Source organism: Elaeis guineensis, chromosome 2, assembly GCF_000442705.2.
Source record: "Elaeis guineensis isolate ETL-2024a chromosome 2, EG11, whole genome shotgun sequence".
NCBI lineage: Eukaryota > Viridiplantae > Streptophyta > Magnoliopsida > Arecales > Arecaceae > Elaeis > Elaeis guineensis.
In genome coordinates, this window is record NC_025994.2 from 96,327,331 (window position 1) to 96,398,733 (window position 71,403).

General features: G+C 37.4%; 5 protein-coding genes and 1 long non-coding RNA gene across 7 annotated transcripts in view; 3 read left to right on the plus strand and 3 right to left on the minus strand.

The window, feature by feature from the left end:
• Window positions 1-632, plus strand: part of LOC114914560 (uncharacterized) — a 3,316-nt gene extending 2,684 nt beyond the window's left edge. For both annotated transcript variants that reach the window (XR_012138807.1, XR_012138806.1), the window contains exon 3: window positions 393-632. This is a non-coding gene — a long non-coding RNA (uncharacterized lncRNA). The remainder of the gene's footprint in view (window positions 1-392) is intronic.
• Window positions 633-8,333: 7,701 nt separating this feature from the next.
• Window positions 8,334-13,476, plus strand: LOC105051745 (tryptophan synthase beta chain 1). Its single transcript, XM_010932339.3, has 5 exons — window positions 8,334-8,786; window positions 10,013-10,369; window positions 11,086-11,528; window positions 11,647-11,741; window positions 13,067-13,476. Exons 1-5 carry the CDS (start codon window positions 8,460-8,462, stop codon window positions 13,240-13,242), a joined length of 1,398 nt encoding a protein of 465 aa, XP_010930641.1. The 5' UTR covers window positions 8,334-8,459; the 3' UTR covers window positions 13,243-13,476.
• Window positions 13,477-19,153: 5,677 nt separating this feature from the next.
• Window positions 19,154-23,074, plus strand: LOC105051754 (large ribosomal subunit protein eL42). Its single transcript, XM_010932349.4, has 4 exons — window positions 19,154-19,300; window positions 22,139-22,318; window positions 22,597-22,671; window positions 22,770-23,074. Exons 1-4 carry the CDS (start codon window positions 19,298-19,300, stop codon window positions 22,827-22,829), a joined length of 318 nt encoding a protein of 105 aa, XP_010930651.1. The 5' UTR covers window positions 19,154-19,297; the 3' UTR covers window positions 22,830-23,074.
• A 1,889-nt stretch (window positions 23,075-24,963) lies between these two features.
• Window positions 24,964-29,054, minus strand: LOC105051762 (glucose-6-phosphate/phosphate translocator 2, chloroplastic). Its single transcript, XM_010932362.4, has 5 exons — window positions 28,297-29,054; window positions 27,980-28,205; window positions 26,926-27,148; window positions 25,915-26,128; window positions 24,964-25,293 (listed from the first exon to the last, which is right to left on the minus strand). The coding sequence occupies exons 1-5, from the start codon at window positions 28,813-28,815 to the stop codon at window positions 25,282-25,284; spliced, it is 1,194 nt and encodes a 397-aa protein (XP_010930664.1). The 5' UTR covers window positions 28,816-29,054; the 3' UTR covers window positions 24,964-25,281.
• Window positions 29,055-44,842: 15,788 nt separating this feature from the next.
• LOC105052671 (homeobox-leucine zipper protein ROC2-like) lies at window positions 44,843-50,305 on the minus strand. The gene is made up of 11 exons (XM_029267404.2): window positions 50,073-50,305; window positions 49,767-49,884; window positions 49,309-49,497; window positions 48,753-49,214; window positions 48,553-48,648; window positions 48,171-48,368; window positions 47,886-48,060; window positions 47,516-47,796; window positions 46,037-46,132; window positions 45,525-45,904; window positions 44,843-45,089 (listed from the first exon to the last, which is right to left on the minus strand). The coding sequence occupies exons 1-10, from the start codon at window positions 50,303-50,305 to the stop codon at window positions 45,536-45,538; spliced, it is 2,217 nt and encodes a 738-aa protein (XP_029123237.2). The 3' UTR covers window positions 44,843-45,089; window positions 45,525-45,535.
• An 8,318-nt stretch (window positions 50,306-58,623) lies between these two features.
• On the minus strand, window positions 58,624-65,115 carry LOC105051772 (homeobox-leucine zipper protein ROC2). Its single transcript, XM_010932372.2, has 11 exons — window positions 65,020-65,115; window positions 63,292-63,527; window positions 63,000-63,117; window positions 62,596-62,784; window positions 62,047-62,508; window positions 61,845-61,940; window positions 61,460-61,657; window positions 61,180-61,354; window positions 60,806-61,086; window positions 59,328-59,423; window positions 58,624-59,156 (listed from the first exon to the last, which is right to left on the minus strand). The coding sequence occupies exons 1-11, from the start codon at window positions 65,038-65,040 to the stop codon at window positions 58,788-58,790; spliced, it is 2,241 nt and encodes a 746-aa protein (XP_010930674.1). The 5' UTR covers window positions 65,041-65,115; the 3' UTR covers window positions 58,624-58,787.
• Between the last annotated feature and the right edge of the window lie 6,288 nt (window positions 65,116-71,403).

The following is a 71,403-nucleotide window of genomic DNA, read 5'->3' on the forward strand; positions in this document are numbered from 1 at the left end:
TATTCCCTTTTTTTTCCTTCAAAATCTTGCATTTCATTTTTTAAATATTACCTTTAATTTATTTACTCTGCTTTTTTAAATGCTAAAACATGAAAAATCCAGCCATGAATATGAAAGTTGCACCATTAGCAACTGCAACTGCAAAACAAACTGTAAAAGTCAGAAAAGAAGGGGGTAATTTACTCAACCTAGAAGTTTTAGTGGCATTCTGGTTTTATAAGTGTATAAAACTAATGGTAATTCAGTCTAGTGCAGCTTAAAACTCCTGCTAGTAGTCAAAATCAGACATCTGAAACACAAATAATATTTGTTGTGGTATCTACATGCCTTTTGTGTGTATGAGCACAGCTTTTAATGTTCTTCTTTCCCTTGCATGGCTGAATCTTTTAAAGGGGAAGGGGAGATTGTTGAAGTCCAGGTGGCTGTTGCTGATGATGGATGCTTTAAGGGATTTTTGTCATGTGGAATCTGCCACTGAAGAAGCAGCTTGGAATTTTTTTTTTTTTTTTTTTGGCCTTTTGTAGTGGTGATTCAATCTAGAAATTGCATAGATCTCCTGGATTATCTTCTTTGATCTGTAACATGCAAAACTTTCACCTTTTCTCTACAATGATTGCTTTTAGAAAATTCCATTACTTCTCTTTCCTCCCTTCATTTTGAAAACATTCAGCATTCATCTGAATTCTGAAAAACTTGTGATGCTATGATGTTATGCATATTTTCTCATTGAACAAGGGCCATCCTAGGTAAATGAAGTTTGTCCATTTTCACATTTAACCGTATTTGTCTCCTATCCTTTCCTCGGCACTTATAATGAATGCTCAGGAACTGTTGGAATCTAAAATGAGGCTATTTTGGCCCATGAAAGTGGTGCATGGACCTCTTGCTGCAGTTATTGGTCTTTCCTTTTCCTTTTTCTTTGAAAAAAAAAATTTGTTTGTGTTTTGTCGGTATCATGTGGCTTAAGAAAAGGAAAAACCAATTTATTGATAAATATTTTATAACCTTGTAAGCAAGCAGGGAAAGTTATCTTTAACTGCTTCATGTTTTGGATCAGACATGCAGATTGCTGGCCATGCGTACTCTAAGTAGCCTATGCTAACATGTTTTTGGTATGTCCTCCATTGCTTGCTAGATGAATGGACAATAAGTAAATCATATACACATGTGCATTTATGTATGTACATATGATAGATGCTATTGCTTCATTATGACCTTGGTGTCATAGGTTTGAAGCATGGAAGTAGCTTCTTCATGCACAGGTGTAAAGTTGTGTACATCTGAACGTCCTCATATCCTGTAGTGGTAGAATCCTCATGCACTAAGACAGCCATGCGGCAGACAGTATTCTGTTGCTCTTTGACCCTCCAATAACTAATTGGTATGCCAATTTTTGCAAAGCATGGTATTGAAGCATGACATCCTTTCTTTCTGTTTCTGCTAATATCTTGAGACTAACATGCTAGATGATGATGAATGTGTTTCAAAATGGGTATACATCTATTAAGATGATTCATATCTTTTAGTCTAATAAAATGTGAATTGTACATGCACGTATTTATGTATATACAATTTCATGTTTTTTTTTTTTTTTTTCTGCTTTCTGCTTGTAGCTCGAAGCCTGGAACAAGGGGACTGCAAAGAAAAGAATTTTGCAGTGGTAGCCCCTATTTTATATCGTTGTTCTAGATGTCAGCTTCTTTCATTTTTATTTATATTGTAGGAATGAAAGTAGTTCTTACCAGAAGGGTGGTAGAGGTGTGGTGATACTCTACATGTAGAAGATTCTAATGAGCCCCTGATATAATATTTTTTATTATCAGTTTATTTTTTTCTTTTTTGGTTTTGTCATTTTGGAATCTTTTATTTTTTTTTAATATTTTGATTGAAGCTTAGGTCAGTGTCTGAGATCTTCTTTTTTGAGTTTGATGTAGTGTTTTATTTCTTGCTTCTTTATTTTATTTTATTTTTGGTCTAGACCTGAATTTATCAATTTATTTCTAGTCGTACTTCTCCTGGGGGATTTTTAGCATAACAATTTTGTTGTATAGCCATCTGTTGCCCCTCCACCCCCTTGATTAGTAATGTGATGAGGAACAGCGGCTGTGATTAAGTTTTCCCATCTTGCAAAATTGAAGACCCATGTTGCAAAATTGGAGACCCTTACTATTATGATGAAACACCCATAATAGACACTCTTCGCACGTCAGTTGCAGAATTGTTGCAATGAAATATGGTACACAACTTGAACACCTGGTAGCAGAAAGAAATGAGAAGACAGTATAAGCAATGATGATCCCCTTGAAAGAGGAAAACTGAAAATAGCGTACAGAATATGCAAAGTGAAGTAAGAAGCATAGAAGGAAGTTGATAGGCACACATAATCCGATGAAGAACAGCAGCTCTGATTAAGTAAAATAGGCTTTCCCTGATTAAGCAAAGCAAAGTAAGTTGATGAGGCATAACATCTGTGATTAATTTGTCTCTATTGAAGTGTAGATCGCAATTGTAGGAATGAAGGAAGCATAATAATCAGTCAGCGCATAAAAACCCAATGAAAAGGTTATAAAGGTTTCTTTTTAGAGTAAATCATATGGGAGCAGCTGTACACTAAAATTCTATTAGTAGAGAAAAGAGATTCAGAGAACCGTGATACCATACTCCTTTACCAAAAAAAGACCGTGATACCATGCTCGTAGAAACCAAGTAGATATTGAAAGCATGAGAATAGAGCAATTGGCACATTTGAACTTGTGAAGTTATCCAAAGCAGCAATGATAATGTAAGTTGTAGATGATCCAGCCACTACCCAACCTGCAAAAATGAAGACCCATCTTGCAACCTTGAAGACCCATACAATTATAATAATTATAATGAAACATCCCTAATTATTGCTTGGATAAGGTCCAATGGAAATCCCACGGTGGATAACACGCCACATTACCCCTTGTATTTCACCAATTCCCGATTGTATGTTATGTGCTCCGAGAATTGCCCTGGTCGACTGGGACCTCGTCCATGCAATAATTTCTCCTCGAACTGGGGGCCCAGTTAAGTATAACTTATTTTGTCATTGTTTGGGTATTACTTTTTAGCATAAACCTTCTAAAAATCATCTATTGCTATTGAATTTCATATTAGCAAAGTATTCTGCATGTTCAGCACGATGATGGTGCGCGCATTTCAAACTTCACCTGTGCTACATGCTCTCACAGCAATTTTTCGGGTCATTGCTATAAAAAATTTAATTGTTGGACTACATCAAGATTTTAAATTGAAAGAACATAAAACTAACCTTCAGGAAAAAAAAAAAATATATATATATATATATATATATATATATATATATATATATATATATATATATATATATATATATATAGAAAGAACATAAAACTGCTATATAATAAGGGTATAGGTTGTATCTTTTGCACGAAAGGGTGATTGATCTGCTTTTCCCATATCAACTGTTGAATGGCACGATAACCATTTTGAGAGCTGTGCACTCAAATGAAGGAGAAGATGTTGGAGTGCTTTGAGAGCATTGTGTCTACTTTGAGAGTAGTTCAAGGTGTAATCCAATGGTTGATACCATAAAAAAGATCAATCGAAAGATACAATTGAAACCCTTGTAATAATGAGGCTCATGGCAAAAGGGACCATCAATAAGCTGCACTCTTGAATTCTTGTAAAGCTTAGAACAAAAGAAGAATGTCTTTTTAGAAGGCCTAATCCCATATTTTTTTTGTACCGAGAAACACCATAGGCTCAGTATCTTAGATGAAATATCATGAAAGGGTTCCATTCTCCCCTCATAGGAATGGTTATGCATTAAATCCTTACGTTGTCTAGCTAATACTTATTAGGATTTGACGTCTTGAGATTCGATCTACATTGAGTCCACAGCGAGGTTCGCGGCAAAAAATGGAGTCCAACGATATCAAGATTATCCCAAATGAAGCTCGGACGAAAAAGATACGTGATTTTAAAGTCGGCACGCAATCCGAAGCAACGGAGGATCGTCGGTGGCCGGCGGTGGGTCGGCAGAGCGGCGGCAGTGTGGCCGCAGGAGGCGGGATGCCGCCCAGTGTGCGGGCCAGGCATGCGGGCGCATGGCTCGGCCCAGGCACGTGGCGTGCGGCCCGACCCAGGCACGTGCGTGGGGCACGACCCGAGCCCAGGCGCCCGATGCGGGCGCGGCCCAAGCCCGCGCGCATGGGCCGGCCCAGGCCCAGGCACCGCTGGGGCCTGTACCTCGATCCACCATGGACCGGACGGTCCACGATCGGGTCTATGAACCACGTGGGTGTTTCCCACACGTTTTGCACGATCCACAATACTATTCCATGGACCGGCATGCGATCGGAGGATATGGGTGGCTTACGATCTTGATCCAACAGCTTGGGAGGTATTTGGATTGGTTTAGGACTCCTAATCGTAATCTAATTGGATTTTTAGCCTACAAATAGACCTGATGCTCAACAGAGAAAGTACTGTGGTGGTTTTGGCTTCTCGACAGAAAACCCGCGGCGGCTTGATTTTTCTCACGAAAACCCGTGAGGCCTGTGGTCATGCGAAAACTGAAGATCAGAACCCAAAGAAGAGAGAGAGCTATCGTACACCGTAGAGAGAAGGAGCAGAACTTCTAGACAGCGGACAGCGGTCACTTCAGGGATTCAAAGAGGTCTTCCAAGAGAGAGAGCTTTTGTGAGGGAGAACTTCTTGTGAAGGAAAAATTGGGTGTACGAAGGTTGAGGGTGAAATCTCCTCTTGTAAAAAATTTTTTCATAGTGAAGTTTGCATGTCTCGTGGAGGCAAGCCCTTTTATGGCTGATCCACATATTTTGATTGTTTTTGTTTTGTTTCTTCTTTCTTCCTGCTACATCATGTAGTACCGAAAAGGTCTTGGAAGATGGTGTCCTGGTCAAACATCCATCCAACAAGTGGTATCAGAGCGAGACGGTACAAGAACGTAGATTGCAGCGATGGTGAGCAAGACTGAAGATGGAGAAGACATAATCAATCAAGATGGAGATCAACAAATTTGATGATAAGAGCAATTTCTCCTTGTGGCAGGCAAGGGTGAAGGACGTGCTCATCCAACAGAGATTGATCGATGCTCTCTTGTGCGAGGAGAAGCCAACCACCATGGAGGTGCAAGATTGGAGACGGCTACAGATACAGACAGTGAGTACCATCTGCATATACCTAGCAGATGAGATGGTGATCCATGTGCTGAGCGAGACTTCTCCGACGGTGCTATGGTCGAAGCTCGAGGAGCTATACATGACAAAATCTTTCACCAACACTCTTTTCCTCTCGAGGCAGTTTTACCAGCTGTGGATGGCTGAGGGACAGAGCGTGCAGGAGCATTTAAACTACTTTCAGAAGATCCTCATCGACCTCCACAGCGTTGGTGAGAATGTTGAGGAGAAGATCAGGATGCTAGTTTTGCTAGCGTCACTTCCACCTTCATACGAGTTTTTGGTGACTACTCTTCTAGTGGGGAAGAACGCTATCAAGATGGACGAGGTCACCACGGCGATACTCCAGAATGAGGTTCTCAAGAGGGAGAACCCAGCTTCGAGCTCAGATGGCGGTAGCTCAGCTTTGGTAGCTTCTGGAGGAACAGAAGGCGGTAGACGGAGCGACAAAAGATCGCGATGAGAACGGTCCAAATCTAGGAGAGACTTGAGCAAAGCCAGATGTTATCGGTGTGAGGAGTTGGGGTATCTAGCCAGAGATTGTCCTCAACTTAAAAATCGGACGGTGGCTGCTGTAGCGACGACCGGCAGCAATTCAGATGGAGATGTCTTGAAGAAATCTGACGAGGTATCTACTTCTTTCCAATAGTGGATATTAGATTCTGCATGCACCCATCATGTATGTTGCAGAGAGGAGCAGTTTGACTGTTTAGAGAACAGTGAGGGCACTGTATATCTACCGGATGGATCGAGCTATGCGATTAGAGGTATCGGAACGGTCAGCTGGAGGACACATGATAGTGCAGTGAGGAGATTGGGGGAGGTTCGATACATATCCAATTTCAGACGGAGTCTTATCTCACTTAGCAGATTGGATTCGAGAGGCTACAGGATGGTAGCTGGTGGAGAAATTCTGAGGGTGCTACGCGGCGATAGGATTGTGCTGGAGGAGAAGAAGGGGAGTAGAGGACATTATTACCTGGTAGGGAGTCCAGTGCGAGGTGGAGCTTCGAGAGCCAAGTGGAGCACAGAGCGAGGTAGAGCTCCAGGTGGAGGTGGATCGGGCACGAGACAGGAGACTCAAGAGGAACACAGCATACGACGAAGATGAGATCGAGCGGTCTGACTTGACTCCTATGTTTGCCTTTCCATGATCAGCAGACGATTGCTCCAGGGTATGGAGACGAAGAGATCCAGAAGCTCTCGAAGTTAGGAGGAGGCTGAATAACAAGTCGAAGTGGAGATTGATAGGATTTGATACCTCGAGATTCTATCTACATTGAGCTCACAGTGAGGTTTGCGGTGAAAAATGGAGTCCAACAAGATCAAGATCACCATAAATGGAGCTCGAACGGAGAAGATACGTGCTTTTGAAGTCGGCACGTAATTCGAGGTAACGGAGGACTGCCGACGGCGGGCCGGCGGAGCGGCGGCGGTGTGGTTGCAAGAGAAGGGACGCCGCCCAGCGCACGGCAGAGCATGGGCCAGGCATGCAGGCGCACGGCCCGACCCAGGCGCGTGGCGTGCGACCCAGGTGCGAGCGCGCGGCCCAGCCTAGGTGCACGCTCGGGGCGCGGCCCGGGCCCAGGCGCCCGACGCAGGTGTGGCTCAGGTCCAGGCGCTGCTGGGGCCTATACCCAGGTCCACCGTGGACCGAGCAGTCTACGGTCGGGTCTGTAGACCGCATGGGCATTTTTCATGCGTTTCACATGGTCCACGGTACTATTCTATAGACCGTCGCACGATCGGTGGGCATGGGTGGCTTGTGGTCTTGATCCAACGGCTTGGGAGTTATTTGGATTGGTTTAGGACTCCTAATCGTAATCTAATTGGGTTTTTAGCCTATAAATAGGCTTGATGTTCAACAGAGAAGGTATTGCGGTGGTTTTGGCTTCTCAACAGAAGACCCGTGATGGCTTGGTTTTTCTCATAGAAACCCATGAGGGCTACGGTCTCGTGAAAACTGAAGATCAGGAACCCGAAGAAGAGAGAGAGCCACCGTACACTGTAGATAGAAGGAGCAGGACTTCTGAATAGCGGACAGCGGTCGTTTCAGGAGTTCGGGGGGTCTTCCAAGAGAGAGAGCTTTTGTGAGGGAGAACTTTCTATGAGGGAGAAATTTGGTGTACGAGGATTGAGGGTGAGATCTCCTCTTGTAAATTTTTTTTTCGTAGTGAAGTTTGTATGCCCCGTGAAGACGAGTCCTTTTGTGGCTGATCTACGTATTTTGATTGTTTTTGTTTTGTTTCTTCTTTTTTCTTGCTGCATCGTGCAATACCGAAAAGAACTTGGAAGGTGGTATCCTGGCCACATATCTATCCAACAATACTATTTATGAGTTGGTTGATGAATATGAATCAAATAAGATAGGAATCCAAATCACTCGTGGACGGTGTTTCCTCGTGAATACTCTTTCTTGAATGACACTTTCCTAAAATCTCATATCCAACATATAGGATTTGGCATTCATCCAGATGGATGGAGGGGCAAGAGTGTTTCAAAATTTTATCCCAAAACTTGGATATCTGTCTTCAAAAATAGATTTTTTCATCACTAAATTGAATAGTAATTGAAAAAATAGGGTGATCTGAAATCTTATTTCCTGCCATACAAGAAAGTTGGATTTAACTAAATATGGTAATTTCATCATTTGTACATCTGGATGTATCAGCCCGCGCCAAATATCCTCTTTAGGTTTGAAAGATAAACATGAGACAAATGCTGCGGTGATTTAAAATTAGGGAAGCCTTGATTGTTACGTAGTCCTAACGAATTGTGCCCCGCGCTTCGACATGGTGGCGTGGGAAAAATTATGCTTTCCAAACGTGCCACGTCGTAATCCTCCGGCGTGCACCCACAAATGCCCATCTCACCTACCTCGGAGAAATTATTGGCTGGGCGTGGTCCAGGCAGACCAGTCAAATCCTAACACGCCACATTAACCCTTGTGCGTTATCCACCGTGCACGTGCTCCGCGATGTGCGCTGGTTTAGGCAATAATTTTTCCTCCCCCCGCGTTGGGAACGAGTGCGAAGATTAGTGCAAGTAGTTAGGTTCGTGTATCCTCAAAAGGTTTAGACGACTGCCACGTCATCATGGCCTTTATTGGTCGCGACATCAACGGGATTTTCGCCGCTCTGCCATGTCCACATTTTAACACTCACCGCCTACAGGACCCATCCCTCCACGTTAAAGGGTCCCCCCGTCATCGAGGGAGGCACCGAAGCAGCCAAACCCGAACTCCGTCGCCGCGCGATGGCCACTGCCGCGAATTCCGTCCGCGGAAATCCTACCGTGCCCCGCTCGTCCTTCCATGGAGTCCGGATGCCGCTGAGATTGGAGAAATCCCGGCTGAGCCCCTCCGTGATGCGGTCACCACCCTGCCGTGCCGTCTCTTGTACGCTCACCCGCGAGCCGGCCGCCGTCAAGACAGAGGAGAGCCGGGCCGGCGCGGCCCCGCGGCCGGATACGTTCGGCAGATTCGGGAGGTTCGGGGGGAAGTACGTGCCGGAAACCCTAATGCACGCCCTCGCCGAGCTCGAGGCCGCCTTCCGGTCTCTCTCCCAGGATGGGGATTTCCAGGTTCGATTCCTTTCCCCTTGGTTTTTGTCACTTTAAATTGATAATGATGGATTTGAAGTTTTTTAATCTCTTTAATTATCCTTGTCAGCTAGTATGTATTATTGTTTTTTCAATTTCTGCTAAGATCCATTTTGTTCCCTTTGTCCTGAGCAAATTTTAAGTTTTCTTTTCTTTTTTTTATTTGGACTTGAATTTATGTGTCTTTTATCAGAATTATATTTATGAATATAAGCTAAAAGAAACATGGATCGGATATATCTACTATTTTTCATAGAAAAGTTATCTCCCTTTTAGTTGGCCAGACTTTTTTGGTGATTTTTGTGAAGACGTCGATCTACTCGATCAGTTGATATATTCTCTTGCGAGTAAGGTCTAATTAAAATATATGCATTGTTGGTTATGTGAACATCTATATATTATGCGTATACATTATGCGTGCAAGTATGCTTGGATCGATTGATATGTTTGTACTTTTGCATGTTTCGGGAAAGGAAAACCCTAATCCAAGCCTTTTCTAAATAGAAGGGCACAGATCATGTATAATTTGAATAAATTATAAAAAATGACTATTGTTGTTTACATTTTGCGAAATACATTAGAAAAACTTTTTGTTCAAAAGAATTCGGTCAGGATGAGCATAATAGCAGTATGATTTGTAAATTAACTTTGAGGTTTTCTATGGAGAATATCACATAAAAGTGTACTCTTTCTGCAGCAAGTTCACTCTGCATGCTCCCTTACCCATCAACTGGTGTAAGTTAGGAATGCTGGGAGCAGTTGGTGGGAGTGGTTTTAATTTGATAAATTGTTAAGGTTATTGGGTCCATATTCTGAGTTTTTCTAACTTTTAATTGTGGTCCAAACCTATTTTTGGGTAGTGACTTGGCAAGCTCCTATGCTAAATGGATGAACGATTGATTTCAACGAATATGTCTAGGTTCCTAATTCTAGTATTTAACATCAGAGTAACCTTATGTATAACATAAAATTTACCAGAAATAATAATTCTGGCCTATGAGATGCGATTGTTGCATCCGAAAGAAGAAATTTAGCCCATGTTGATCAGCTTGTTCATTTTTCAAAAATTTGTGTGATGACATTCAAATATGTTTTGATTACTTGTCTGTTTTGTATTTCTACAACTTAAAGCAACTATCTGATATACTACAATTTCTAGTCTTTTCATCAGCTTGTTAAGTCTTTGCATCTATTTTCTTCTATTGCAGAAAGAATTGGACGGGATCCTTAAAGACTATGTTGGTCGGGAGAACCCACTTTACTTTGCAGAACGACTAACAGAACGTTATAAACGGTCAAATGGTGAGGGTCCGCAGATATATCTAAAAAGGGAAGATCTCAACCACACCGGGGCCCACAAAATAAACAATGCTATTGCACAAGCTTTACTTGCAAAGCGTTTAGGAAAGGAGCGCATTATAGCTGAAACAGGAGCTGGGCAGCATGGAGTTGCAACTGCTACAGTATGTGCGAGATTTGGATTGCAGTGTATTATTTACATGGGTGCTCAGGATATGGAGAGGCAGGCCCTAAATGTTTTCAGAATGAGGCTTCTTGGAGCAGAGGTTTGTAATTAATATTAACTATGTTAGCATGTCTGATATTGCAGGTGTTAATTAAAATTCATTTGATACAGAACAAACCTGGTTGAGGTTTTATGTTGTCTTGTATATTTCAATAATTCTTAAGGAATCTCATCTTCTTGCGTTGTAGACGTGCTAGAAAATCAGTAGATTTGATGCTTCCTTGTAGAAGCAGCGTGATTGTTCTTCCTGGTAGAAGTAGCGTGATTGTATTCATATGCTCGACCTTTTTTAGTAAGATCATCATTTCTCTGCAAACCATTCATTTTATTATTCTGTTGTTCTAATATTGGTTCATTTGTTAATGGAGTATAATGAAAAAAGTGGTTGTATTTTGGATTTCTTAAATAGCTAGATCAAGTTAATGCATTCTCTTTTTAATGAATTTTTTTTAGATTTCTGAGATATGATGACAAATTGAAAAAAGCATTGACGATTTTTTCATAGTATGTTTTAGAATCTGATTCATTAGCTAGTGAAAAACATTGATCTCTATTTTGCTGATCTTCAGTTGATAGAGTTTTAATATTGTTTCATTTTCTACACATCTTGTTGATAATGTGGTAATGTGCTAGGTCTGGAGGTCTTGCATGACTCTTTATGAAGCTGTCACTTTGGTGCACTTTTTTTTTCTTATAACTAATGTAAATAGTATCATTGATCGATTTTTGAACTGTTGTAGTGGTGACTTTCCATAGGTCAGAGGAGTTCATTCTGGGACTGCAACGCTGAAGGATGCTACTTCTGAGGCTATACGGGATTGGGTGACGAATGTTGAGTCAACCCATTATATTTTGGGGTCTGTTGCTGGTCCACATCCATATCCAATGATGGTGAGGGATTTCCATGCAGTGATTGGTAAGGAGACAAGAAGACAGGCAATGGAAAAATGGGGTGGAAAGCCAGATGTTCTAGTTGCTTGTGTTGGTGGGGGTTCAAATGCAATGGGACTCTTCCATGAGTTTGTTGATGACTCAGATGTAAGATTGATTGGTGTGGAGGCTGCAGGACATGGCTTGGACAGTGGTAAGCATGCTGCAACCTTAACAAAAGGAGAAGTTGGCGTATTGCATGGAGCAATGAGCTATTTATTGCAAGATGATGATGGACAAATAATTGAGCCACATTCTATTAGTGCTGGGTAGTATGCTAGTAACATATTCCTGAAACTTTTTATCCACATTATGATGTTTCAATTTATTTTGTTCTGATCCATACTTACAAGGTCAATTCTGATAGTTCTCTGTTAAATTTGTTAGCTTGGACTACCCTGGTGTTGGACCAGAGCACAGCTTTCTGAAAGATATAGGACGTGCTGAATACTATAGTGTCACTGATCAAGAGGCCTTGGAAGGTATAGAAGCAATAGTTCTCATAGTTGATATGATTGTTGATACTAATTTTGTTTATGCAAAACCATATGCAGTTTTTATAAGAAGTGAAGTAACTTTTGGGCCCCTTGGTTTATTAATCTCTATCTGTATCTTTAGTATAATGCTGTAAAATGCATATAGAAAAGTCATTTGTCTCTTGAAGTATGAAATGCCTTTTCGATTGTGAACTGTTTCATCAAATATGTTGTAGAATACTGCAAAAGACATGGTGCAAGGGGAATATTTCTTAGTGTAGGTGTGAACTAAGGAGATCATATATGGTAGTTTGTGAATCTAAATGTTTGAGTTTGCACCAACAGAAAAAAAGTGAAGAGAAGAAAAAGAAACTTCAGATCTGAAACACAATGCAGTTCTGCAGAAATTCCTTCTATATAGATCTACTTCATGATCTGTTTGGAGCAATGTTCATTTAGATTGGCTGTAATGCCATAAAAATTGAGCAAAAAGGAAGTATAAGTTATATATGTTCTTTTTAAAGGTGGAAACAACATCAGCAGATAAATTTTTTAATTCTTAATTTTCACTTATATATTAGTTTTCTGAGATTGTTCAAGATAATAAAGTCCATAATAATGGTGGCTGAATCCTATAAGATATGCCCACTTTTCCTAGAGGAGGAAGCAGGAAGAGACCACATCACTTTATCTCCCCTTTATCTATATGCTCCCTCTTTAATATTTACGTAAAGATGGATAACAATGTTGAAGTCAATCAAGATGAGTTTAGGACGAGAATTCAGCTAATCATGGCCTCTATATATAGGGATATGTTCATCCAAGAGATTTTCAGGGGAAAAAAGATGAAATTTCAGTTACTTTTTTCTACCCTGCTTCTTGGTGAATTTTCTGTTTGGGCTGTATCCCCAGGATTGAGGTTTCGCTTGTTCATTAGTTGTGCACTTAATTGAACTGTCTCTTTCTTGCAAGCAATATGCTTCCAGCTGCAACCTTAACATGCTTGATTTATTTGACCAAAAGATAATGCTTGGTCAAAATGATGGAATTTTTAAAGCATTTAGACCCTGTTCTACCTAATGGAACTTTAGTAATTCTTTTTGTCCTTAACCAGTCAGCTCAAGGTTGAAGTCTATTATTATTTATTAGTCATTCTAGGTTCCTTTATACCTGCATTCTGTTGTATCTAGGTTGTCAGCTATATGTTTGTTATCTTGCTACCATGTTGTGCTTGCAACTTTATTGTTGTTCACATGCATGGGATATTTTATACTTGATTTCAGTTATCAACATTCTCAGGATTCTATTAAATGAGGTTTATATGTACTCAGCTTTCAAGCGTTTGTCACAATTGGAGGGTATCATTCCAGCCCTAGAGACTTCGCATGCTTTGGCGTACCTGGAAACGCTCTGCCCGACCCTTCCTGATGGAGCTAAGGTGGTTGTCAATTGCAGCGGAAGAGGGGACAAGGATGTCCAGACAGCTGCAAAATACCTTCAACTCTAATCATTCAATCTCAGAGCTTGCATTGAACAGGAAAATAAGAGAGGAAAAAACATGTTTGAAGATTGTTCAGGTCTACCATATGCCTTGTTGTTCACCAAAAATTTTATGAGATTCTCACTTTATTTGAGTAGTTGTCAATGATCAAATAAGGTATGGCCCAAAGAAAAAGTGCATCTAAGCATGTCATATTATTATTTAGCGGTACCTAAGTATATTCAAGTTATATTGTTATCATTATGCTTTTTCGGACTATGGAGTAAGGACAGGTTCAATTAGCTATCATTGGTATGGTATCAGCCTGATCCATCCCTGGATGAAAGAATTTAGTTGCCGGCTATGAGGGGCCAGGATTGAAGAAATGAAAAGGTTTTCATGAAACGGATAATGTATCAAATTGTGTTGTTGTCGTTTTATTATTATTTCTCTTGAGTAAGGACAGGTTCAATTAGTGAGCATTGGTGTATAGGAATATGATCCATTTGGAGATAAAATTTGTTTCTTGCTAACCTTCAGGAAGTAGGAAATACAGAGGTTCACTAAATTTTATTTTCTAGATTCTGCGGAGCCAAGTTGCTCCGAACTAAGTTGGGGAGGAGGTTCTAGGTGGACATGGAACTTCCCTCGAGTCAGTTGCAAGGGTTCGTAAAACTTTAAGTTCAAATCCATATTTTTCCCCTGTGCTTTTGAAATTGACTGGATTCAATTTGGTCAATATTCCACTTTGGACCACAAAATAAAATGTTAAAGGACTATGCTTCACACTAGTCTGAGTTTACATGAGATATCACATGAGACGAATGCACTACTCTAGGGCCTACTTTTAGTGAGATTCTTTACAAGTTAGTGAGATATTGCATTGGTACTGATATTGATTTCCGGAAACTTTCTGCCATCAGTTGCTTTTAGTGTCATTCTTTCTAGAAACCACAAAAAAAAAAAAAAAAAAAAAAAAAAGCAGAGGAGATGCTTGGTAAGGGGAGAACGAAGGTTTGAAATGAGAATCGGAATGAATGATTCTCATTTCAATCATTTGGTTGAGAAGAGTTTTATTCTAATTTTGAAGTGGAATAAAAATAGTTTAATTTATCTAAAACTCAATCTCCACTCTTTTTTATAGATTCAAATTTTCATTTCGATTTCGGTCGTAGATCAAATACTTCAGAAAATTTGATCATTTCAATTTTTATTTTAATTCATTCTGATTTTGATTTTGATTCTAGTTACGAACCAAACATCCTTTTAAACTAGGGCAATACATAATGGCCTTTTTGTTTTTTAATTTTTGATAATTTAGCACATACGCTTATTGAACTGTATGAAGAGGGATGGCGTCACCGCGTATCGTTCCCAACCAAGCTGACCAAGCGACCACTATTGGGGCCTTCAATACCGAAATCAACTAGAGCTGTGAATAGAGGGGGGCCCATCTGGCTTGAAGAGCGAACCCAGGATCATGTCTCAGGACGGGCATGGGCACAGCATTGATTGCAAATTGAACAGATCCTTCACAATGGAAAAAAAAAATCCGAACTCGAGAGATCTTTGTTTCTCATCCTGAGATAATCAGATCTTGCGACCCTCACATGGTCTCCCTCTTGACAATTAGGAGGTATTTGGTAGAGGGGAGTGAGGGTCTGGAATCGAAATTGGTGACTCCCATTCCAACCGTTTAGTTGAAAAGAGTCTCATTCTGATTCTGATTTCGGGATGGAATGGGAATGTGTCAATCTATATAGAACTCAATCCCTATTCTCCTCTATGAATTCAATTTTTCATTCCAATTCTGATTTTGATTTCGATTTCGGTCACGAACCAAATGCTTCAGGGGATTTGACCATTCTGATTCTAAGCCATTCCGATTTCCATTTCCATTCTGATTTTGGTTACGAACCAAATGCCCCCTTAGAGTCAATGCACTGGATACCCATCCTAATCCAGTCCGAATAGGACAGGTTTTAACCAATCCAAGTAAAACACGAGGCGGGAATGGATTCTACGGAAAATACCTAAAATAGATTTGGATCGAATGTTGGATAATGACATGTCCACTCTGGATCTGATCTAATGTAATCTTAAACTAAATCCCTTCTTACAAAGTTGTAATTATTTAAAATGTTTGAATGGTGAATTCCTTGTCCAACTAGATCCAACCTGTCTTATTTGCTTGACCTAACTTGACCCACACCATCTACTTTATTTGAATCGGTCCGACACGAGGTAGATACTAGATGGATATGGATATAGAGTTTATAATAGTTGGATGGATATTGATATTGGCTAATCCAATCCATATCCAATCTATTGCCATCTTTACACCTTCTTCCTTTCATACTTCTCTATTTCTTCCTTCTCTCATATTGGATGCCACTATGCCCAGGATGTTCCCAAGTTGGTCCTAGATAGGTTCCTTGGCGTTAATGAACTGTCATTGAAGGCTTTAATGTTGGTAATGGCATGCACAGCCCTTGGTTGTTGACACTCCTTTTTCTCAATTTCTTTGTTATTTTGATGTCACTATTGATGATACTTCTGTCGTTCATGACCTTATGATCAATAGTAAGTGAGACGTTAACAAAATTGTACAGTTTTATGGTTCTGACGTGGTCATAGAAATTTTGAGACCCTGTTTCCAGAACCAATGCTTCTGATCGGTGGGTATGGGCAGGTCATGGAGATGTAACAAGTCGCTAAATCTATTTATCCTCGCATTATTATCATGGTTTGTGCAGCCTTAATAGCAGGATAGATGGAAAGGTTGGTTGAAAAGTTAAGATGAACACCAAACATTAGAAAATTCAATCCAAGACCTTTTATGTTTTTGCTGACACTTGTTTCCCGATAATAGTCATCATATATTTTTTGGGTGTATGTGGGCTGTCTAAGCTCGGAATAGGTTGTGGATCAAATTAGGCTAGGAGAGAGAGCGAAGGATTGGAGCATTGGCCGAAAATTACTTGATGATTAGTGCCCGCTGTCCTAATAACCTGATACCACCCAAAAATAGGTTCATTACTATCCACATACCTATCCCTATATCAAAATAAATACTAATTATTCTTTTTTTTTCTTTTGATCGGAGGCCTGGTATCAAGAAACCAAATTAGTGGGCTATTAGTTAGTGATCAAGGCCCGGATCATCTCTGCTCCCTTATCTTTATGAGAAAGTCTTTGTGCACCGCGTGTGGTGCAATAAAAATAACGTAGAGTTTACCACCCAATCACATTAGAGTATATAGTCATTACTTTTCAATGCGCATTTAATAGCATATTTAATGCTTGAAATTCTATTTTCTCATTTAAAATTTTGAATGATAAAATTGTCCCTCCTATTCTGAAAAAATTATGATATTCTGTGGTAATATTATGACATCCTGTATTCAAATTATGACTTTCTCCATATAAGAAGTCATAACTTTTTTTAAAAAGTCATAAAGAAAGAAGTCATTTTTGTCATTAAAAATTTATGAAATATTTAAATGATGAAAATGTTCTTCTCTTCTTTATGATACCCTGTGATCAATTTATGAACAGAAAGTCAGAATTTAACTGCAGGATGTCATAATATAGTCACAGAATATTATAATTTTTTTCAAAAAAAGAAGAGTATTTTCATCATTCAAAATTTTAAATGAAAAAAATAGAACTACAGACATTAAATGCGTGTTGAAAAGCGGTGGCTACATGGTCCAATCAGATGGAGCGATGTATTTTTTCTACACTACATGCAGTATACCAAGAATTACGCTATCTTTATATGTGAAGGCATGGGTGACCAGAGAGGCAACATGCATAGCTAAGGTGCATACATGGATGTTCAAAATCATTGAAAATTTTTTGGCTTTGGTTTGCCTCTTTAACCAAAAATCCAAGGGACCATAATGTGTATCATCTTTGCTAAAAGATTGTTTCCTTTTGTTGGGGCACTTTCCAAATCGTAAGATAGTTCATACACTCAGAGAAGTAAATATGGTAGCTGATTGAGTAGCAACCATTGGAACAACTTAGGGTTAGGCTGTATGTTGTCCTGTTGGTGCAAAAATCTGCTTGCGCCGGAGAAGCTGGAGTCGGGGAAGCCGCGGTCGCCGTCGGGACCTGCAAGGAAAGTTTAAACCGGAGGTGGGGTTGCTCCGGCAAGACCCTCCGACACTCAAGTCAGTTCTCTGCCTCAACAAGAATGGAGTGCTCGAACGGAGAATTTAGCAGAGTTTTAAGATAAGAAAATGAGCTTAAAGAATAACGTATCTGAGTCCCCCCCTTTTATAGGCGGGGGGGGCAACGGATTGATGGCGACACCTGTAACCGTCTGGTCATGGGCCGCCCGTGGTCAGAAAAATTTATTGCGAAGGGTAGTGGGGTAGACTCGTGGCTATTGTCATAGCCTGCCACGTAGGGCCTGTTGTAGGTAGTGGAGCGGCGTCCGTTACCGCTAGTTGTCAGCGAGTAGTGGAATCGTGCAGCACCTGCCGCAGGGAGTGGAGCAGAATCGTGGCCGTTGACACAGCCTGTCAGAGAGTAATGGATCCGCCGTAGGGGGTAATGGAGCCGCGCGGAATCCGCTACAGGAGGTGGAACAGAATCATGGTTGTTATTCTGATCTGCCAGGGGGCACGGATCCGTTGGTCGAGGCTCGGCAGCGGTCGGAGTCCGGCCTCTGTAGAAGTCCGGGAGGGGTCCTCCTTTCGGTTGGGATCGTGGGTGGAGTCCGGCTCCCGCAGGAGTCCGGATGGAGCTTACCTGCGGTGGATACTGAAAGCGAAAACCGGCTCCCGTAGGAGTCCGGGCGGAGCCCTCTGCTCGAAGTCGAAGGCGGAGCCCGGCTCCCGTAGGAGTCCGGACGGAGCCGAGCTGCTGTTGATGTCGAAGGCAGAGCCCGGCTCCCGTAGGAGTCCGGGCGGAGCCGAGCTGCTGTTGATGTCGCGTCCGGTTTCCGTAGGAGTCCGGTCGGAGCCGTGCCGCTCGAAGTCGAAGGCGGAGCCCGGCTCCCGTAGGAGTCCGGGCGGAATTCTCTGCAATCAAAGTTAGAGATGAAGTCCGGCTCTCGTAGGAGTCCGGACGGAGCTTACCAGCAGTCAAAGTTAGAGGTGAAGTTCCCGTAGGAGACCGGACGGAGCTTACCAGCAGTCAAAGTTAGAGGTGAAGTTCCCGTAGGAGACCGGACGGAGCTTACCAGTAGTTGATACTGAGAGCGGAGCCTGGCTCCCGTAGGAGTCCGGGTGGGGCTGTGCTGCAGTCGATGTCGGAGGTGGAGCCCGGCTCCCGTAGGAGTCCGGGCGGGGCTGTGCTGCAGTCGATGTCGGAGGTGGAGCCCGGCTCCCGTAGGAGTCCGGGCGGAGCTGCTCTGTAGTCGCGGCGGAGCCCGGCTCCCGTAGGAGTCCGGGCGGAGCTGTTCTGTAGTCGCGGCGGAGCCCGGCTCCCGTAGGAGTCCGGGCGGAGCTGCTCTGTAGTCGCGGCGGAGCCCGGCTCCCGTAGGAGTCCGGGCGGAGCTGTTCTGATTCCGTCGAAGGTTTCGGCTGTGGGTATTTTATACCCAACATGTCCTAATTATCAACAACTAAAAATGTGCAGTCTAGATAAAACTACTTAAGCTAGCATTGAATGGGACCATGCTCAAGTCCATTAGGTCAACCTAGCTCAGTGCGCAACCCTGGCCACAATAACACCATCCATGAACTACCGTTTTTTCAAAGATTGAAATGGTGTCAACCTTGATCGTTGCTCTTGGAAGCCCGTGAAAAATCCAAAATCAATCATCATTAGCATAATTTTTTTAAATGTATAGTTACAAATATCAAAACAAATTACATGTTTATCGGAACAGTTGTTTAGGTCCAGTTTCGTTCAACAAAAGAGCTGGCCCATTTGTTACGGCCTACCATGCCACAAGGGCAAAAGTGGAATTTAAATTTATACATTTCTAAACCCTAACCCTAGCGTTCCATCCCCAAAACAAAACATAAAAGGCTCGAACACTTCGTAGATCGGCTTCTTCGTCCCGCCGGCCTGCACAGTGGGAGGATTCTTTGGAGCAGTCGGAACCCTAACCGTAGCTGTAACCATGGTAAAATCATCAATTTTCCACTTCTAATATATTCTTTCTATATCGGATTGAGAAAATTCCAAGCCGGATCTCCTTGTCCTTCTATTTCCAGCATGCTTTCATCCATTGATCTAAGTGGAAATCGATTTATATAGTTTCGGAAAATTTATGTGGAAGTATGGATTTAGAAAGAGATAGATACTTTGCATTTTTTGCGATTCGAGAGGGAGAAAGTTTTTTTTTTTTTTTTTTAATTTGGTAATGGCGGAGTCGTTGTTTAAGTTTCTTGGGCATTTTATCGTTCGAGTGTTCTTCTATGGTTTCAAATTTGACATTGCCCCGGTTAGAAGACAATGGATGTTTGACTGTTACAAGATTTCAGGCTTAGAGGCCTGGAAAATGTCGATCTTTACGGGTTGAGTGCCTTGGGTTTTAGATTTGAGAAACCAATGGTTGATCTTGATGGTGAGGCGGGTTCTGATGATTCATGCGAATTTCGGAGAAAATCTTGTGGAAGCTGCTTACCCAATGATTGCTTTTATGATTTAGGTTAGGACTTGCTATGTTTTAATGTTGGTTTTTTTTTTTCCTCTTCTTTTACTTTGGTCATAAAACAAAAGTTTGAGTATATTGCCTGACGGTGAGGCGTCCGTTTGACCCATGAAGATAGAACCTTAGGTTATTTTTTATGAACTAAGAGTAGCTCGGCGATGTCTGTGTCAAATTATTGAGATATCATTTTGAGGGGAGTCATAGTGTTTCCTATGATTTTTAAGTTGCCATCATTTTATGATTACATTCTATACATTGGATGTGCTAGGTAGTAGAGCTTAATGTGTAATTGAATTTGACATGTTATGATGATGCTCGAGGCAACCAGTTTGATGGAAATTGCTTGGACGTTCTGACATTTACAGGACATGTTTTTATTAAACGAACTTAGAGCTTAATGTTAGGCTTAATCTATGTCAAAACACTTGAAATTGTAAGGATAGACTGATAAGTTGAAATTTCCTGTTTCAGTGTAGCACTATGCTTGTCTTGGTGTACGAGTGCTAGAGCGTTCTAGTGGTTTTGGAGTTTCAAACCCTGGATTAGCTATAACCTAATAAGCTGGAAGGTAATTTGATAGTTATTATAAGGTTGTCGTTTAAAATGATTGAAATTATAGTGGCATATGGTTTTGTTGGATGCACTTCTTGATGGAACAGAGATTGGTACTATGCAGAATGAAATCATAAATGGCATTTCATTCAAGTTTCAAGCTTTGCCTCTTAAAATATATATTTTTTGTTAGAATAGGCCAGAATATTTGAAACCACTAGGATTTCTTCATGTAATATTTTTGTTATCATATTCCAGCACGCACATCTATATTCATATGAATCATCATATTCTAGTAAATTGATCCTGTCTATGTTTATTGTAAATAGTTTTCTCCATTTATAGCTTGTAATTTTGAGCTTCAGGTAATCAAATCATTACCCATAAGAGAATTTGACTCCACAAATACTGCTGGTTATCCTAGATATCATAGATTAGCTCCTTTAGTATGTTCTTGTCAGAAAGATTGCCATAAATATCTTCTGAGGTGGAAACCTGCTACAAGTATAATTTTAGAAGGTGCACTATTGTCCTAAGTAGTTCATGAGGTTAAAACATTATCTGAGATCAGTACTTAATCGCTTTTTTGTTGTCCATTTCAATTATTCATACAATTTCAAAGTCTAGCTTAAAGATGGTGATGTGACCCTACATACATAAATGGGACAAGGGTTGTTTAGGTTTATTTTGATTATTCAATTGCTGTCCTTTTTTTTTTTCAATTTTGTCATTAATTGTGACCAGCTTTATTAGGACTGCTCATTCAGTTTTAACCGATCTGACCCGACCCGATCTGAAAGCCAAATAACAGAAAAATGAAAACCAAAAACCGACCTGAATAAGAGAGGAATCGAACCGAGAATTTTGGTTCGGTTCGGTTCGGTTATTCAGTTTTTTTTTCTATTTTTTTATTTTTAATTATTTATTTTTGATACAACATATTCAAATAATTATTGCCGATTCATTGTTAGTTTGTTACATTACATTTAATTAAATTCAGGATCTGTTGAATCTATTAATTGGTAATTTCTTGCATTAAAAATCAACAATTAATAAATAATGGTACGTTGGTAATTGATAAATGATAAATCGATAATAAGCAAAATGTAACATATCAAAAATCACATCATCTACAATACAAACAAGCAATCAAGCATTATAGCAAATTATAACAATAGGTCAAATCTAAATATCCAATCATCCATCCATGTAACCAACAAGTTCTTAACATAGTAAACAACATAAATTTAAATAAGAGTTAGTAATCATTTCATAAAGTTGACCAAGGTTGATTTTGGTTTTTGGTTTGGTTTTCGGGTTTCTCAGTTTTTAATCGAACCAAACCGAAAACTGAAATTCTTGAAAATGAAAATCGAAAACCGAACCGAACTATATTTGGTTCGGTTTCGATTCGGTTTTTCGGTTTGATTCGGACCGGTTTTCTGTCTGAAACCGAATTATGAACAGCCCTAAGCTTTATTAGGAGGTCTTGGGTAACTGCTTGTCTTGCTTTAACTGAGAAAGTGGTATGAAAGAGCTTCCTAAAACAATTTAGGGTGGATGATTTTTTAGACATCCTTCCGTTATCAACATGGCGATGCATTGTATATTATTAGGGGTGACGTTGCCAGCTAGCTAGTAGTACTTTGCTCTTCAAGATGCCGCCAACCATGTAGCTTCGAGCTGCTTTTTGGAATTTCTCTCTTTTTACCTTATTTGAAGGGGCAGGCCCTTATCAAAAACTTTGTCTTGCAGGTGAATGTTCCAAAAACAAAGAAGACTTACTGCAAGAGCAAAGAATGCAGGAAGCACACCCTTCACAAAGTAACACAGTATAAGAAGGGTAAAGATAGTCTTTCTGCTCAAGGGAAGCGTCGTTATGACAGAAAGCAGTCAGGTTATGGTGGACAGACAAAGCCTGTATTCCACAAGAAGGTACTTCTCCCTGATCTTAAGAGCTTAAAATTTTGCCTAGAATATGTTGACTTGTAGGATATTAACCATGGCATTTAGTGCACCCGCCAGTTTTCTTTGCATCTTGTTATCCTATATAGTGAATGACTCTCATCTTCTGGTATCCCAGCTACAGCAGTGAGTAGTGATTCTTAACATTACGGAAGCATTTTGATTTCCATGGATGGATCATAGTTGGAATGAATGTAGCCGACATGATAGCTTCTTGACCATTTATTATTATTCATGTTTCATGCCAGGCAAAAACAACGAAGAAAATTGTGCTGAAGCTGCAGTGTCAGAGTTGCAAGCACTATTCCCAGCACCCAATAAAGGTTCTTAATATGATGTTATTTGGCCTTGCAATATGTGTTTTTTCCTTTTGTTAAAATGTTTTTTCCTTTTCTTAATATGTTTCTCCCCTTTTTGCCAGAGATGTAAGCATTTTGAGATAGGCGGAGACAAGAAGGGGAAGGGGACATCACTCTTCTGATTTGCTTTATATGCCATTTGAATGCCTTATCATTTTTTTGGTTTTGTTGAAGATGAACTGGAGCAACCTTTGTATTGCAGGCAATTTTGATTTTGACATGAAAATCATATCAATGTTGGATTGTTCATTGTCAAGAATCAGATGTGGATTCTCTTTTGCTGCAATTTGTAGCTAGAATTTTTTTAAAATTTATCGTCTCATGTTAGATACTACTTATGAGTGATATTGTGTTTTAGATGAGTTCATTTTGTGTATCCATTGATGGTTAATTATTTTTTTGCTTAATTATCAGAACAAGCATGCTGAGCGACTGCAATTGTTGTATCTCTGTAGTTGTTTTATTAGAATTCTTTTCGTAGTTGACAGCGAAGGTACTGGTACTGAGTGATGCCTAAGAGTTTGGTAATTGACCGATCGTGGGATTTTTATTCTGACTTGCTAATTCGTTTTAAAGTTGATTGTTGGATTCATCATGAATTTAGGCTTGGCTGGCCATTCTGGTCACTGGGCATCTATTCTACCATGGAAGTTTTTCGTGGAAATTATTATGTGAAGCGATGAAATAATTTATGGAAGTGATTCAGAGGATGGACGAAATGGAATATGTATTTGCCTTGTAGATTTGTCTCATGATGACCGGTTGGTTAACAGATTTATAATTTTGATGCGGTTGTTGCTAACAGGAATACCCGTGGGCTCCAAATTTGCATAGTTTTCGTCACCTTTCAATAAGATAATGATTCATGCTAGAACCGTGTTAAAGACAGCCTTAGCAAAAGGAAAAAAAGGAAAACGAAAAAAAAGGGAAGAGAGAGATGATTCTCAGCCTCCGTACCAAATGCTCAATCTAGTCTAGCTGTGAGAAGCATTCCAATCCTCTCTTAAATTGCACATAAAATTTCTACCAACAAAAAAATGTACATAAAATGGGCATCACACCATTTTTAGGGTAACATTTGTTATGAGTAACAGATTACGTTTAGCGAAAAATGTTTGAGCACACCGCTATGGTTCTTTTGGTGTTCAGAAATTCTTTATGCATTCTGGATGGTGTAGAATGCATGCATGATGATTGGCTCACGTTCAAAAAATTTATGGATGATGTAGAATGCATGCATCATCTGTGATGATTAGCTTACGTTCGAGATTGAAATAATCTTCATGAGTGATTCCTTTTTGGTGTTTGTTTGTTTGGATCATGAGAGGTCTGAGCTAAGAACTGAGATCAAGACCCCTAGGGTTGGACTCTGGACGGCAAGGAGCTCTTCTAGACTCATGGTCTCAGTTTATATCGGGCGATCCAGTGACCAAGAGCCTGTTTGAATAACCCCATAAATTATCACTGGAAGGACATCTCCTATTTGAAACATGCACATAAACTACCACCAAACTTTAATACGGAAGATACATCCTCTTGCCTTTCTAACTTAGTTTGAGCTGATTTTGTACAAAATCCCGATCTTGACCTGACAATTTTGGTTGATTAGCGACGTATCAAACAGGTCGATCCGTCCTTTACCGGAAAAAAAAAAGAGGTCGATCCGTCCGTCCGAATCCAAATTAACTTCGAGACTAGCTTTTTGCAACGGATGACAAGATGCCAACAATAATTCCTTTGAAAGAAAATTCTGGTATAATAGTTCGCACAACCGTTACTCGTAAAATGGGTTCAAATCCTTTTTTGTTTTTTTTCCCTCCAGTAGAACCATGGGCATCCATTGCCCTGACAAGAAACTAGACCCGTTCTTCGAAAGCACGGACACGTAGGCAACCGCAAAAAAAAATTGACCATCATCATGCTGCCACCTGGAAACCAGTAATCTGCCAGCTGAAAACCAGTAAGCCATGTACGATATGTACATGAAACCATCAAACAGTGGGACATAAGCAGCTCCAGACGCAACAACAGCAACAAGAATCCAAATTGAGATCTAGTACCTGTCACACGCCTCACGTCATATACTCTTAAATATATACGGCTCAACCCTTCGAGAAATAAAGAGTCATCTTCCAGCTTTTGTCCCAATCCAAGGACAATATACGGCATGGCAATCAGGCATGCACATTTGACGGCCAACATTCCAACTTTCCCTCTCATTACAGCAGGCGACAAAAGGACATCATACACAGTGAATTGGAAAAAGACGGAACAAAGAGAACCGTCCATTATTTTTGCCTCAGAACAGTACCAATATATCTCAAACATTATCTAGTACTATGCTACTTAAAACTCCTAATGCGAACATCTTTAGATGATAATCAGCTACTCCCGTGGTACCCGAACATCAAACTTAGTCTACCGACTATAAGTTTTCTCCATAAACCATGTATCTACAATGAGCTGCTGCTGCCTGTTCAAAATTGATCCCCCCCTATTGCACCACGCAAGGTACTCGCGAACAATAAACGGAAAACCAATCTAGTTACAGGATCCTCTAAACAGTAGAAGCTTTCACTGCTTAGCCTGCATAACCATTTAAGAAAAATTAGTGAGCTATCAAAGTTCTACAGCACACATCTAAGTTAATCTAAGATGCTTGTGAATAAAATCATAGGCTACATAACCAAAATTACTGGTTGGTGACAAATTTCCAATTCAATCTGCCTTTGATTGTTGCTACTGTTCATATCAAGTAGTCATTTTCTTGTGATCTTCTTGCTACTCGATAAAGTTTGTGTAGCACAATGCTCGAAAAAAAAAATGAAGGTTTGTGTGGCATATTCGGATTAGAATTGAGTGTATAACAAAATATTTGGAGTTATCACCTCCTAGAGGACATTAAGCAACTTTTGCATATGTATTTGGCTGACTTATACTCACTGAAACCCCGTATCTCAATCATACTAAAAGGGCAGCCAGGTCTGTAATTTCAGTTGGCAACAAGTGTGATATTCATACTGTCAAGGTACCTCAATAAAAAACGATAGGATCCTACCTTTTCTTTGCTATGCTACATTGTACATGCGGACATCTCAAAGTCTTTAGAAAATATGAAGAAATGAAAGCACAAGCTCTATTGCCATCCAATCACAGCCTTATGTTCTGCGCAATACAATACAACCATACATTTCAAAAAGAAATTACCTGAGAATAAAGGAAAGTTCCAAGGATGGCGATGGCAGCTCCAAGGGCATTGATGGGTTGGATAGGAGTATGGAAAATTATGATGGAAGAGACAATCACGGATATCCGCTTCATTGTGTTACCAATGCTAAATGTCAAGGGAGAAATTTCATCTAGCGACATGTAGGAGACCTGGTTATACAGGTGGTAGAAGATGCTCTGAGCTGCTACCCACCTATACAAATATGATACAACAGCCAAATAGACAAACTCGATCAGGTAAAACAATAGTCAGAAAAAACATGCAATAAGCATATCACTTGTAGAATTCTGAAGTCAAGTGTAGAAATAGTATATTCCAACCTACACATAATCAGCGAACAAAAACAATATCAAATGTTTACAATTTTAAGATAAGAAATAACAAAGGTTTGACTGATAAGAAATCAGAATTCAGAGTAACTTGCAAATTTGACTTGCCATATGATGCCCTTATACAACCCTGTTTTACTAAAAATTATGATGCCTTTTCCCAAGTCCATATACCAACAAGAAAAAAAAAATACAGAAGATCCCGAAATCACCAGTACCTTTGCTCCCTTGGTGTGTGCGCGCGCGTGCGCGTGTAAAGAGTAACAGATCATCCAAGAAAAGATAGAAGCACTGATTGGAATCTTCCAATTTCCTGAATGAACTATAAGTCCTATAAAAAGGATTCATAAAACTATCTAAAAAAAATCATCTTTTCTGTTTCAGACAACCAAAGTCCATGCATCTTAAAAGTCTGTAATGAAGTGGCTAGGTAAATGGATTCTGCGTCTATAAAACAAGTAATTAGTCTTTCTTTTTTCAGAAAAGCAAAAATATTTTGAGAACATGGGGTTAATTAGTCCCAAGCATCTTAAAAGTCCATGGCGAAGTGGCTTCATAAAGGGAGACTACATCTAGATGATAACTGTGGGTGCTTAAATTACTAACATAACAGCAATAGAACATATCTACATAGAAGGGATCTAAAGGCACTGTTTCTACCAGACGAACTGGGGACCAATCTGAGAGCAAGCTTCCTGCCAACCAGCAGCCCACATCTGCGGGCCCTCCACAGCAATTGCAAATGGCGTGAGTATCAACAGAGACAGAATTGACAGACAGGCATAATAGTTCATCCCACTAACTGACTTCCCCTTCATCCCTCTTTTTGAGAATATATTCCGGAAAACAAAAGCAAGGTTTGATATCATTGCACCCATAAAACCTGCAATGAAAACAAACATCTCAACCATCAAATTCAAGGTAAACTATACTGAAAGGTATATAAGCAATTGGAAAATGCTCATAGTAGTGATCTAAGATTTTGAGATGCTTAGGATGTTATTGAGCTGACACTATTTAGCACAACGAAGTAAACTATTAGAAAGGCAAGATAATAAAAAGGACTCTAAAAATGGCAGGCATGAAAGAATAGGCGAAAATTTCAATATTCCATATGCAAAGGCGACGCACCAAATCATGATTATTCTCGCAATCCCAAGTTTCAAATCTGATTCAATTTCAGTTCAAACAGAGGTTTCGAAAATATTACCAGTAATTCTCAATATTTTGATATATGAGATATCCAATATTACCAAAAAGGCAAAAGTAACTTCCAAAATGACCAAGAACAACAAAACGAGTCATAATTTACTCAAAAAAAAAAAAAAAACAGAACAAGTCATAATTTCTGAAACAACAATTCCACAAAACCCATCTTGGGCACCTTGACATTAATCTGATAATTTTTTCTATTAAATTCTTGAAACAGCACTTCATTTGGAGGTACTTCAAAAAGTAAACAGCAGTAATAAGGCACAAGCGAACCATAATGACAGAGAGCACCAACTTCAGCAAAATGTTACTTTAAATTTTATGTTTATCTAAAAAGAAAAAAAACACGAAGATGATATCAGAAGACCATTATCAACAATTAATTAGCAACAAAGCTCATACGAACTCTGACATTACAACAGAGCAACTCCAAGATCCACAAAACCAATTTTGACACTTAAACTTCATATCAGACAAGAACATCTCTTAAAGCACTTCTTACCAGTCATGTTAAAATTGAGCTCCGTCACCGCCGCCAGAGCACAACCGCCGATGATCGGTACCAACGACAAATACACGGGCACGGGGAACGTCTCCCCTAACAAAAACCTCGACACCAAAACACTGAATGCTGGCTCTCCGCTCTTGATTATGTGAGTGAACGACACCGCCACCTTCGACATGCTCACTGTCGCCGCCACATGTCCAATCGTATGCGCCACCGCCACCTAATCGAGCCAAAAAGAGAACTTTAATCACAGAGCCAAACAAAACTGTCCCAAAACCCTGGAAGCGTAACAAAGATGCTAATTTTCTCACCGGCGCGAGGGCTTTCAAGAAATCGAGATCGATCTTGGGGGCTTCGGCGACTCGCGAGGCCCAGGAGATGAGCATCATGAGCGAGCCGGCGGCGAGGGAGAGGGTGGAGGTAAGCCAGGGGTAGGGGAAGGCGTTGAGGACCTTCTTGTTGTAGATGTTGAACACAACGTTGAGAGCCCACCAGGTGGCGAAGTAGATCCCAATCTTGAGCTTCTGGGCCGCCGCCGAGCGCGCCTCCTCGCTCGGGAGAGCAATGCCCTCCGCACTGTTGGCCTCGTAGGCCGTGCGTTTGAAGGAGAGGCCGCGAGGCTCGGCGGCAGGGACGGATCCATCGCGGGATCCGAAGCCAAAGCTAGGGGTGAGGTAAAGAGGTTTAATGGAAGAACGGGCGGAATTGAGGTTCTCGGAGGTGGAAGAGGAGATTGGAGGAAGAACAGAGGAAGGTCGCGGCCGGAGAGATGGGGATTTGGAGAGCATGAGGGCGAAGACCGCCGGTGAATACCTCGTTGAGCAAATCATTTTGCCGATCGAGATGGAGGCCAGAAGTGATCAAGAAGCAGGACTTTGGGATTGGAGTGGCCGAAGGGCTTAGAAAAGACCCTCGGCGAGGTTGGAACCGGGTGGGAAATAGAAACAGGGGAGATTACAAGAATTTCCTCCGAGCCGGACGAAGTTTTGAGGAGAGCACTAATTTTTGTGAGTTCTTCGAGCTGAGGAAAAGGAATGGGTATATATAGAATTCTTAGTATGAATCGCCGATCTCTGCGTTCGGAGGAGGAAAAATCTACGCTGAATTGATCTTCGAACTATAAAAGCAAGGGGTATTTATAAGCGGAAAGGGAGGGTTAGTGTACACAGAATCTTAGCAATGGACTTCCTATGCTTGGGGAATATTCTTTGGAAGTTTGGTGAGGAAAAAACAGCAATATGATACAATTTTTGTATTAAAAATAATGTTTTATTTTTTAATATATTAAACCTGTTCTCAAGAATGCTTAGCTAATAATAAGCAAAGGTTGCTTTAATTAGTATATAATTGATGATATGTTAAAAGTGTGGCATATGTTTTATCAAAAAGATGTGACATATAAAATATTTATACATGGATCTCTACGTAGCTGCCTAAACATAATTTATCTATTCATGTATGGCATCACTCTATCAAATATTAAATTTCTTAGATACATCGCTATGTGCAAGTAGCAAATGGTGATAAATGATGGATGAAATCCATGACAAGAATTTAAATAAGCATGACAGTTATGAATACATTTGTTGGACAAAGCAATACCTTAAGAACACCAAAAAGAAATGTTAGCATGTTTACACAAGAGGCTACGTATGATATCATTTCTATATTTTTGATACAATAGATATAAAATACTAACTCTTCTCCATAGTGACTATTGCAAGTGAATATTTAATTATATGACCATATGTTTTGAACATGCTATCCTACACTATTGTTACTCAAGTTTATATTTTTAGATATGTATGATCTAAGAACCAAATGCAAAACATTTGAATGCTATGTAGATGGATGTTACCATCGCATCAAGCTAAATTCGCAACTTCGCATATCTTTGAAATACTTATTTTACTTCTACCAGCCTCACATTTCGATATATGGGATGAGATTTAGCCAATATAATAGCTTTAAGAATCTAATAATCAATCTCAATTGCGACATGCTCAAGTTATGTATTCTTCACTAGGGCTTTGTGCTAGCATATGTAATGGAAGCGGGCTTTCTTATTGACTAGGCTGTATAAAAACACTGGTATATCTTATGCAAATCTATATTCTATAAACATTAAGATCCATTTATTATATTTGGTTACTAATTCGACAGCCACCTTATGTTATAAACATATTATTTTCAATGTTTAGGATTTTCCTTCTCCCCCGTCTAGTCTGTGCTCTCTGCACTTCAAGTATATGACACGTTAGCTTGGACTATGGTTGAACTCATCTTCCCCCTCTTCATAATTAAAAAGCAACACATTATACCAACATAATTCGTTTTTGATGATAATTCTACCAACATAATTCATAACTTTCAATTTTGAAGTCCCAATATGTTAGCCTTATATCTAACAATTAGTTAATTCATCACCTTCTCTTTCTAATTACAGAAGTGTAATCAAATATGGAAGAAATCTTTTGATGCAAGGCTTGCACCAGACTTTGCATGCACAATCCTCATCTTCCTGTTCTTTTATTCACTCATGGAGATCTCTTCATGTGAAATTGGAGACATAGATGGCCCTGCACATTAATTTGTCCTATTAGCCCAAGTGACTTTGTCTAGGAGGGAACCACAAACAACCAAATAACAGCTAACAATGGTGAAAGAATCAAAACAGGAGAGGCCTTCTTCCAAGGCTGAATGATTGAGAAAAAAAATTAAGGAGATTCCGAGAAACAGTCCTAGAAATGGCCAACAGCAACATCAACGGTAGCCCGGAAGCCAAGTTTGGAGGCATGCAGTCTCCAACGTTGAAGGCGAGGTCGGGAGACGACGAGCAGAGCACGTGACGACCTGTCACCGCCGGGGTAGGTGACGAGATCCCACCGATCTCTCGTTTTGTTTGTATCCTACTCGGGTCGGTTCACCACCAAACACGTTGGGCCTCGCGGGAAGGAGGAACGGCTCTGCTTTCTCCGGAGACGTGAGGAACAAACGTCACGTGCTGTCACGGGACCGCCGCATGGTCCACGAGATTCGGACGTTCTCAATTATTCACGGGTTTCTTATGATGGGTTTACTTGATATGTGGCGAGAGACAGCAAACAGCTTATTCTAGTGCTTTACACCTCACATTTTACCTGTGTGCAACGATTCTGCGCGTGGAAATGGCTGTCTGCTGCGTTATCGTGATATGTTTCCTTGTGACCTCTGATCAAGGACCGGCTTCCAATAGGGTGGCCTCGCCACTTTGGACGTATTCCCTGGTGGCAATATGGGGCACTGAATGCGGCCATCACTTTTTGACAGTTGGGTCCAGCTTGGGTGCTGAAGCCCAATCGGAATCAAGCTGGAACCAGTGCATTGGAATGGTCAAACCCAACCGGGGAATCTACAACACACAATATTTGGCCTCAAATATCTAATCGAACCAACGGCATATTTGGTTCGAGGGTGAGTTGGACTCTGAAATGGGCATAGTTGAGAGAAATTTCATTCCTATTTGGACTTTAAAAGAAGAATAGGAATGTCCCAATTCTTCAAAATCCAATCCATATTCAAATTCTATTTTGATTTCGATCGCAAACAAAATATATTGAGGAATATGACCATCTTGACTTCTATTTAAATTCATTCTAATTTCAATTTTGATTACAATTTTGATCACAAATCAAATGCACTTCAAGAGTCAAAGAAGTTATATGGAAAGCTTAAGCATAGAAAACCCTAGCTACGAAGAGTTCATGGGAAGTTAGGTAGTGTTCACTTATTTTCTTCAAGGACTTCCTCCAAGGATGTTAATTAATATGATTATGAATATTTTCATTAAAAAAAATGATTATGAATATATAGCGTGTGCAAGTGAATTTAAATACTAGTTGAAATTTACTCATTTACATGTACGCATGAGAACTATGAACTTTGTGTGATTATTTTGCTTGGTATTTATCATATATGACCAAATTGATAGAAAGAAATTAGTAAAGTTAATTACTAAAATTCAGTCATTAAAATGAATAAGAAGAGGTATGGAGATTAACCTCACATCAAAAATGAAAGTGATCAAGCAAACCTTAAAGCAATATGCTCCAAGTTATACATTGTCCTTGCTCTAGTAGAAACAGCCTATGAAATGGCAGGAAAGTCATAACTCATGAAAGATTATATAAATGGTGAAGATAGCATGTAATAAGTAAACTATTTATTGCATACATTGTAATATCAAAACCACCTTATTTTGACAATAATGAATAACATCATCTAACTTTTTTTCTTACCATGGATAATTATAAGAAACTAACTTTTTTCTACTTATTATTGAACAAAAATGAAAAATGGCCAACAATTTTGTAGAATCATATTTCGGAAATCTTGTTCTCTTTTTTTACATCCGAAAGAGACTATGCTGAATATATGAATTAATCCAGTGGACTAATTAATCCATGTCATTAAAAGAATAAAAAAACAAGTTGATAATCCTCAACATCCAACAAAATAGCTATGAGAAATAAAAAATTCAATCAACACTATCTGCGAGTAGTTGAACGCATGTTTCCTCTGGAAGCCCAAATCGACAGAGCCCATGTTCCATGAGTTCAAGCACGGACCTGAAGAAACCCAGCCCAAGTCCTAACGTAGCTATCGTAAGGACCAAAGCATGTCTGGCTCGGGTTCATATCATACCTCTACTCGAGAAATTCTTTGTGTACCACGGACAGTACAGAAAGTGCACAGCATTTACGGTAATTAGCTCACGTGCAAAGTTGGGGCATGGTGTATGAATTTTTTTTTTTTTTTTTTTTGATCCCACACACGAGCCAATCACCACAAATAGTGCACGTAATTCTATACCATCCGTGGTGTACGAAGAATTTCTCACATCTACTGTTGTGTTGCGCAAAGAGTCAATGGTTCAATCGTTTTGGCTTCCTGGGGGTTATCCATTAGTCGGATAGGAATAGGTCCGCTCAGGACGCTAGCTAACGGTTCAAGCCCTGGTCGGACCAGACCCATCTGAACCAAACGTCACACACACAGCCATATCATGGGCTAAATGGCACATGCCATGGTTATGTTGGTCTTCTGGAGTAGTTTTCCCGTTTAGAATTCTGAGGACGGATGGATTCCTGTCAAGACATTTTTGAGCAAGTTTCCATTATAGCTTAACGATTAACAAATGATACAGAAAATAATATGAAAAAATATAGAAAAAAAAAAATTTAGATCGAAAGAACATGCTGGAAACTGGAGGTAAAAAATACCAATGCAGACGCGACGCGACCGCAAGCTGAGGAGGAAGTGAAGCACAAGAACAAGAGGGATAAAGGTGGAAGAAACTACTGCATGAAGATTTTATTAATCAAATTCAAGTTTGCCCATACAAAACCCTAGTCTGTGTTATATAGATGAGACTTACACAGCTGACTAGGAATAGAAATTCTGACCTAAAAATAGAAGAAAATATGTTAAAATAACTGGAGATCTGGCAAGATAGATGTCCAAAGGAGGCACCTTTGCCTAACTTAGGCCCCCAACGAGGGATATGGGCTAAGAAAAATCTAAAAGCATGTCGGGTCACGGCAACCCTTAGCAGGGGGAGGATCATAGGTTAGTGATGATGAGTTGAGGGGGAGGAGGAGAAGAAAAGAAGAGAGAAGAAGATAGAAGGGGCAACAACAATGGAGATACATACAACACCGTCTTAGAGATAGATCTTCTCACTAGTGGCGACAGAGGAGATCCAGGCTATCACAGCAAAGCAGGGTTTTTTCTTGGGGCCGGCGAGATTGGCCAGGTAAAAGACGACAAGAATGGAGGCTGCAATGGTAGCGGCCACCGAAATGAAGTAGAGTTTGAGAAGAAGTAGAGTTTGAGAAGCTCCCTCATGCACGAAAGAAGGCGCTGAAAGGAGACCACAAGAATGATACTTAGCTTTAATTTGGCCTTCATCTATATGTCAAGCAGTAGATGAAGTGATTTTGGAGAAAACATTAACAACAAGATCAGTTAAGGAAGCTCGGGATCTTTTGGAGGAAATATATGATGATGCCAAAGAAGGACCAAAAGAAACCAAATCAAGTCATGGTCATAGTTGCAACCAAAGGACCATAGAAAGTGATGATAAAAGCACATGACGATGAAAAATATCTATTATTTCTTCTATCTTTATTGATTTTAATGGTGAATTTGATTCCATATGTGATGCATATATATATTGAGGATGTTGTTTCCGTGGAAAAAGCTAACAACGAGGTTAGAATAGAAAATTTTATTCATGCAGATCATTCAGAATTTATAATATTGAAGATCAAAGTGCCTCCATTAATAGCCTACGCAAGGAAAAGGTATGAAGATTTAATTGAAAGAAACTGTGTGACAGTCAGTAATTTGGAGGTTGCATTACTAGTACCCGAAGATTTAGAGAAAGTTATCGAATTATATGATATTGGTGCATGGACATCAAATAGTAAGGAAATACAAACTCATAATTTTTTTTTAATTTTAGTATTATTGACACACAACGAGATTTTATTTGTGATCAGCCAATTGATAAGAAATGTACGTAGAAGAACAGGTTCATGTGCAAGATATAGATGCATGGTTTAGCTTCACAGGTAAATCACGATAAAGATAAATGGTATGTACGTACTGCATCAAAGGTTTGTTGATGATCAAGAAGATTCACTATTTTGGGAGTATGTATGGTCCAGATTAACTGCATTGATTGATGGCTTCACTAACCAAGACAGAGAAAGATATGAACCTTTCGATCATGGTTGGATGGTGAAAAATATAGATGACTGTCTTACATTATTTGATTTTCATGATTTCTATTGTACTAGTTGTTCACAGGTTAGCAAGAAGAATATAAAGCTTTTGATTTTCAAATGGTTGGGATTGATTATGTACAGGATATGATTATTGTTTGAAATATCAAATGGCTCGTATGCCATAATAGAGATAGTGGCAACTGATCCAGTGTACACTATAATAAAATAAAATATTAACGATAAAAAAAATTCATCGCTAATAATCGATTTTCATCGCTAATAGTTATTAGCGATGAAAATTTTGTCACTAACATTTAGTCACAAATAATACCATCGTTGATAATTTTTTACGATGAAAATTTTTTTTATCACAAATAATAAATATTATTGATGAAAAATTTTTATCGTCAAAAAATTTATTTTTTTGAAAATTATTTACGAGAAAAAATTTTAATCGTAAAAAAAGATAATTTGTGACAAAATTAATTATTTGCAATGAATTTTATTCGTCTCTATTAATTTTATTAAAAATTTTTATAAAAATAAATTTAAAAAAATATTAGCGACATAAATTTTTCGTTGCCAATATAGTAATTTTCGACAAAAAATTTTGTTGCTAATAAATATTAAATTAATACCGAGGAAACTATTTTCGTCGCTATTAATTTAAATAAAAATTTTTATGAAAATTAAATTTAAAAAAAATTAGAAACATAAATTTTTCATCATAAATATGGTTATTTACGATGAAAATATTTTTTTCACTATTAATTTAATTAAAAATTTTTATAAAAATTAAATTTAAAAAAATATTAGTGACGTAAATTTTTTATCACAAATATAGTTATTTACGATGAAACTATTTTCGTTGCTATTAATTTAATTAAAATTTTTTATAAAAATCAAATTTAAAAAATATTAGCGATGTAAATTTTACATCTCAAATATTTCAAATTCTGGTATATATTTTTGTCGCTATTAATTTAATATAAAATTTTATTATTTTTAAATTTATTAAAAAATTAATTTATGATCAATTTTTCATCGCTAATATATTTTTTCGCTATCAATATTTCATCGAAAATAATTCTATCGCTAATAATTTATAATTTTTTTAAAAATAATTTATGAATATATATATATTTAATTTATATTTATAATATTTTTTATAAATTAAAAAATAAAAATAAAAATAAAAAAATTACATAATAAATTCATAAATAAATTTTATCATTTTATTATATTAAATTAAAATTACAAGAGGACTAAAATAAAAATAAAAAGCTGCACAAATATGCCGTCAAGTGTCAGCATCAACAGAAGGAGAACTGGCTGAAAAAGAGGAGCGCTCAGATGAGCTCGGACCGGCCTGCTGCTGCCTCATCAGCTGCATCATTTGCTCCATCTGCACCATCTGCTCCATCATCTGGATCTGGAGTCACTGGTACTCGTCGACGCGTGCAGTCAACTCATCAGCTCGCTACTTAACCTGCCTCTGCACCTCCGCCAGTCGAGCATCGTAGGCAATATGGATGTCGGTCCTGGACTAGCATGAGGATGAGAAAGTAGTAATCCCATGCCCTAGACTCCTAACATAACAGGGTCATGTACCAAGCATCTGATCATAGATCTCATTATCTGTTGGTGCGGTCGAGCCCTCAGAGGTAGGCTGGGATCTGATGTCTATCATATGGTCCTGAAAATTAAAGTTATAACTATTTTAATTTTGTATTGAAAATCAAATTGTGAATGAAAAAATAATTAAAAAAATTTACAAAGAGCTCCTGGCTCCCCGTCGTCCACTCTCCTGACCGTCACTAGTGGGTCCGCTGGTGGATATCGATCCTATCAGAAAGCTCGCCACTCTCAGCATCTCTCTGCAATTTGAGAACAATTAATTAAAATTTTTTTAAATAGCTAGAGAATTATATACTAATTAGAAATTACTTACCATCTACTCTATGTAACGAGCGAACGACTTCGAACCCTCATAATGCAGTACGGTCTGTCTAGTCCGATTCGCGACGTTCTGGACACATCTTCTCTATATAGTTAGCAGTCAAATTAGTAGGTAACAAACTGAATTTAAGAATAAATGATTCAATCATTAAACTTTAAAAAAAAGTTTGAATGTGTAACCTGATATGTCGGATCCTCGTAATGCCAGTATATGATAGTCCAATCATCCATAGTGATGCTGTTATAAGGCCGCTGTCACTGCCTCCACCCCATGATCCTGCATCACATGATACCAATGCTGATGGATGTTGTGGTGATAGTCTTTGAAATGCAAAGATAAATCAGTGTCTACAGCTCACCGCACATGATTTTCCTCAAAATCAATAATATCAAAAACATCCTGTCAATAATAGATATTAGAAGAATACCATGCTAATTAAATATTCATGATATAATTTATTTTATCTGTAACTGGATGTAGAAAATTTTTCTTTGAGCCGGTACAACATGACACCAATTGAAAAGCATCACAGGGGCATAGCAACGACATATGATGTCCAGCTCGGCCTGCCACGGTTCGCACCATCCTCTAATGGGTCTGGTGTAGCCGAATGGTATCTCGATATAGAGACGCTTTCCTGGGTGCTCGCGTCTCCAACGCTTTAGAGCAAAGTTCTTCGATGGACCTTACCCTCACCTCACCACTGGTGGAGATTGACTTGAAATAACAATAAATAAATCATTAGTATGATAGCATCCAAATAAAAAAAATTAAATTTTATTATATAAAAAGTATAATAATATCACTCGGACTCGTCTCACTCGAACCCGTCTCATTGGGACTTGCCAATGCAGAAATCTCTAGCAACGGAGCTGGTGTGGTAGTAGAAATTGGTGAAGGCACCTCAGTCTCTGGGGGAGATAGCGAACGCGAACATCGTCATCTGTCTCCTGATGCCATACCTACAATTTTTGACGTATAAATGAATATAATATTGAATAATAATAATAATAAATAAATTATATTTTAATGAATAGAATTATATCGTATACCATTATTGCAAGAGAAGATTGAGCAAAGAATATAGATCTACTCAACAATATTCATATCTACTCGATGTGTAGATCCTCTTCTGAATCATAATAATCGACATATGCGTCGTCTTCTATCTCATCATCATTTATGAACTGATCGTCGCTCTCTGACTCATCAAGATTAAATACAAAATCAGCTTCAACTTTGTAGGATGGTAGATCAGTCCTATTCAAAAGAGCCATTACAAGTTCTTCATCAATAAGAAGCTCCGCTAATGTTTATTCTTTTTGCTGAAAAGCTTCCTTTTCATGTAAATCCGAATTTTTATCTATCTCTAATCGGGTTGGTATGTTATATACGTCTCTAGGTATTATTTTTTGTACGATATACCAATTATCTCGATACTTTAGATCTTTCAAATATATTACTTGTTTCGCTTGAGTTGCTAATATATACGGCTCATTTTGGTACCATGTTCTTGCAAAATTTATACTGATAAAGTATGGATCGACATGAATACCGATCTTTTTATTGCTAATATCCATTTCAAATCATTACTAACAGGTGTGGTCCTATCTCTTTCAGAAAAATAATAATCTTATTATTATTATTAGTCAATATTTTATTTTATTATTGTAAAAATTTCGACAGTATCTCCCCATAATTTTCAAGTATACAATATGAATATGGTACCTATACACCCTATCTATCATATACTCGGAGAACAGTGGACAGATAACTATTGAGTACCATATAATGAAATAAAATATCAATTATTAACAATAATAAGATTATTATTTTTTTAAAAAATTTGAATATGAAATATTCAAGAGTCGATCTCGATCAAGATCGTCTCTTGAACGAAAATCTACGGTCCAATGCAATTTAACTACCATCTCTGAATATATATTCAAAGATGGATTTCTAATTTGTCAAAAAAAAATAACTCTGTATTGAAATTTTTTCATCAAAAATTTCAGTAGAGTTTTTTCTAAAATAAAAATATTTTTTATATTTAATTATAATAAGTAAAAGCATACAAAATAGCACATAAAATAATTAAATTGTAATAAACAACAGCAATGTGCATTGTGCCAATAGAACAAAAAAAATTTATAAATTTCAGTAGTAACACTAAAAAATTTATGCAACAAATATAAAATAAACTATAAGCAGTTGAGCATGCAAAATAATATTAATACAAAATAATAACATGAAACCTAATCCCGAAGATCCGATGATTTTTATTTTTTTAAAATATTTTTTACTTAAAAATAATAAATTATTTTTTATTTTTTTAAAATATTTTTTATCTAAAAATATATTTTTTAAAATATTTTTTCTTCTAAACAAGCTCTGGACTCGGCCTCCCATGGCCTCTGCTCCCACGGCACCAACATCGTCACACACCCCACGTCGTCCGAACTCGATCCCTGCGGACCCTGCTCTCGCGGCGTCGCTGCCGTCACCCACCCCTCGTGAGCCCCCCAATAGCACCGCCACCCTCTCCAACCCCTCATGACTCGAATCTCAATTTGGATTCTGACAGATTCCGATCTGGATCCCAATCTGAATCGGGATCTCGACTCGGATCCCGACATCGATCCAATTCAGATCATGATCCAAATTTTATTTTTATTAATCAAATAATAAAATATTTGATTAATAGGTTTTTTTTATTTTTTTATATATTTTTTTTATTTTTTCTTTCATTTTTTTTTCTTTTTTTTTTCTCCCCCTCGTTTCTCTCTTCCCTTCCTCCCTCCCCACCGTCACCCACCCCTCCTCGCCATCATCTCCCCAGCCGGCCCGCTCCTCGACCGACCCCTTTCCCACAGTCACCACCTCGGCCGACCCACTCCACAGCTCCATGGCACCATTGTGTCGCGGCTGACCCCCTCCCCTCCCCGTTTCTCCCCCGACCACCGATCGCCCCTCTCCGGCCCTATCTCCACCGACCGACCCCCTCCTCAACCTCGTGGCATCGCCGGCCGCCCACAGCCCCCTCCCCACCCCTGTCTCGTCTCCGACCGCCCCCCCGATCCTATCCTGCCCCCATTTCGCCCCCGACCACTGACCGCCCCCTCCCCGACCTTGTCTCCGCCGACCGACCCCCTCTCCGGCCCCATGGCGCCATCGGCTGCCTCTGGCCCCCTCCCTGTCCCCGTCTCGCCTCCGGCCGCCCTCCGACCCTATCCCGCTCCCGTTTCACCCCCGATCGTCGGCCGCCCCCTCCCCGACCCCGTCTCCACTGGCCGACCCCCTCTGTGGCCCCGTGGCGCAGCCGACCGCCCACGGCCCCCTCCCCACCCCCGTCTCACCCTTGATCGCCCCCCGACCCCATCCCGACCCCTTTTCAACCCGGATCGCCCCCTGACCCCCTCCCCGCCGGCTGACCCGCTCACCGGCCCCGTGGTGCCGCCGGCCGCCCACGACCTCCCCCCCGCAACCCATTCCGCCCCCCAGTGGCCCCATCAACACAAAAAAAAAGGATTGGAACCTTACCTTTGGCGGACGGCGGTGCGAACGATGGATGGTGGTGGCGATGATGGAGAGGGGCTCGCCGATGGAAAGAGAGGGGGGAGAGCACGGAGAGGGAGAGAGGAGATAGGGGAGGTGGGAGAGCTCAGAGAGAGCATGGAGAGGAAGAGGGGAGAGGGAAAGAGGAGAGGAGAGAGAGGAGAGGGGAGGGGGGAAGAGTTTCACGTGAAGGAACATCAAGTTGACGTACATTCAATGTAGAATTATTAGCAACAAAAATTTTTATCGCTAATACAATTATTAGCGATGAAAAATTATTTTTATCATCAATAATTTCTATCAAAAAAAAATTTTTCACTAAAAAAATTTTTTTCTTTAAAAAAAATTATTTACGATGAAAAAAATTCATCATTAATAACATTATTAGCAATAAAAATTTTATTTTTATTGTCAATAATTTTCACAAAAATATAAAAAAAATTACTAAAAAAAATTTTTGCTAAAAAAATTTTGCTCAAAAAAATTATTAGCAATGAAAAAAAATTTCATGGTTAGTAAATTTATTAGCAACAAAAATTTGATTTTTATTGTCAATAATTCTCATCAAAAAAAAATTTCTACTAAAAAAATAAAATAAATTTATTTGCAACGAAAGAGACATATTTCGTCATTAATAATATTATTAGTAATGAAAATTTAATTTTTATCGTCAATAATTCCTACCAAAAAAATTTTTTCCACTAAAATTTTTTTTTCTAAAAAAATTTCATCCAAAAAAATTAATTTTCTTTAATCTAAAAAATTTTTAGTTTAAAAAAAAATTCAAAATAATTTCATCAAAAAATTTAATTTTTTATTAATAAAAAATATATATAAATAGCTAATTTATAATTTTTTCTTCAAAAAAAATTACATACATAAAAAAGCAGCTTGGTTATCCTTTTTAATGCATGCTTTTGTGGATTTAAAACATGTTAAAGAGCCTAGTTGATCTTCATATGGTTTTGTTAGGGTTGATCAATTAAATGTCTTGAAAATTCAATGATATTTTTCATATGATTAGGAACTGGGATCGACACAATGATTTGTCATCTGATAGAATTTGATTTCTATCTTTACAGCCATGCTGGTATAAAGATAATATTTTTTTATATTTTTTTTCTCATTATTTTATTTTTCTAGGTTAGGAGGGATCTAATCTCTATCTTTTCTATCCTCTAATGATGAGTGGCAATTGATGAACTGGTTTTTACATGTAATCTTCTTAGTTTTAAGTATTTGCATAATCTAGTTTTATCTAGTTTTTAAAATATTTTTTTATCAATTTATCTATATTTTGTTTTCATTCAGGGGACCAGCAAACCAATACATTATCATGTACTATTGGATGATAATCATTTTTCTGCTGATACATTGCAGATATTAATTAATAATTTTTATTACATATGAGTTAAATTTTGATCGTGTTCTTATATTTTCACAGATACCTTGTTTGGATCAATTTTTAGGTGATCTGCTGGCCTTAGTTTTTATATAAAATTTGATCTTTCTAATGGAGGATCGATATCAATTGATGGTTCCAGAGATCGGGCTAATGTAGTGCATTATCTGCCATAGATTAAGGACAGCATTTAAGAAGTTATGTTTTTCTATTGAAGATGTTATAAGATTTTGTTGTCACAAGAGATTATTGGCTAAATTTTTTTGAGATGGTTTAGAAGTAAATGATACAATTTAGTCCATCGAACAGTTGATAAAGTTTTATTCTTTATACAGTTGGAAGTCGATATTTTTTCTGAATTAAATTCCTTGCATTTAATTTTCTGAGGTGGTTTGCTCCTAAATCCTATAGACGGTTGATTTAGTTGTAGGTGCAAAATTTTGTTGTATCATCCAACAAAATCTGGATACTGGGAGAATGATTTCTTTTCAATATCGAAAGTTATTTTTTTAAATTTTTGATTTTTTAATTATTTTTATAATTTTTATAATTTTTTATATTTTTTATTTTTTTCAAAATACTTACGATGAAAATATTTTTATCCTAAATAATTGAGTATTTATGATAAAAAATAATTTTTCATCATAAATAGTCAATTATTTATGATGTAATATTTTTATCAAAAATAATCAATAATTTTTATATTTTTTAAATTTTAAAATATTAGCTATAAAATTTTTTTATCGCAAATAATAGACTATTTATGATGAAAAAATATTTTTCATCACAAACACTAAATTATTAATGATGAAATATTTTCATCGTAAATAATCCATAGTTTTTTATATTTTTTAAATTTCTAATTTTTTTCAAAATATTGACGATAAAAATATTTTCATCATAAGTAATCAATTATTTTTTATCATAAATAATCAATTATTTATGATGTAATATTTTTATTATAAATAATATATATTTTTATAATTTTTATAATTTTTATATTTTTTTAAATATTGATGATGAAAATATTTTCATCATAAATAATTAACTATTTATGATAAAAAATAATTTTTTATCATTAACACTAAGTTATTTATGATGTAATATTTTTATCGTAAATAATCTATAATTTTTATATTTTTTAAATTTTTTATTTTTTTCAAAATATTGGCAATAAAAATATTTTCATTGTAAATAACTACTATTTATGATGTAAATGCTAAATTATTTATCATAAATATTAAATTATTTATGATGTAATATTTTCATCATAAATAATCTTTAATTTTTATGTTTTTTAAATTTTTTATTTTTTTAAAATATTGATAATAAAAATATTTTTATTTTAAATAATATTATATTTATAATTAAAAAATATTTTTCATCATAAACACTATGTTATTTATGATGTAATATTTTTATCACAAATAATCTCTAATTTTTATATTATTTTAAATTTTTTATTTTTTTGAAATATTGACGATGAAAGTATTTTCATCATAAATAATATTCTATTTATGATGAAAAAATATTTTTCATTGTGAATACTATGTTATTTATGAGGTAATATTTTCATCATAAATAATTTATAATTTTTATAATTTTTAAATTTTTTATTTTTTTGAAATATTGATGATGAAAATTTATCATCATAAATAATAGACTATTTATGATGAAAAATATTTTTTATCACAAATACTAAATTATTTACAATGTAATATTTTTATCATAGATAATCTGTATTTTTTAAATTTTAAATATTTTTTTTTAAATATTCATGATGAAAATTTTTTATCATAAATAATGAGTATTTATGATAAAAAATATTTTTCATCATAAATATTCAATTATTTATGATGTAACATTTTCATCACAAATAATCTATAATTTTTTAATTTAATTTTTTAAAATATTCATGATAAATTTTTTATAATAAATAATGAGTATTTATGATGAAATTTTTTTTATCATAAATATTTAATTATTTATGACGTAACATTTTCATCATAAATAATCTATAAATTTTTAATTTTTAATTTTTTTTTCAAATATTAGCGATGAAATATTTTCATTGAAAATAATTTTATTGTCGATGAAAAAATATTTTTCATCATAAATAATTAAATTATTTATAATACAAATATTTTTATTATAAATATTTAAAAATTAAAAATTAAAATATATATTATAATATTTATGATGAAAATATTCGTTGCAAATAATGAGTATTTATGATGGAATTTTTTTCCATCACTAATAGCAAACTATTTGTGACAAAAAATTATTTTCATCATAAATATTTTATTATTTATAATTTTTATCGTAAATACTCTTATTGATAACGAAAATATTTTCGTCGTAAATAATTCTATTGCAAAAACACTCTTTTCTTGTAGTGTGTTTCGTGGACTTGACAAAGTTTAGAAAAATTTTGAAGCTAAGGACTTTAAAATTATATGGAAGCTAATAATAAAGTTAAAACTTGATGACAAGTACTGCAGATACAATTATAAATGCTATGATGACTCTATGGTCAATCCAAATGAGATCATATTGCAGGATCCCTTAGTTCATATATATATATATGGATTATGGGCTGGATCTGCTCTGATACAATTTATAATAATCTAGGATTTTATATAAAAAAATTAGCTAGAAGATATTATTTAATTTTTTAGTTTTCTTTGAATATTCAAGATTTATTTAGTGCATAACTAATGTAGAATTAACTATATATTCGTACGAGTCCTTATATATAAAATCCTTTGGCAACATCAGCAAGACCATTTAACCATGCTTTTTGTTATCCTGACTCTATATAAGTCGGGCTATATACTCGCATATGCAATCAAATAAGATTCTCTAAAACCAAACCTATATATATATATATATATATATATATATATATATATATATATATTTATATATATATATATATATATATATATATATATATATATATATAGCCCCCTCCCTCCCTCCGTTCCCTATCTTCCATCCATATCGTATATGGTTTATGCAGCCATACTAGCATTTCTTATCACAATTCCATAGCTACAATTACGACATTAGTAGACAGTCCATCCACAACACAACAATTTGAACAGAACCATGCAGGCTAATTAACCATACTATAAGCTGTTTAACTTTATTAAAAAGAGCATCCTCAATGTTTTTAGTAAAAGGGAGAAATGTTGCAATGTGGATTAGATATCTCTATCCACCATAGTTATTATTACAAGAACCAAACAAGGTTGCACATAAGGTGCAGAAAGAAAGAAAACAGAAAAATATCATATAGGAGGGTCTGCTAATCTAGCAGGTACTTTATTTAATTCAATGCCCGAACCAGCACACTAGCATGTCTTGGAGAGTCTGAGGTGCGTTTTTGACTTCCGTTTCAACTCTCCTGTCCTCCTGTCCGCCAGAAATATAAGGTAGAAGTTGGACTTTAACTAGTTATCTGCTGATGTATCTTACAAAAGATGTAAAGGAATAGGGGAGAGTGGATATATAGTTGTATGATGTACTAAAATACTAACAAATTTTTTTAGGAACAGAAAAGAGAAATAGATGGATAAGTAAAAATAGGAAATCAGGAAAAGCTAAAAGAAAAATAAGAGGAAAAACTTTATATCAGAAATTTCACTACTATCTTAAATTAAAAAAAAAAAAATCCTCAAAACCTAAGCAAGCAGACCTCGTTCTTGAAATAATTCATTAAAAAAGGTATCTTAAAATTCCTTAAACATAAAAAACTCTGTTTTTTTCAACAGAACAAGGAAGCTATAGATGATGTTTTAACACCCAAAGAAGACTTGAGTTTCTGGAAAGATCAACTTATGTGAGTACCTCCTTCAGCTTCACGGGGCATTTTTAGCCAACAGAGAACCTTTGATTTGGTCGCAGGTACCGGTCACAAGCACATTCAGGTTGGCGATGGTGTCAGCAGAGATATTTGAATCTGGATTGGAGTCGACCAGGATCTGAAAAGAAACAGTCAAGAGGGATCCTCCGGAGCCACCCTCACCAACTAAGCCATCTTGCATGCCATAAGGCAAGTCAGGGAATATGGTAAATCCACAAGGAAGAAGTGCCACGTAGTCTGCCTCTTGGCCGGTCAGGATAGCATTCAGCGCCACGACATCGATTGGAGCATAGATCACATACGAGCCAGTTGCATGGGAGCAGTTCTCTTGGAGTATCATCACGTGGCTCGGGCTTTCCGGTCCCTACACTCCCCATCATGCAACGTAGAGTAAGTTAAGTTTTTTACGTGAGAGAGAGAGAGAGATGTACGTTGTATTGATGAAAAGAAAGTGGAGCTAGAAAACAGTGATGATAGGAAATGGTATTAAGCTTACGCGAACATTGAGTATCGAGATACAATTTCCTTCTTCCCTGCCATTAGCTATTTGGCACGCTTCTTCAATTGTAGCACCATTCGCGAGCACGTCCCACTGACATCCCAAGCGCAAGTGAGGCAAATATCATTATCTAAGTTAGTGCTTCAATTTCATTTTTGAGCATCTCAATAAATTCTTAGAAAGGAGATGTATATCAAGATTGCCTTATAATGGATGGATTTATTATCATTAAATATCATTTATAGAAGTAATAAATGGGCTATAAATAGACGTTGATCATTTGGAGAACAAAGCACCCAGTCCATGTGTATATATAAACGTAGACATGGACTTTTAATTATGAGTGCCTGAATTTGTGGTTGACTTTTATTATACTCTTCTTCTGAAAAAGGAAAACAGACACTTGCCATTGCATTAATCCTTTCAGGTTGAATTCATCTAATCAGATAAATGCATAAACTGGATGTCAACATGAACTTATGTTTGAATATGTATGGACAAGCCTTATGTTTAATTATTTTAGTAAAATAAAAAATTTATAGTAGGTAGAAGGATATATGCTCTCAGTGGGTTTAAATATTAAATCATGTACATGCATGGACTCTAATATATTTTGATGGAAGTGAAACAGCCCATAATAAGTATATTTTTATGAAACCTTAGAATACTCGACCATAATGAAGAATAATTTTTGTTTCATTTAAGAAACAAATTTGTAGTTCCACAAATAGTCTTTGTTTTACTTTTCTCATCTAAAAAGAAAAAACATGACGGATCCACACAAATCAACAATAGCTTGGTAGATGGAAAACAAGCATGAGCCTCTCGAAAGTTGAATCTGCAACTTGGAATACAGGTATGGATGAAATAAAAGATCAGGTCCTTCTGTGGAACGGATTAAGATCTCCAAATTTTACAATATTATCTCATGAAATTATTTATTTTGGAAATCTTGGCTGGTGAAACTAACTTAGTTTGCTAATTCATTTAGAGCATTAAAATGCAATACACCAATGAAAACGCCCAATTCTAACAATCACAGCGAGAATTTTAGAAGTACTTGCTCAAAATACTTAAAATATTAGAATTGTCATGATATAATTAAAGAAAATAAAATGATGAATAACACTGGACAATAAACTAATCCCCTATAATCGCTAATGAGATGAAACGTTGCTTGAATAATTTATCCGGCATTCTCACAAATAACTGAGGAGTTTTTTTTACATTTACTTTTATAACTCTTCATCAGACCGTTGCAATATCGTTGCAATACAATCAATGCAGTAAGTAATCAACGAAATGAGATAAACATAGGAAATACAAGGTAAGGGTCCGGTACAAAATAATATTTTAAGCCACTATGACTAAAATGATTCAATGAATATGATCAATCATTAAACGTTCTTGCCATAAGAGCAAAAGGAATTATAGTCGAAAGCAGTAAAGGGAAGGCAAGGGGAATAGAGGACGCACTATCGAAGGGGCCCTGAACACCAGATTGCGTGAGGTGCGCAGGAAATGAAAAATTCTCCCCGGCGGCAAGGGGAGCCATAGGGACGTGCTGGCATTTATGGTGATTCCTGGAGGCGAACCAGTAACAACAGTGTTCCTTTTAGCTGTAATTTTCACATCCTCCGCACCGATTCCAGATATATGGCTCCAGCCCTGAGCTCTTGATCCACTTACCCCACCGCAGAAGCCTACCACCATCCTCTCCACCAACCTCAAAATGTTCTTCCTACCCTCAGGGTTAGCTGTCGCAGAATACGAAATGAATAGGTTAGGAGAGAGATGGAACTATATTGTTGTTGGATTTTACTTGGAAGAAGTGGAGGATTATTACCATTAAGACCAAAGCGCGGATTGTTAATGGCCGAGATACTTGCCAGGCGCTCACACTGTCGTTCCAGAGTTGACAGCCACCGTTTGGCTCCGAAGGCTAGACCTGAACTGACTACAGCCTTGTACATGTCATGAACACCAGAATCATCCACTTCGACATGTTCGACCCATGTAATCTGAGGCGATAACGATTAGTGTAAGATAATAAATCAACTAATTACTAGGGAAGCTCGGTAGATAGAGTAGAAGGGAATCGATTTTTTTTTGCTTTTCTTTACTGCATTACCTTTGAGTAGCCATTCGACATCTCTTGGATTAAGCAGCCCGATGGCCTTCTCCGGTATCTGATTTCTGAGTTATCATGGTTGTTCATTGAAACATCGACGATTACCCAGAATCCCTCTGCATGCTTTCTGCAGTACCTCAGAAACACACACCCTCTGGGTGGTACGAGAGGTGATGGAACTTGAAACTCCGCTGTGATCTGAGGATGTATAAAATTAGATTTTGGTCCCATGAAATAATTAAGTATAGACCAGAATGATATTTCCATTTTGGAAAAAGAAAATTTCACTGATTATATCGCAATCACCAAAACCATAATAATCTGGAGCGATTTTAATAAATTATGGGTAGAATGCTAAGAGCCAAAAAAATAGAGGCCATACTAATTGCAACATTCCCTCGGAGCCGATGCTAATGAAAGGCATCTCCAAATAATCAGCACTTGAAACAATGCCTGAAAAGAAAGTCGACCACTTGCTCTGCCAAAAATAGAGAAGAATAAAAATCATAACCGTTGCATGCAGTGGCATATAATAAAAAAATTTTCTGCCTTCAAAGCCGTAATAAATTTTCTTTCACCCACTACATTCATGATAATGTCCACAAGGAACAGCGGAGTCGTAAACATTATTGTCGTTCCTCTAGTCACCTCCGTCCGAAGGGCGAGTCGCTTCGGCCCGAGCCCCCTCGGGAAAGCTCGGGCGTATTCATCCTCGTTAAGAATCTCATAATAACCATCGAGGCCAGGGATCCACAGAGGCTCACCAGCGTGAGCCATCACCATTAGCTCCTCCATGGCCACGGCTGCAAGGTTTTCGAAGAAAGGCCTCTGCACCTGAGCCTGAGATTGCACGGTAACAGATGGCCCGCGCAGTTCCGCTGCTCTCGAACTCTCTGCTTCCATCGTATTCAGAGGAACCTTCACAGTGCCAGTAACGACCCCAGAGACCACTAGTTGATGCGAGGGTTCCGGCTCGGGCAGCGCGGTCGACGGCATCTCTGATTGATTCCCATGCTTCGAGATCCACACCGACACCTTTTCAATCTACAAAAATCCAAGAAGTATAGCAGAACATCGTATGTATATATATAAACTACGCACGTACATAAAACGAACACCGAAGCTCTCAAGAGAGTACCTCTGCCTGCAAGCTAGCGTTCTCCAACCTCAGTCGGCGCCCGTCCATGGACATCTTGCCAATAACGCAAGGACCGCCACAGTGCTGGCAGCATGGATTACTTAATGCCTCTTTGATCCTCAGGTTCTCCAGGCGCAGCTCATCATTTTCCTTTCGGAGCTTCTTGTTGTCGTCGCGCTCTCGGTGGTTCTGTGAAAGGGTTAGATGATTCGAAGAATAGGAGATATATAGAGAAAGGGAGGGGGGATGGTAAATATAGAAGTTGCCGTCAATAAGAGGGGACACATAAAACATCGGTGGGTAAGTAGTAACGGCAGCAACAGCCCAGTCGAGAAAAAATAGTAAATAAAGTGCAGTGGATGCATGTTAAATGTGACGTCAGCTGGGAAATGTGGTAAGTGGCTGACGTGTAGAGAAGAGATAGAGAGAGAGAGAGGGGTTTAGGAAAAGTTGTTGACCTTAGACTGGGTGCGTCTATTCTGAAACCAGAACTTCACTTGCTGTTGCTCCATGCCCACTTTCTCGCTCAGCTCTCTCCGCTGCTTGTCGTCAGGATGCGGGCATATCCTGAAAAGACTGTAAAAGCAAAAAAAAAAAAAAAAAAGGAAAGAAAAAATAATGCCTTTCTAGAAATGATAAAAGATGAGATACGAAAAAAACAAAAAATACGATGGGAAAAAGTGACAAAAATAATTAAAGAAATTGATCTGATCCAAATAATAATCTAATTTTCAAGTAGGGAAGGTCCTTCGGGGATATTATACGCTTCCAGCTCTTTGATTTGCTCAGGTGTGTGTCTCTGGTACTTCTTCCTTTTGGGAGCAGCCCTCCGTTGTTGATCATCTTCCCCAGTGGAGGCGTTTGCAGGGACTTCAGTTTGCGGGTTGGCAGAATGGTCCTCCTCGTCGACCAGTCTGGGAGCCTCGATCCCCGTAGTGATCTGGAAAGACTGTGGATCATGATTTTGCTGATGAGCCCGCGCTTGATCATGAAACATGTTCTTTTGTAACACAAAAGACAAAGCATGATTAGGAGAATGAGGAAATAATGGTAACTTTAATTGAAAATCTATGAGAGAAGATAATTAAACACAAACAATTTTGATATATGTTAATACAGATCTATCAAAAAGGACACCGAAAATGCATATTTGTAATATAAAAAAGATCAGTTAAAGTAAAAGAGAAAAGATCAAAAAAAAAAAAAAAAAAAGGATGAAACAAGAAAGTATCGCTAGACTAAAAAAGAAAAAATAGCTACACCAAGAGAGCTGTAAGAAGAAAGGCTATGGCATCTCTCTATCTCTGTCATCAGAAGTGACCAAGGGAGAACATATAAATATAGACCAAAATTCGCCCAATACTCTATGTGGACTGAAGAAGAAAATTATCGTGTAATGAAAGTAAAAATCTATCATGAGAGAGCTATAAGAAGAAAGACTATACGGCATCTATCACTCTCTGTCATCAGCAGCTGTGACCAAGGGAGAATAGATGAAGATAAACCAAAATTCACACAAAAAAAAGGTCGCTCTATGTGGACTGGAGAAGGAAATCATCCAGACACTAAACGTACAAATCTACCATGAGAGAGCTGGAAGAAGAAAGATTGTGGCATCTCTCCCTCTCTATCATTAGAAGTGACCAAGGCAGATGAAGATGGACCAGAATTCACACACAATAATTAAAGATCCACTCTATGTGGACTTAAGATAAAAACCACCCACACAATAAAAGTAGAAATCTACCATGAAAGGGCTGTTAGAAGAAAGATTATGGCATCTCTCCATCTATATCATCAAAAGAGACTGAGGGAGAACAGCTGCAAATAAACCAAAATTAACACACTGTGGACTGAAGAAGAAAGGCTCTTTTCGAGAGAGAGAGAGAGAGAGAGAGAGAGATGAGAGAGCTGTTAAAAGAAAGATTATACCATCTCTCCATCTCTATCAACAGAAGAGACCGAGGGAGAACAGATGCAGATAAACCAAAATTAACACAGTGTGGACTCAAGAAGAAAGACTCTTTTCGAGAAGAGAGAGAGAGAGAGAGAACTCTCTGGGTGAGAACTCTCTCTCTCTCTGGGTGTCTGTGTGTGTCCCTGTGCAACGAGGAGAAGAAAGCAATAGAAGAGCTTGCTTTCTCCCCCTCCCTCCCCCTCTCTCTGTATATGTGTCTCTATGTGTGCCTCTGCAACAAGAAGGAGAAGAAAACAACCGAAGATCACTCACCCTATTTCCCTGAAACTCCATGGCAACAAAGTTGCGAACCTCTCAAGCCTTCCTCAGAATCCTACCAAGAACTCAACCTCAGATGATTTGGCACACTCCGACACCCCTCACCCCTTTGGCTTATATAGACTCTAATCCCCACCTAAAATAGAAAATGCCGTGCCAAGCGAAGGCCCGCGGACGGTCGCACGAGGCCAAGTGCATGCATTATCACCTTGCACACCTCATACACTGCCACCTTTTTTTGGATATACACTCTAATGCATTATTACATAAAAATCAAAACAAATTTTGGAAAGATAACAATGAGATAAAAATCAAGACAACATATTTTATTTTCCCCTTACTTTTGGTTTAAATTATTTATTGTGTTCTGAGAAAGGCTACTGGGTGGTTGCAGGTTGTCAGCATACAATGATCGGTTTGCTTTGTGTTCCAAATGTTTAACTCTAGGCTTAGAGAGAGAAGGGGGCTCTAACACTGAGTAATAAGACAAAAACAGAGAGAACAAATACTTTAAGGAGGAAATCTCGGGCAATATCTCTTTCTCTATCCCATCTCTCCCTATTTGGAAAGGAAAAATAAAATCAAGGGCCTCAAAGTTTTGCGCAAACCAACTAAGGGACTTATTTTAAAATCTATTGCCATACCAAAACATATAATAAAATAAAATCAAATAAACGAAAATGAAGGTTATTACATGAAAGAAAAGGAACAAAATTGCTTTGGAAGTGAGAGATTCTATTTGTCTAACCACAAGGATCTATTGTGCAATGAAAGAAGGCTACAAAACTCCAAACATTACAAAATTGCATTTAAAGACACTCCCATGTTACATACTATTAAGTTTTATGATAATTTTTTTCTTTTAGCACCATAGTGAGTTCAGTGCTGTTGTTGCTACTCTTGCTATTAGTTTTAATGATTTCTTTCAAGATAAAATTATTTAATATATCAAACTAAATAATAAAATAAGTCGATAAAAAGTTATTAAATATTAAAATAGATCATTTCATAAACTCATTTTTTTAAAAAAATTATTTTTGTCAAGTTTTTAACATAACACAACAAAAACTAGATAAGGAGGGACCATGCATGTGTGGTCAATTCTGCTAAGTAGTAAACATAATACGATAAGAATAAATTATACGTGATGCATCTGTTGCATTTGCAAGCCAATAGGATAGGGTTTAGGATTTAGGATCGACATCAGATTGCTGTAGTGGATCAAAAGAATTAAAAGAGTGTATAATACAAAATCTATGGTTGAAATGTAGTGCATCTTCCAATATAAATGATTCAATTATTGGTAGGGAAAAAGAAGGAAAGTTTCAACGCAAGATTATGGCTCTTGTCATTTTTCAGAAAAGAGAATGTTTGAATTGGTGAGGTTGGTAATACGTTTTAGGTTTGGTGGTTGGTCAGATATAAATGATTTAATTATCAAGCAAGGAAGAAAAGGAAAAGTTTCGGTTTAAGATAATGAATTTTATTGTTTTTTGGAAAAGAGATTGTGTTTAATTGGTGAGTTTGATAACATCAAAAAGAAATATTTATTTTGGTTAATAGATTTTCAGTATAGTGGTTGATGCCCGTCCTCAATTATTATGTTTGGAATAGATCCAAACTCAAAGTATAATAGGTTTAGATAGGTGGTATAGTACCGGTATTATTCTGAAGGGGTTAAAAAAGGAAACAAGAATTAAAAAATCTTTTATTTATGGTTTCTATCATTTTTACAAAAAGTCAAGATTGTTTCAAATTGGCGACTTTGGCTAATAAATTTTGATTCTAATGGTTGGCATCCTCCTTTAACATTGCACTTGAGAAAAATTCCAAGCTAGAATCAGAACAAACTCCAAATGACATGGATAATAACTTTTGTCATTTTTCAAGAAAAAAAAATATTGCTTTACATTGTCAAATTTGGCTAAAATATTTTGAGCTCAAATAGGAATAGGTTTAAATAGCTGGAATGCCACCATTATTCTTAGAGGGTTGAAAAGATAATAGAATAAAAAAGGAAAGCTTCCAATGTCCATGACACTGCTAATGATTTCTGTCATTTTTGAAAACAAGATTGTTTCATATTGGTGACTTTGGTTAATAGGTTTTGAGTCTTATGATTGGTTCTAGGGGTAGAAATGGGTTTGAGCCAGGCTAACTTTAGACCAGACTACGTATAGGCTAGGTTCAAAAGAATTTAGACTAAGTTGGGGCTTAAATATAGGGAGCATATTTATTTTTCGAATCGAGCTCAGGTATATTATTGGCCCGACTTGAGTCCAAGCCCAAGCCAAACCAAGGTCTGGAATGGAGACTGAATGCATATGCTCGAACAAATCTTAAATCCTTCATGATTCTTCTTTAAATCCTTGTGCTCACAATTATTAAATATTGATGTTTACAAACTTCTATAGAATCCTCTAAAGGTATAATTGTTCGATGTGATTCAAGATATGTTAAAATGATTAGAATTCTGAATTATATATGAGAAAGCTGTTTGTGATCATTCCATAAACTACAGTCCCTTCTACAAACTTAAGTTGGCGCGATCAAATTTAGATTAGGCTTGGGTCAGGCTCGGGCCATGCTTGAGCCTGCATTTTCCAAAAATTTTTCAAGCTAAGCTCGGCTTGAAGCCCAAAACAAATTGGGCCAAGCTCGAGTAAGGGTGTGGCCCAGCCCACCCCCCCCCCTGCCCATTTCCAATGCTAATTGGCACTCCTTTTGTAAGTTCAAAATAGGCTCCATGTGACATTGATTATATCTTTTTCTCATTTTTCAAAAAAAGATTGTTTTACATTGTCAACTTCAACTAGTAGGTTGTGGAATTCCCTCCAATATTGCCCTTGGAAAAGATTCCTAGTTTGAGTCAATATAAGTTTAAATAGGTGGGAATACCATTGTTACTTCAGAGGGTTAAAAAAGAAACGAAAAAAAAAAAGGGAAGGTTGGAGTGTCCATGATGCTAGTTATGATTTCTATCATTTTTAAAATCCAAAATGTTTTAGATTCATGACTTTTACTTTTGTTAGTAGGTTTGAGTTTGATAATTGCCACTGCCTTACAAATATTTCTTTGGAAAAAGTTCTAAGTTCAAATCAGGATAGGTTTAGATAGGTGGCAGTGCCACTGTCATTCTTGAAGAGATAAAGGAAACCTACAAGGTTTAAGAAGAAAAGAAAATCAAAATCTCAAGTAATATTGATCATGACTCTTATCATTTTTCAAAAAAAGATAGCACTTTAGATTGGTGACTCTGGCTATTAGGTTTTGCTAGTTGGCATCTCTCCTCAAAATCATTCTATGTTTGAAACATTATGGGTTTAGATTGGTGGCTGTGCCACTATTGTTCGAAAAGAAAAAAAAGAAGCTTCAAGTGACACCTGACAATATTTTCTAATTATTTATTTTATTAAGAAAAACAATGTAAGTGGTGTATAGAGTTGCTCGGCTCCTTTATATTTCACATTTTGCTGTTGAATGTGATTAGTCTTTATTTTTTATTTATTTATTTTGTTTGTTCATTTGCATGAGCTCCAGAACAATCAAGATAAAGCTTAATGTAGTTCACAAAATTGATATGTACAAACTTTTTAAATATTTACTATGATATAACTAATGCTATACTCAGTATTTCTTTCCAAAATCCAAAATAACTAGGAAGAACATAAATAATAGAGAACTCACTCTATGAATAATAGTTCATCGATTCAACATTAATTCTAAATGATCAGACCAAACTGGACTAACTTTGAATATCAACATATAAGAACCTGCCTACAAGTACGTATAGCTAGTATGATAGTTGGATTCAATCCTCAAAGAAACATAAGCGGAACATTCAATAGATAAGAATTTGCTTTGCACTAAGGGAGCCAAATTTGAAAATTAATTTTAAGAAGGGTTTAAAAAAAAGGCTCAATCATTACAATAATTGTAACCTTTAGTTCTAATGAAACTGAGGACTTACTAAATACTCGATATATAAGCTAATATCTAATTGTGGCCGGACGTAGCACTAACTCTATTTTGGTTTAGTAGAGCCCTTGAATCTCTGATACAGCTAATCTTTGATAGTACTATTTGTTTCTTTCACATATCGGCACTAGAGCTTAGGTCTATGCTTAATGAGACACACTGGAACAATTAATATATTATATGACTGAAATTAAGAGAACTTGAACTTAAAACATTGTCTAGACTTTTGAGTCCAAAGTTGTGAAGAAATGGAAGGCATATCTAGTAATTTTCACTTGCCAAATAAACAATATTTTTTTGGTTCAGTTAATGCATTGAACTACATGGTACTAAATTAGTATGAAAGCAATATAGCCGAAGAATCCCTTTTCCCCACAAACAGAAGTTAATAAAATCCAAATGCATAAGCTTTTGATAGGGTTTAATGCAATTGGAAGTTTGTAATCCTAATCTAGGCTTCAAAGATTTGGATGCAGTGGCTTCATGCCTTGAATATATGCTACGTGAGAAACCTTACTCTTTAGATGACCACTTACAAAAACCCATTTGGAGGCCCAAACATCTGGGGTGATGGAGCTAGGATGGGGCACGCACAAGTAGATGGTGCGGTGATTAGTCGTTTAGTGAGTTTATTCCTCATGAACTCTTTTTGGTTCTAGACTGCTATTTTAAACCCTAGAAGTGACTTTATCAATATCTTATGTAGACTACGCCTCCATGCCCATTACCTTTCAAGCAGAGATGGAGCCACGTTTTGGTTTGGGGATCAATCGAACCTCCAAATTTTGGTGCAATATCCTTAAGGTATGTAACTACTATCCAAAAAATTTTGTATATATATATTTTTGATCCTCCATAGAATAAAAAATCTTAATTAGCTTAATTAGTAGTTTGAACCCTTACCTTCCGTCCCCCACGTCCCAAGTTTGAATTCTTTCTCTCACTTTTTTTTTCTTTTTTTTCTTATTTCTTTCTCTCTCACTTTCAATTAATATAATGTTATTAATTTTATTTTTATTTATTTATTTATTTTAATTTATATATTGAACCTCTAGAATGAAAATCCTGGCTACACCACTGCTTTCAAGTGCCACCTCCGACATGTATGTCAAGCTAATGATCAATTACAGGGAGAATCAAATATGTTCCCAAGGTATCTTATGGGCTCATGGGTGTTGCTTTTGCAAAATAAATTATTTTAGTTATTCTTGCAGTTACATACCTAATTATGAACTCTTAATCAAGTCACCTAAATAAGCAACAAAAGAGCAGTGACATAGCCATCCACATCTAGGGTTTTTGAATATGTAACCGAGTCAATTTGGGGATGCCTGGCTCAGCCTTATTATATTTCAAAAAGCTATCTCTTGGCTTGAGTCTCTGATCAATTTATTTTTAGCTAATTAAGCTTGATTGTTCATGGATTACTTCTTTAAGGGACTTGTAAGAGCTTGAAGTGTCAAAGACTTTGACTACATATGGAGCTTACGTCAGCCATTAGACCTTAGTCTAGTGATTTAAATGTTTTGACAAGCTGTTAACATTTTAGCCATTAGATTAATACTAGAATATCACACATGCAAAGCACATGATAGATGACATACGAGAAAATATAGACATGTGCAAAGAAGAGAGGAACATAGGAGAAAACATGGTTTGCATATTGAATGCTAAAAAGAATAAAATGAGAAGAGAGAAAAAGGGGAGTAGTGGCTAAGGAAGAATTCTCAAAGGTATTGGAAGAGTTGGTGTTATATATTAGAGTAGCTTTTGATAGTTAAATAATAAATTGTAAAATATGAAAAATATATAATTAACTAGAGCTAACTTAAACAAGTCAGTTGAGTTTCTATTCTGATTTGAAATTTTTTTGAGATTAGAACATAGATCGGGTTGAAGCTATTTACTAATTGGTTGAGTCTTTATTAGATCAAATTTTTAACCAAAAACAAGCTGCTTGTGAAAATTTCATTCATATTATAGCCTTATGCCTATACGTACCAATCTTTCCTAAACTTTTCAGCTAGAAAATAACAAAGAGGATATAATGTTGGAGCATCAGAATTGACATCTTATATAGACATCTAACTCTTACTTTTTATCATAATAAATATAGTTGGACAAGATGATCCTCATTTAATCTTTGGAAGTAAAGCTAACAATTCGTTTTACATTAGTTTAACGTGTATCAAGGTCAGCATCTACTTAATATTGAGATTTGTGTAGATCATGTAATCACTATCTCTCCACCTAATATGCATCCATGTTAACTCACACCAATGTCCATAAAAGTCAATAACTTTGATCCAAAATCTAACTATTAATGCATAACACAGATCAAGAAAGCTAACTTAGTAGTTAACTAATAATAGCATTATGTTTTTCAGAAAAAGAAAAGTCATCAAAAGTCTAGCGTATGAAATTTCCCAAAATATGGGGTGGGGGGTGTTAGAGGAAGATTATCTTTTGATCAATTTATCTGCTGAGAAAAAATGGAGCAGGAGAATTTGCATGATCATTCCACGATGCGATTTTTTAAATTTCTCGTTCTAAGATAACCGTGCATGGAGCGGGTAGAGGAGGCCAAAAAAGGGTGATGGGGGGGGCTTCACGTGGGGCGCACCGTTCATGTAACCGTTGGGATGTCTTCTGGACAACCGGGATGGTGGGAAGATATCAAGCCCCCTGTTTTTGAGATATGGATAGGGAGTTATCTGTAATAAAAATAGAGGCTGGAAGGACTGAATCCTAAAACATCTCGCCTACATACAAAAGTTGTTGGATACCATCCAAGTTCGAGCTCCAATTGGCGCCGGAATGTTCTGGTCAGGTGGAAAAGCTCTTTGCACCCCTGTTTTTTTCCTGGCACGGTCAAATGTACTTTGTTATCCCAGTTATCCTGCTCGTTCCAGATATGATATTGTTTTGTCTCGAATAATCTAAGTAGAATAATTAACGTGGGATATCTTTTTCTATCACCATGATGTCAGCAAATCTCGCGGAACTGCCTTTCATGTGTCCGGCTGATGACATACCGCTATAAAACTCATGAAACGTCAAGCACTTTGTATGGAACAAAGTGCCAAGCAAGTTGACCTTCTTCTTGAAATAATTCATAATAAAAAGTACCTTAAAATTCCTTAAACATAAAAAACTCTTTTGTTTTTTTTACAGAGCAAGGAAACTATAAATGATGTTTCAACACCCAAGGAATACTTGAGTTTCTGGAAATTAAGATCAACTTATGTCAGTACCTCCTTCAGCTTCACGGGGCATTATTAGCCAACAGAGAACTTTTGATTTGGTCGCAGGTATCGGTCACAAGCGCATTCAGGTTGGCGATGGTGTCCGCAGAGATATTTGAATCTGGATTGGAGTCGACCAGGATCTGAAAAGAAACAGTCAAGAGGGATCCTCCGGAGCCACCCTCACCAACTAAGCCATCTTGCATGCCATAAGGCAAGTCTGGGAAGATGGTAAATCCACAAGGAAGAAGTGCCACGTAGTCGGCCTCTTGGCCCGTCAGGATAGCATTCAGCGCAACGATATCGATTGGAGCATAGATCACATACGAGCCAGTTGCATGGGAGCAGTTCTCTTGGAGTATCATCACGTGGCTCGGGCTCTCCGGTCCCTATATATACTCGCCATCATGCAACGTAGAGTAAGTTGAGTTTTTTACGTGAGAGAGAGAGAGAGAGAGAGAGAGAGAGAGAGAGAGGTATGTTGTTTTGATGAAAAGAAAGTTGAGCTAGAAAACAGTAGTGATAGAAAAAGACATGGAAATGGTATATATTAAGCTTACGCGAACACTGAGTATCGAGATACAATTTCCTTCTTCCCTGCCATTAGCTATTTGGCATGCTTCTTCAATTGTAGCACCATTCGCGAGTACATCCCACTGACATCCCAAGAGCAAGTGAGGGAAATATCATTATCTAAGTTAGTGCTTCAATTTCATTTTTGAGTATCTAAATAAATTCTTACAAAGGATATAGTCTATCAAGATTGGGTTATATTAATGGATGGATTTATTATCATTAAATATCATTTATAGAACTAGTAAATGGGCTATAAATAGAGAACAAAGCACCAGTCCATGTATATATGTATATAAACGTAGACATGGACTTATAATTCTGAGTGCCTGAATTTGTGATTAACTTTTATTATATTCTTATTCTGGAGAAAGGAAAACAGACACTTGCCATTGCGTTAATTCTTTTGCTTCAGGTTGAATTCATCTAATCAGATAAATGCATTAACTGGATGTCAACATGAACTTATGTTGGAATATGTATGGACAAGCAATATGTTTAAATATTTCAGTAACATCAAAAATTTATAGTCTGTGGAATGATATATGCTCTCAGTGGGTTTATTAAATCAAGTACATGCGTGGGCTGTAATATATTTTAATTGAAGTGAAACGGCCCATAATAAGAATATTTTTATGAAACCTTAGAATACTTGACCGGCTATAATGAAGCATAATTTTTGATTCATTTAAGAAACAAATTTGTAGTTCCACAAATAGTCTTCGTTTTACTTTTCTCATCAAACAATAAAAAAATGACGGATCCACACAAATCAACAGCAGATTGGTAGATGGGAAACAAGCATTAGCCTCTCACAAGTCAGAATCTGCTGCTTGGAACGCAGATGCGGATGAAATAAAAGATCAGGTCATTCTGTCGGACGGATTAATACCTCTCAATTTTACAATATTATCTCATGAAATTATTTTTTTGAAAATCTTGGCTTGTGAAACTAATTAATTAGTTTGCTAATTCATTTAGAGCATTAAAATGCAATACACTAATGAAAACACCCAAATTCTAACAATCACTGCGAGAATCTTAGAAGTATTTGCTCAAAATACTTAAAATATTAGAATTGTCATGATACAATAAAAGAAAGTAAAATGATGAATATCATTGGACAATCAATTAATCTCCTATAATTGCTAATGAGATGAAACATTACTTGAACAATTCATCTAGCATTATCACAAATAACTGAGTTATTTCTACATTTACTTTTGTAACTCTTGATTAGACCGTTGCAATATCGTTGCAATACAATCAATGCAGTAAGTAATCAATGAAATGAGATAAACATAGGCAATACAAGGTAAGGGTCTGGTACAAAAAATATTTTAAGCCATGATTATGACTGAAATGATCCAATGAATATGATCACTCATTAAAGGCTCTTGCCATAAGAGCAAAAGGAATTATAGTCGAAAGCAGTGAAGGGAGAGCAGGGAAATAGAGGACGCACTATTGAAGGGGCCCTGAACACCTCATTGCGTGAGGTGCGCAGGAAATGGAAAATTCTCCCTGGCGGCATGGGGAGCCATAGGGACGTGCTGGCATTTACAGTGATTCCCGGTGGTGAACCACTAGCAACGGTGTTCCTTTTAGCTGTAATTTTCACATCCTCTGCACCGATTCCAGATATATGGCTCCAGCCCTGAGCCCTTGATCCACTTACCCCACCACAGAAGCCCACCACCATCCTCTCCACCAACCTCAGAATGTTCTTCCTACCCTCAGGGTTAGCTATCACAGAATATATACGAAATGAACAGGTTAGGAGAGAGATGGCTTCATATTGTTATTGGATTTTACTTGGTCGAAGTGGAGGATTATTACCATTAATACCAAAGCGCGGATTGTTAATGGCCGAGATACTTGCCAGGCGCTCGCACTGTCTTTCCAAGGTTGACAGCCACCGTTTTGCTCCAAAGGTTAGACCTGAATTGACTACAGCCTTGTACATGTCATGAACACCAGAATCATCCACTTCGACATGTTCGACCCATGTGATCTGAGGCGATAACAATTAGTGCAACATAGGAAACCAACCAATAGAAGCTAGGTAGATATAATATTAGAAAGGAATCAATTTTTTTGCTTTTCATTACTTCATTACCTTTGAGTAGCCATTTGACAACTCTTGGATTAAGCAGCCTGATGGCCTTCGCCGGTATCTGATTTCTGAGTTATCATGGTTGTTCATTGAAACATCGACGATTACCCAGAATCCCTCTGCATGCTTTCTGCAGTACCTTAGAAACACGCACCCTCTGGGTGGTACGAGAGGTGATGGAACTTGAAACTCCGCAGTGATCTAAGAATGTATAAAATTAGATTTCGGTCTCATGAAATAATTAAGTATAGACTAGAATAATATTTCCATTTTGGAAAAAGAAAATTTCATTGATTATATAGCAATTATCGAAACCATAATAATCTGGCGAGATTTTAATTTAAATTATGGATAGAATGCTAGAAGCCAAAAAAAATAGAGGCCATACTAATTGCAACATTCCCTTGGAGCCGATGCTAATGAAAGGCATCTCCAAACAATCAGCACTTGAAACAATGCCTGAAAAGAAAGTCGACCACTTGCTCTGCCAAAAATAGAGAAGAATAAAAATCATAACCGTTGCATGCAGTAGCATATAAATAAAAAAAATTTACCGCCTTCAAAGCCGTGATAAATTTTCTTTCACCCACCACATTCATGATAATGTCCACAAGGTACAGCGGAGTCGTAAATATTATTGCCGTTCCTCTAGTCACCTCCGTCCTAAGCGTGGGCAGCTTCGGCCCGAGCCCCCTCGCGAAAGCCCGGGCGTATTCATCCTCGTTAAGAATCTCATAATAACCATCGAGGCCACGGATCCACAGAGGCTCATCAGCGTGAGCCATCACCATGAGCTCCTCCATGGCCACCGCTGCAAGGTTTTCGAAGAATGGCCTCTGCATCTGAGCCTGAGATTGCACGGTAACGGACGGCCCGCGCAGTTCCGCTGCTCTCGAACTCTCTGCTTCCATCGTATAAAGAGGAACCGTGGCAGTGCCAGTAACGACCCCAGAGACCACCAGCTGATGCGAGGGTTCTGGCTCGGGCAGCACGGTGGACGGCGTCTCAGGTTGATCCCCATGCTTCGAAATCCACACCGACACCTTTTGAATCTGCAAAAATCCAACAAGTACAGCAGAACATCATATGTATATATATAAACTACGTGCATAAACGAACACCAGAGCTCTCAAGAGTACCTCTGCGTGCAAGCTAGCGTTCTCCAACCTCAATCGGTGCTCGTCCATGGACATCTTGCCAATAACGCAAGGACCGCCACAGTTCTGGCAGCATGGATTACTTAATGCCTCTTTGATCCTCAGGTTCTCCAGGCGCAGCTCCTCATTTTCCTTCCGGAGCTTGTTGTTGTCGTCGCGCTCTCGGTGGTTCTGTGAAAGGGTAAGATGATTCGAAGAACAAGAGATAGAGAAAGAGTGGAAGGATGCTAAATATAGAAGTTGCCAGCAGCAGCCTAGTCGAGAAAAAATAGTAAACAAAGTGCAGTGGAGGCATGTTAAATGTGACGTCAGCTGGGAATCGTGGTCAGTGGCTGACGTGCAGAGAAGAGATAGAAAGAGAGAGGGGTTTAGGAGAAGTTATTGACCTTAGACTGGGTGCGTCTATTCTGAAACCAGAACTTCACTTGCTGTGGCTCCATACCCACTTTCTCGCTCAGCTCTTTCCGCTGCTTGTCGTCAGGATGCGGGCATATCCTGAAAAGACTGAAAAAAAAGGGGGGGGGGGGGGAAGAAAAAGTAATGCCTTTCTAGAAATGATAAAAGATGAGATACGAGAAAAACAAAAAATACGATGGGAAAAGGTGACAAAAATAAAGAAATTGATCTGATCCAAATAATAATCTATTTCAAGCAGGGAAGGTCCTTCGGGGATATTACGCTTCCAGCTCTTTGATTTGCTCAGGTGTGTGTCTCTGGTACTTCTTCCTTTTGGGAGCAGCCCTCCGTTGTTGATCATCTTCCCCAGTGGAAGCGTTTGCAGGGACTTCAGTTTGCGGGTTGGCAGAATGGTCCTCCTCGTCGACCAGTCTGGGAGCCTCGATCCCCGTAGTGATCTGGAAAGACTGTGGATCATGATTTTGCTGAGGAGCCCGCGCTTGATCATGAAACATGTTCTTTTGTAACACAAAAGACAAAGCATGATTAGGAGAATGAGGAAAATAATAGTAACTTTAATTGAAAATCTATGAGAGAAGATAATTAAACACAAACAAGTTTGATATATGTTAATACAGATCTATCAAAAAGGACACCGAAAATGCATATTTGTAATATAAAAAAGATTAGTTAAAGTAAAAGAGAGAACATCAGGAAAAAAAAAACGAAAAAGGGATGAAACAAGAAAGTATCACTAGACTTAAAAAAAAAAAAAAACTACCCTAAGAGAGCTGTAAGAAGAAAGACTATGGCATCTCTCCATGTCTGTCATCAGAAGTGACCAAGAGAGAACATATAAATATAGATCAAAATTCACCCAATACTTTATGCGGACTAAAAACGAAAATCATCCATATAATGGAAGTGAAAATCTACCATGAGAGAGCTAGCTGTATGAAGAAAGACTATATGGCATCTATCACACTCTGTCATCAGTAGTGACCAAGGGAGAACAGATGAAGATAGACCAAAATTCACACACAAAAAAGATCACTCTATGGGGACTGGAGAAGGAAATCATCAGGACGCGAAACGTACAAATCTACCATGAGAGAGCTGGATGAAGAAATTAAGATTGTGGCATCTCTCCCTCCCTATCATCAGAAGTGACCAAGGCAGGTGAAGATGGACCATAATTCACACACAACAAAGATCCACTCTATGTGGACTGAAGATGAAAATCATCCACATAATAAAAGTAAAAATCTTCCATGAGAGAGATGTTAGAAAAAAGATTATGGCATCTCTATCATCAGAAGAGGCCGAGAGAGAACAGATGCATTTTTTTTTTTGAAGGGAATATGGAGGCAGCAAAGGGAAAAGGGAGAACAGATGCATATAAACCAAAATTAACACAGAGTGGACTGAAGAAGAAAGACTCTTTTCGGGGAAGGGAGAGAGAGAGAGGTGAGAGAGCTGTTAGAAGAAAGATTATGGCATCCTTCCATCTCTGTCATCAGAAGAGACCGAGGGAGAGAACGGACGCAGATAAACCAAAATTAACGCAGTGTGGACTGAAGAAGAAAGACTCTTTGAGAAAGAGAGAGAGAGAGAGAGTAGAGAGAGATGAGAGAGCTTTTAGAAGAAAGATTATTCCATCTCTCCATCTCTGTCATCAGAAGAGATCGAGGGAGAACAGACGTAGATAAACCAAAATTAACACAGTGTGGACTGAAGAAGAAAGACTCTTTCCGAGAAAGAGAGAGAGAGAGATAATCTCTCTCTCTCTGCATGCTGTGTGTGTGCCTGTGCAACAAGGAGAAGAAAGGAACAGGAGAGCTTGCTTTCTCTTATCTCTCTCTCTCTCTGCATGCTGTGTGTGTGCCCGTGCAACAAGGAGAAGAAAGGAACAGGAGAGCTTGCTTTCTCTCCCTCCCTACCTCTCTCTCTGTATATGTGTCTCTATGTGTGCCTCTGCGACAAGGAGAAGAAAACAACAGAAGAACTCACCCACTTTCCCTGAAACTCCATAGCAACAAAGTTGCGAACCTCTCAAGCCTTCCGGATCAGAACCCTACCAAGAACTCAACCTCAGATGATCGACATGCACCCCTCACTCCTTTGGCTTATATAGACTCTAATCCCCACCTAAAATAGAAAATGCCGTGCCAAGCGGAGGCCCGCGGACAGTCGCACGAGGCCAAGTGCATGCATTATCACCTTGCACACCTCATACACTGCCACCTTTTCTTTGGATATACACTCTCATGCATTATTACATAAAAATCAAAACAAATTTTGGAAAGATAAAATGAGATAAAAATCAAGACAACATATCTTATTTTTTCCTTATTGGTTTAAAGTCTTCATTGTGTTCTAAGGAAGGCCAGGGGGTGGTTACAAGTTGTCAGTATACAATGTTTAACTCTACGCTTAGAGAGAAAAAGGGGCTCTGACGCTGAATAATAAGACAAACACAGGGGGAACAAATACTTTAGGGAGCATATCTTGCGGAAATCTCGGGCAATATCTCTTTCTCTATCCCATCTCTCCCTCTACATTTGGAAAGGAAAAATAAATCAAGGGCCTCAGAGTTTTGCGCAATCCAACTAAGGGACTTACCTTAAAATCTATTGCTTATACGAAAATATATAATAAAATAAAATCAAATAGATGAAAATGAAGGTTATTACATGAAAGAAAAGGAATAAAATTGCTTTGAAAAGGAGAGATTCTATTTGTCTTAACCACAAGGACCTATTGTGCAATGAAAGAAGGCTGCAAAACTCCAAACATTACATTATTGTATTAAAAATATTCCCATATAAATATATTAATAGAATTAATTGGCAAAAAATTGTTAAAAATTAAAATAAATCATCTCATAAATTCATTTTTAGAAAAAATTATTTTTGTTAAGTTTTTAACATAACACAACAAAAACTACTTAAGGAGGGACTGTGCATGTCTGATCAATTCTGCTAAGTAGTAAACATAATACGACAAGAATAAATTACGCATGATGCATCTGTCGCATTTACGAGCCAACAGGATAGGGTTAAGGGTTTAAGATTGACATCACATTGCTATAATCGATCAAAAAAATTAAAAGAGCATATAATACAAAATCTAAGGTTGAAATGCACCGTATCTTCAGATATAAATGATTCGATTACCGATAGAAAAAAGGAGGGAAAGTTTCCATGCAAGATTATGACTCTTGTCATTTTTTGGAAAAAAGACCATTTGAATTGGTGAGGTTGACTAATAGGTTTTGGGTTTGGTGGTTGGTCAGATATACATGATTCAATTATCAACAAGAAAAAGGAGGAAAATTTCAATTGAGGATTATGACTTTTATCATTTTTTGGAAAAGAGATCATTTTTAATTGGTGAGTTTGGTTGATAGGTTTTAGGTTTGGTGCTTGATCCCCTCCTCAATTATTGTGCTTAGAATAGATCTGAATTCAAAGCAAAAAATAGGTTTAGACAGGTGGTAGTACTGGTATTATTCTTGAGGAGTTAAAAAAGGGAAAAAGAATTAAAAAAATAATCTTTTGTTTTAGATCTCTATCATTTTATAGGAAATCGAGATTGTTTTAGATTTGCGACTTTAGCTAATAGATTTTGAGTCTAATGGTAGGCACCCTCCTCAAATATTGCACCAAAAAAAAATGCCAACTTTGCATCAGAACAAGCTGCAAATGACATGGATTATAATTTTTGTCATTTTTCAAAAAAAAAGGGATCATTTTACATTGTCAATTTTGACGAAAAGGTTCCAGATGGATGATAATTAGATCCCCTCCTCAAATATTGCACTTGGAAAATATTTCGAGTTCAAGTAGGTGGAATAGCAGCATTATTTTTGGAGGGTTGAAAAGATAAAGAAATAAAAAAAAAGAAAGCTTCCAATGTCCATGACACCACTAATAATTTCTATCATTTTTGAAAATAGGATTGTTTCATATTGGTGACTTTGGTTAATAGGTTTTGAGTCTAATGATTGGCACTAGGGTTGAAAATAGGAATTTGGGCTGGATCGACTTTAGGTTAGACTGCGAGCTAAATTCAAAAGATTTTAGGCTGAGTTTGGGCTTAAATATAGAGCACATTTTTTTTGGACCGAGCTCGAGTATATTATTGGCCCGACTTGAGCCTGAGCCCGAATAAGATCCCGAATGGAGACTAAATGCATGTTTGAACAAATCTTAAATCCTTCATCATTTTTCTTTAAATCTTTGTGTTCACAAATTATTGAATATTGGAGTTTTTAAGCTTCTGTAGAATCCTCTGGAGGTATAATAGTTTACTGTGATTTAAGATATATTAAAATGATTAGAATTCTGAATTATCAATGAGAAAGCTATTTGTGATTCAATAAATTGCAGCCTCTTCTACAAACTTGAGCTAGCCCAATCAAGTTTAGGTCAAACTCGGGTCGGGCTCGAACCATGCTTGAGCTTGTGTTTTTCCAAAATCTTTCAGGCTAAGCCCGGCTTAAAGCCCAAAAAAAATTGGTCCAAGTTTGGGTTAGGGTGTGGCCCTTCCCAACACAACCCAGCCCATTTCCAATGCTAATGAGCAACCCTTCTGATCAAATATTGTGTTTGAAAAAGTCTAAAGTTCAAAATAGGCTCCACCCTATTTTTCAAAAGTCTAAAGTTCAAAATAGCATTGATTATATTTTTTCCTATTTTTCGAAAAAAGATTGTTTTACATTGTCAAATTCAGCTACTTGGCTGTGGAATCCCCTCCTCAAATATTGCACTTGGAAAAATATTCCTAGTTCAAGTCAAAACAGGTTTTAAATAGGTGGAAATACATTATTACTTCAGAGGGTGAAAAAAGAAAAAAGAAATAGAAGGTTGGATTGTCCATGATGCTAATTATGATTTCCATCATTTTCGAAATCCAAATTGTTTTAGATTCATGACTTTTACTTTTATTAATAGATTTTAGTTTGATAATTGGCACTGTTCCACAAATATTTCTCTGGAAAAGATTCTAAGTTTGAATCAAAATAGATTTAGATAGGTGGCAGTGCCACTGTTGTTCTTGAAGGGCTAAAGAAAATCTAGAAGGGTTAAAAAAAAAAAGAAAATCAAAACCTTAGTAATGCTGATCATGACTTCTATCTTTCTTTAAAAAAAAAAAGATATCACTTTAGATTGGGGACTATGGCTAATAGGTTCTGCTAGTTGGCATCTCTCATCAAAATCATTCTGTGCATGTTCGAAACATTATGGGTTTAGGTTGGTGGTTGTGCTACTATTATTCGAAAAGAAAAGGAAAGCTTCAAATAACTCTTGACTACATTTTCTAATTACTTATTTTATTAAGAAAAATAATGTAAGTGGTGTATACATAGAGTTGCTCGGCTCCTTTATATTCCATATTTTGTTGTTGAATGTGATTGATCTTTTTTATTTATTTATTTATTTTATGTGTTCATTTGCATGAGCTCCACCACAATCAAGGTAAAGCTCAATGTAGTTCACAAATTTGATATACGCAAACTTTTAAATCTTTACTATGACATAATTAGCTAACACTATACTTAGTATTTCTTTCCAAAATAACTAGGAAGAACATAAATAATAGAGAACTCGCTCTAATAATAACAGTTCATCAATTCAACATTAGTTCTAAATGATCAGATGACCAAACTGAACTAACTTTGAATATCAACATATAAGAACCTGCCTGCAAGTATACATACCTAGTACGTGAGACCATGACGTCAATACTACTATTACAGTTGGATTTAATCCTTAGAGAAACATGAGAGGAACATTCAATAGATAAGAATCTGCTATGCATTAAGGGAGCCAAATTTGGAAATATTACTTTTAAGATGGGTTTAAAAAATGACTCAATCATTACAATAATTGTAACCTTCAGTTTTGATGGGACAAATGTATTATTGAATATTTGAAACTGAGGACTTATAAATACTTAATATATAAGCTAATGTCTAATTGTGGCTGGATGTAGCGCTAACTCTATTTTGGTTTAGTAGAGCCCTTGAATTTTTGATACAGCTAATCTTTGATAGTACTACTTGTTTCTTCCACATACTGGCACTAGAGATTAGGTCTATGCTTAATGAGACACATTGGAACAATAAATATATTATATGACTGAAATTAAGAGAACTTGAACTTAAAACATTCTCTTAACCCTTGAGTCCATAGTTTTTAAGGAATGGAAGGCATATCAAGTACTTTTCACTTGCCAAACAAACAACTCTTTTTTTTTGGTTCAGTTAATACATTGAACTACATGGTACTAAATTAGTATGAGAGTAATATAGCCAAAGAATCCCTTTTCCCCACAACCAGAAGTAAATAAAACCCAAATGAATAAAAGAGTGAATTTACCCTATACTAAGCTTTTCATAGAGTTTCATGCCATTGGAAGTTTGTAATCCTAGGCTAAACTTTAAAGATTTGGATGCAATGGCTTCATTCCTTGCTTATATGCTACATGAGAAACCTTATTCTTTAGATAACCCCTCACAAAAACCCCACTTGAAGGGCCAAACATCGGGGTGATGAAGCTAGGATGAGGCGCATGGGGAGATAGCGTGGTGATTAGTCATTTAGTAGCTTCATTCCTCATAAACTCTTTTTGGTCCTCAATGGCTATTTTAAACCCTAGAAGTAGTGACTTTATCAATACCTTATATAGACTATACCTCCATGCTCGTTATCTTTCAACTACCACATCCAACACGTACGTCGTGCTATAATCATCAATAATAGAGAGAATCAAATATGTTCCTAAGGTGTCTTATGGGCTCATGGGTGTTTATCTCATAAAATAAATTATTTTTGTTATTCTTGCAACTGTGTACCTAATTATGAACTCTTGATCAAATCACCAAAATAAGCAACAAAAGAGCAGTAACATGTATAAGACAAATCCTACCATTCACATCTAGGGTTTTTGAACATGTAACCGAGTCAATTTCGAGGATGCCTTGCTCGGTCTTATTATATGTCAAAAAAATATCTCTTGGCTTGAGTCTTTGATCAATTTATTTTGAGCTAATTAAGCTTAATTGTTCGCAGATTACTTCTTTAAGGGACTTATAAGAGCTTGAAGTGTCAAAGACTTTTACCACACATGGAGCTTACGTTAGTCATTAGACCTTAGTTTAGTGAGTTAAATGTTTCGACTTAGCCATTAGATTAATACTAGAATATCATACATACAAAACACGTGATTGATGACATATATATGAGAAAATTTGGACTCATGCGAAGAAGAGAGGAACATAAGAGAAAACACGGTGTATACAACTTGCATATTGAATGCTAATAAGAATAAAAAGAGAAGAGAGAAAAAAGGGGAGTAGTGGCTAAGGAAGAATTCTCAAAGGTATAGGAAGAGTTGGTGTCATATGGAGTAGATTTTGATAGTTAAATAATAAATAGTAAAATATGAAAAATATATAATTAACTAGAGATAACATAAACAAGTATGTTGAGTTTCTATTTTAGTTTGAAATTTTTTTTGAGCTTAGAACATAGACCAAGTTGAAGCTATTTACTAATTGATTGAGTCCTTATTATATCAAATTTTTAACTAAAAACAAGTTGCTTGTGATAATTTCATTCATATCATAGCTCTACATCCATACGTACTGATCTTTCCTAAACTTCTCTATTAGAAAATACCATAGAGGACACAATGTTGGAGCATCAGAATTGACATCTTATATATACACATCGAACTCTTACTTTTTATCATAATAAACATGGTAGGACAAGATGATCCTCATTTAACCTTTGGAAGTAAAGCTAACAATTCATTTTATGTTAGTTTAATGTGCACCAAGATTAGCATCTAATTAATATTTAGATTTGTGTAGATCATGTAATCACTATCTCTCGACCATATAGGCATCCATCTTAACTTACACTAATGTCCATAAAAGTCAATAACTTTGATCCAAAATCTAACTATTAATGCATAGTACAGACCAAGAAAATGAACTTAGTAGTTTACTAATAATAGCATCATGTTTTTCACAAAAAGAAAAGTCACTCAAAAGTCTGGCTTATGAAATTTCCCAAAATATGGGGTGGGGGATGTTAGAGGAAGATTATGCTTTTATCAATTTATCAGCTGAGAAAAAAATGGAGCAAGAGAATTTGCATGATCATCCCACGATGCGATATTTTAAATTTCTCGTTCTAAGATAACCGGGCATGGAGCGGGCAGTGGAGGCCGAAAAAACGGTGTGTGGGCTTCACGTGGGGCCCACCATTCATGTAACCGTTGGGATGTCTTCTGGACAACCGGGATGGTGGGAAGACATCAAGGCCCCCTGTTTGTGAGATATAGGGAGCTATCTGTAATAAAAATAGGGGCTGGAAGGACTGC

Bases quoted from the DNA above. Each gene is read 5' to 3' on its own strand.
- LOC105051772 (XM_010932372.2), bottom strand. From the start codon at position 65,040: ATGGAGTTTCAGGGAAAGTGG. The intron at 62,509-62,595 runs GTACTCTTGAGA...GGATTTTTGCAG, and splicing joins ACGCTAGCTTGCACGCAGAG to ATTCAAAAGGTGTCGGTGTG. The intron at 61,941-62,046 runs GTGGGTGAAAGA...TATTTTTGGCAG, and splicing joins TGGACATTATCATGAATGTG to AGCAAGTGGTCGACTTTCTT.
- LOC105052671 (XM_029267404.2), bottom strand. From the start codon at position 50,305: ATGTTTCATGATCAAGCGCGGGCTCATCAGCAAAATCATGATCCACAG. The intron at 49,498-49,766 runs GTCAACAACTTT...ACCCTTTCACAG, and splicing joins ATAGACGCACCCAGTCTAAG to AACCACCGAGAGCGCGACGA. The intron at 48,061-48,170 runs GTAATGCAGTAA...TTATCGCCTCAG, and splicing joins TGTCGAATGGCTACTCAAAG to ATTACATGGGTCGAACATGT.
- LOC105051754 (XM_010932349.4), top strand. The intron at 22,319-22,596 runs GTACTTCTCCCT...GTTTCATGCCAG, and splicing joins AGCCTGTATTCCACAAGAAG to GCAAAAACAACGAAGAAAAT. The intron at 22,672-22,769 runs GTTCTTAATATG...CCTTTTTGCCAG, and splicing joins ATTCCCAGCACCCAATAAAG to AGATGTAAGCATTTTGAGAT.
- LOC105051745 (XM_010932339.3), top strand. From the start codon at position 8,460: ATGGCCACTGCCGCGAATTCCGTCCGCGGAAATCCTACCGTGCCCCGC. The intron at 10,370-11,085 runs GTTTGTAATTAA...GACTTTCCATAG, and splicing joins TGAGGCTTCTTGGAGCAGAG to GTCAGAGGAGTTCATTCTGG. The intron at 11,742-13,066 runs GTATAGAAGCAA...ATATGTACTCAG, and splicing joins TGATCAAGAGGCCTTGGAAG to CTTTCAAGCGTTTGTCACAA.
- LOC105051762 (XM_010932362.4), bottom strand. From the start codon at position 28,815: ATGATTTGCTCAACGAGGTATTCACCGGCGGTCTTCGCCCTCATGCTC. The intron at 28,206-28,296 runs GTGAGAAAATTA...TGGCTCGATTAG, and splicing joins TCTTGAAAGCCCTCGCGCCG to GTGGCGGTGGCGCATACGAT. The intron at 26,129-26,925 runs GTAGAAACAGTG...ATATTTGTATAG, and splicing joins ATTGGTCCCCAGTTCGTCTG to GTGGGTAGCAGCTCAGAGCA.